The sequence below is a fragment of the Rhinopithecus roxellana genome, chromosome 20 (assembly GCF_007565055.1).
Source record: "Rhinopithecus roxellana isolate Shanxi Qingling chromosome 20, ASM756505v1, whole genome shotgun sequence".
Lineage (NCBI taxonomy): Eukaryota > Metazoa > Chordata > Mammalia > Primates > Cercopithecidae > Rhinopithecus > Rhinopithecus roxellana.
The window spans coordinates 8,948,695-9,016,525 of NC_044568.1; the positions used below are offsets into that span (position 1 = coordinate 8,948,695).

Below are 67,831 nucleotides of genomic sequence, written 5' to 3' on the forward strand. Positions count from 1 at the left end.
CAATATGAACATGCTGTTTAGAGACATGGAAGTCAGTACCAATGGCTCAGCCAAAGCGGTGGAACGTTCTTGCCTCTGGGGAAGAGGAAATGGGTGATGAAGGAGCCCCGGATTTTCATAATACGCCTATAGAGCCCAGCCTTGGTGGTTCATGCCTGTAATCACAGCACTTTGGGAGGCTGAGGCGGGAGGATCGCTTGAGACCAGGAGTTCAAGACAAGCCTGGGCAACATGATGAGACTCCATCTCTACAAAAAACGGAAAAAGTTAGCTGGATGTGGTAGCATGCACCTGTACTCCTAGCCACTTGAGGGGCTAAAACGGGAGGATTGCTTCAACCCAGGAGTTCAAGGCTGCGGTGAGCTATGATCACACCACTGCACTCCAGCCTGGGAGACAGAGTGAGACTTTGTCTCAAAGAAAAAAAAATGCCAGGAGGCCGTCTGCCGTGACTCTCACCTGTAATCCCAGCACTTTGGGGGCCAAGGCGGGCAGATCACTTGAGGTCAGGAGTTCGAGACCAGCCTGGCCAACATGGTGAAACCCTGTCTCTACTGAAAATACAAAAATTAGCCGGCATAGTGGCACACGCCTGTAATCCCAGCTACTTGGGAGGCTGAGGCAGGAAAATCGCTTGAACCTAGGAGGCAGAGAGTGAGCTGAGATTGCACCACTGCACTCCAGCCTGGGAGACAGAGTGAGACTCCATCTCAACAAAAAAAGAAAGGAAAGGAAGGAAGGAAAAAGGAAAGAAGGAAGGCCAGCCAGGTGCACTGGCTGACATCTGTAATCCAGAACTTTGGGAGGCATAAGTGGGAGGATGACTTGAGCCCACAAGTTCCAGACCAGCCTGGGCAATGTACTGAGTCTCTACAAAAAATTTGTAAAAAATTAGCCAGGAGGCCAAGGCAGGTGGATCACCTGAGGTCAGGAGTTTGAGACTAGCCTGGCCAATATGGAGAAACCCCATCCCTACTAAAAATACAAAATTAGCCAGGCATGGTGGTGCATGCCTGTAATCCCAGCTACTTGGAAGCTGAGGTAGAAGAATCGCTTGAACCTGGGAGGCAGAGGTTGCAGTGAGCCAAGATTGCGCCACTGCACTCCAACCTAGGCAAGGAAAGCGAAACTCCTTCTCAAAAAAAAAAAAAAAAAAAAAAAAGTTAGAGAGGTATGGTGGCACACATCTGTAGTTGAGAGGCTGAGATGGGAGGATCGCTTCAGCCCAGGAGGTAGAGGCTACAGTGAGCTGAGATTGCACCACTGCCCTCCAGCCTGGGTGACAGACTGAGACCCTGCCTCAGAAAGAAAGAGAAGAAAAGAAAGGGCATGGCGTGGTGGCTCACACCTATAATCCCAGCACTTTGGCAGGCGGATCCCCTGAAGGCAGGAGTTCGAGACCATCCTGGCCAACATGGTGAAGCCCCATCTCTACTAAAAACACAAAAATTAGCCAGGTGTGATGATGGGCGCCTGTAATGCCAGCTACTCGGAGGCTGAGGCAGGAGAATCACTTGAACCCAGGAGGCAGAGGTTGCAGTGAGTCAAGATCACACCACTGCACTCCAGCCTGGGTGACAGAGTGAGACTCTTGTCTCAAAAAAAAAAAAAAAAGTCCAACTGCGTTTTCACATACAGGTTGCCTCCTTACACACAGGCTGTGTGGTTTTCAGTCCCCTCTGGGCCTGAACCTACTCTCCTGCCACTGCAGCGCAGACGACAGGCATGTGACTAAAGCAGCCATCTGCGAAGCGGATCCCCAGCCCTGGCTGTTCCCTCTCCATCCATTAGAGTTACTGTTGGCTGTTTGGGTCACCCCATCTGAGGCTGAGGCTCAGACATCACAGAGCAGAGTATAGTTTTTCCCACTTTGGCCTTCCCAAACTCCACTCACAGAATCAATGAACACTTGAAAAAAAAAATTTAAATGTGGTTGTTTCATGCCACTAAATTTTAGGATCGTTTACCACACAGTTGTAAATAACTGAAATGAAAGCTAGGCCGGGCGCGGTGGCTCAAGCCTGTAATCCCAGCACTTTGGGAGGCCGAGACGGGCGGATCACGAGGTCAGGAGATCGAGACCATCCTGGCTAACACGGTGAAACCCCGTCTCTACTAAAAATACAAAAAAAAAAAAATAGCTGGGCGAGGTGGCAGGCGCCTGTAGTCCCAGCTACTCCGGAGGCTGAGGCGGGAGAATGGCGTAAACCCGGGAGGCGGAGCTTGCAGTGAGCTGAGATCCGGCCACTGCACTCCAGCCCGGGCGACAGAGCAAGACTCCGTCCCTAAAAAAAAAAAAAAAAGCTAAGGGAAAAAGCAGTATCTAATTGTGTATTAATGTACTTGAGGTGAACAAGACAATGCCTGTGACTATTAGGATGCTAAATTAATCATAGGATGCTAAATTAATGAACAGTTATCTCACTGCATGTGCTAAATATTTATCTGTGTTCCAATACTGAACTAATATGTATCATTTTATTTATCATTTCAAGAATATCCAACCTCCTCCCGCCTCCCCAAAAAACCAGCCACTCCTTCATCCCTTTCGGGTCCTGATGAAGAGGCAATCGGAATAGCATTTATAGGAGCCAAAGCGGCTGCACAGAAAGTTCTGTAATAAAAGAAGATGTAAGAAAAGCCGCCTAACCCAGGGATAAATACAAAAGCCAGGCATAAACCTATGAGAACAGTGTTGGGATGGCTGTAACTCGGAATGAGCTGAGATTACAAAATATGCTATAGACAACAAAAAGGGCTCTGATAACTATATCTGGAGCAAGAAAAAGGAAGAAATAGGCCCATTGCTTAGGGTAGATGTTGTAATATGAACAGATGACCAAGAGGAAGCAGAAGCTTTCCACTTTCATTTGGTTTCTCTTCTTTCTTTTTTTTTTTTTGAGACAGACTCTCTTGCTCTGTTCCCCAGGCTGTAGTGCAGTGGTACAATCATAGCTCACTGCAGCCTCCATCTTCCAGGCTCCAGGGATCCTCCCACTTCAGCCTCCCAAGTAGTTGGGACTACAGGCACGCACTGCCATGCTCAGCTTATTTATTTATTTATAGAGCTGTAGTCTCCCTATGTTGCCCAGGCTAGTTTTGAACTCTTGGCTTGGCCTGGCTCAGTGGCTCAACGCCTGTAATCCCAGCACTTTGGGAGGCTGAAGTGAACGAATCACTTGAGGTCAGGAGTTCAACCAGCCTGGCCAACATGGTGAAACCCTGTCTCTACCAAACACAAAAATTAGCTGGGCGTGGTGGCACATGCCTATAATCCCAGCTCCTCGGGAGGCTGAAGCACGAGAATTGCTTGAACTTAGGGGATAGAGGCCGCAGTGAGCTGAGTTGCCAACATTACACTCCAGCCTGGGCGACAGAATGAGACTCTGTCAAGAGGAGAGGAGAGGGAAGGAGAGGGGTAGGGAGGGGAGGGGAGGGGAGGGGAGGGCAGGGGAGGGGAGGAGACTTGGCTGGGTGTGGTGGATCACGCCTGTAATCCCAACACTTTGGGAGGCGGAGGTGGGCGGATCATGAGGTGAGATCAAGACCATCCTGGCTAACACAGTGAAACCCCGTCTCTACTGAAAATACAAAAAATTAGCTGGGCATGGTGGCATGCGCTTGTAGTCCCAGCTACTTGGGAGGCTGAGGAAGGAGAATCGCTTGAACCTGGAGGCAGAGGTTGCAGTGAGCCGAGATCGTGCCACTGCACTCCAGCCTGGGCGGCAGAGCGAGACTCCGTCTCAAAAAAAGAAAAGAAAAGAAAAGAAAAAACTCCTGGGCTCAAGGATTCACCTGTCTCAGCCTCCCAAAGTCCTGGGATTACAGGAATGAGCCACTGTGCCCAGCCTGGTTTGTGTTTTCTCTCTCTCTCTCTTTCTGTTTTTTAGATGGATTTTCGCTCTGTCGCCAGGCTGGAGTGCAGTGGCATGATCTCGGCTCACTGCAACCTCTCTGCCTCCTGGGTTCAAGCAATTCTCCTGCTTCAGCCTCCCGAGTAGCTGGGACGACAGGCATGTGCCACTACGCCCAGCAATTTTTGTATTTTTAGTAGAGGCAGGGTTTCACCATGTTGTTCAGGACGGTCTCAATCTCTTGACTTCGTGATCCGCCTGCCTCGGCCTCCCAAAGTACTGGGATTACAGGCGTGAGCCACAGCACCCGGCCTGTGTTTTCTATAAAGAGAATGACACTCAAGATTAAAACGCTTTAAGGTCCATACTTAAGTGGAAATTGAAGCCCCAAAGAAGTGAAGAATGATAATAGGACACTAACTCAAATGAAATGTTCAAGACCCCAGATTTGGATGCAGTCCACCCCTCAAAATGCTGAAAGTCTCTATAGATAAAGTTTTGGAACCACTGAAGACCACCTTTGAGAAATTTTAGAAAATGGAGAAAGTACCGGGGATAGGCAAATCTTGTTGTGGCTTTCAAGAAATTTTAAAAAGTGGCCGGGCAAGGTGGCTCGAATGCCTGTAATCCCAGCACTCTGGGAGGCCAAAGCAGGTGGATCACTTGAGGTCAGGAGTTCAAAACCAGCCTGGCCAACATGGTGAAACCCCATCTCTACCAAAAAATACAAAAGTTAGCTGGGCGTGGTGGTGTGTACTTATAATCCCAGCTACTTGGGAGGCAGAAGCAGAAGAACCGCTTGAACCCGGGAGGTAGAGGTTGCAGTGAGAAGAGATCGTGCCACTGCACTCCAGCCTGGGTGACAGAGTGAGACCCTGTCTCAAAAAATAAAGTTAACATAAATAAATAAATAAAAATTGCCCTAGTCCCAGCCCGCACCCTCCAGCTCTGTTGCAACTTTGAAAAATAACAGCCCACATTTTCAGTGCAACCTGGCAACCCTCTGAGGGAGTAAAACGGAGCTGGAGTTCTTTCAAAGTTGTATATCCAAAGAACTGTCATTACTGGAGATGTCTTGAGGTTCCCTAGAAGACTCCACTTACAAGTCCATCTATATTTGACCTCACTGGAGCTGGCCCAGTGCAAAAGACCTTCTCCCCAGGAGGCATTCTTCAGAAACATTTACAGGCAAGATTTTTTTTTTTTTCAGGGAGACATCATTGGATAACAGGTAGGATTTTTAACTTTGAGGCTGCCTAAAGTAGTAGACAGGTGTTGGAGCAAACAACACACTAACCCAAAAGCCTGAAAGGAAAAGCTGAGGGATGTGGTTTAGAACTGTGCCCCCACCCATATCTCATGTCGCATTGCAATCCTCAGTGTTGGAGGTGGGGCCTGGTGGGAGGTGATTGGATCATGGGGGTGGGTTTCTCATGAATGGTTTAGCACCATCTCTTTGGTGCTGTTCTCGTGATAGTAAGTGAGTGCTCATGAGATCTGGTTGTTTAAAAGTGTGTGAAGGGCCGGGTGCGGTGGCTCACGCCTGGAATCCCAGCACTTTCGGAGGCCGAGGCAGGTGGATCACGAGGTCAGGAGATCAAGACCATCCTGGCTGACACAGTGAAACCCCATCTCTACTAAACATACAAAAAATTAGCCAGGCGAGGTGGCGGGCGCCTGTAGTCCCAGCTACTTGGGAGGCTGAGGCAGGAGAATGGCGTGAACCCGGGAGGCGGAGCCTGCAGTGAGCTGAGATCACGCCACTGCACTCCAGCCTGGGCAACAGAGCGAGACTCCGTCTCAAAAAAAAGAAAAGTGTGTGAAGGCGGGGCACAGTGGCTCACGCCTGTAATCCCAGCACTTTGGGAGGCCGAGGTGGGTGGATCACTTGAGGTCAGCGGTTCAAGACCAGCCTGGACAACATGGTGAAACCCCCGTCTTTACTAAAAATACAAAAATTAGGCCAAGCGCGGTGGCTCACGCCTGTAATCCCAGCACTTTGGGAGGCTGGGGTGGGTGGATCACCTGAGGTCAGGAGTTCGAGACCAGCCTGACCAACATGGAGAAACGCTGTCTCTAGTAAAAATACAAAATTAGCCAGGAGAGGTGGCGCACGCCTGTAATCCCAGCTACTCAGGAGGCTGAGGCAGGAGAATTGCTTGAACCCAGGAGGTGGAAGTTCCAGTGAGCTGAGATGGTGCCATTGCACTCCAGCCGGGGCAACAAGAGCGAAACTCCATCTAAAAAAAAAAAAAAAAAATTGGCCAGGCACAGTGGCTCATGCCTGTAATCCCAGCACTTTGGGAGGCTGAGGTGCATGGATCACCTGAGGTCAGGAGTTCTAGACCAGCCTGACCAACATGGAGAAAGCCCATCTCTACTAAAAATACAAAATTAGCCAGGTGTGGTGGTACATACCTGTAATCCCAGCTACTCGGCAGCTGAGGCGGGAGAATCACTTGAACCTGGAAGGTGGATGTTGTGGTGAGCCAAGATGGTGCCATTGCACTCCAGCCTGGGCAACAAGAGTGAAACTCCGTCTAAAAAAAAAAAAAAAAAGCCATTCGTGGTGGCTCGTGCCTCTAGTCCCAACTACTCAGGAGGCTGAGGCAAGACAATCACTTGAATCCAAGAGATGGAAGTTGCAGTGAGCCGAGATAGTGCCACTGCATTCCAGCCTGGGTGACAAAGTGAGATCGCATCTCAAAATTAATGAATAAAAATAAAATAAATAAAGTGTGTAGCGCCTCTTCCCTCACTCCCTTGCTCCTGCTCTTGCCATGTGACATGCCTTTTCTCCCTTCACCTTCACTGTGATTGTAAGTTTCCTGAGGCCTCCCCAGAAGTCAAGCAGATGCCAGCATCATGTTCCCTGTACAACCTGTGGAACGATCAGCCAATTAAACCTCTTTCCTTTATAAATTATCCAGCCTTAGGTATTTATAGCAATACAAGAATGGATTAATACACTGGGGGACATCAAAGTTCTAAGATGACAGGGCCAGAGCTCTGGGGATCTATTCCCCCAGCAAAACAAGCAAAGCTGGTGAAAACAATTTAAAAATAAATAAATAAGTAAATACTTAAAGTTTCTGAGAATTATCCTAATGTCATATAACAGATGAATAAACATTTAATTTTATTTTTTATTGAGATGGAGTCTTGCTCTGTCACCCAGGCTGGAGTGCAGTGGCACAATCTTGGCTCACTTTCTCATTCAAGAAAATCTACTAAAACCTAGTAAGAACAGGGAGAATCTGTGGCATTGACCCTTTATTACTTTTATTATTATTACTTTGTAGAGATGGGGTCTCACTATGTTGCACAGGCTGGTCTCAAATTCCTGGGTTCAAGCGATCCTGCCACCTTGGCCTCCAAGTGCTGGGATTACAAGCATTGTTATCGGCGAAAGGTATCCAAGTAACTGGTGACAAATCTGCATGGGCCTGCAGCAACCTCAATTCTTGCCTCCACAGAAGAAAGAACTGTAGGGCATAAGGCAGAAAAAGAGAACGAGGCAAGTTTCAGAGCAGGAGTGGAAGTTTATTTTAAATGGCTTTAGAACAGGAACGAAAGGTAAGTACATTTGGAAAAGACTCAAGTGGGAATCAAGGTCAAGTGTGGTGTTTAAACTTGATCCTAGGATTTTATAGGCTGGCCCCTTTCCCATGATTCTTCCCTGAGGATGGGCTGCCTGCATGCACAGTGCCCCCCTTACCCTGGGAAGGTGAGCATGCACAGTGTGTGTAGGAAGTTGCATGCATGCCTATCTGAGGTTTTCTGCCCTTTTCCAGTGGTCTTACCCCGGAAGGTCATGCTCCATCATTTTGTCTCTTTCTTTTGTTGTTGTTTGTTTGTTTGTTTTGAGACAGAGTTTCACTCTTATTTCCCAGGCTGGAGTGCAGTGGCCTGATCTCAGCTCACTGCAACCTCCAGCTCCCGGGTTCAAGCAATTCTCCTCCTTCAATCTCCTGGGTGCTGGGATTACAGGCGCCCAACACCACGCCTGGCTAATTTTGTATTTTTAGTAGAGATGGGGGTTTCACCATGTTGGCCAGACTGGTCTTGAACTCCTGACCTCAGGTGATCCTCCTGCCTCAGCCTCCCAAATTGCTGGGATTACAGGTGTGAGCCACCACGCCTGGCCCATTTTGTCTCTTAATGCACATGTCCAGGAAGTTGCTTCTCCCTGGTGTCTGCATTCAATGAACACTCTAACCTAACGGCCGTGGACCGTCAGGAGATTGTCTCTCCCTGGCGCTGGCTGCCAAATTATTAATAACATTTAGAGAGGTAATGTGATCATTGTTGAACCAACATTTGACATTCCTGGTGGGTGGGGAAGAGCCCTCTCCAGCCCTGCTCATGCCTGTTTAACTACCTGTAACATTATGAGCCACTATGTCAGACCATCTGTGGCATTTAAGCCAGGAGGACCAACTATCTCCTGACCGCCCTCCCCTCACAGTTCAGCTGGAAGGAAACTGCTCTCTGAGTAGATGTGGACAAGAAGACAGGCTTCCTCTCCCCTCAGCTGCCAATCAAGGCTTACCATATCTCACCAGGAGGAGCATGCTGCCACCATTTTTCATCCCCTCCAACTCCAAATTAAAGAGGCTACGTTTCTGGTGAATGTGGTAAAGAAGTAGGGCACTCCTCTCCTCCACCCAGCACTCGCCCATACCATAGAATGAAGGCTCTACCATGGGCGACAGTCTGAGAATACGGGGACCATACTCACACTCCTCCCAGCTTGCTCATGGAACAGAGATCTCACACCGGGAGGGGCAAGCCAAGAAGACCAGAGGCTACTGCTCCACCAGTGTCCAAAATGGGGGCTCAGAGGCTTTGCCCAGTGGGACAGACAGTTCATAAGAAAAGAGACCTGAGGGCCAGGCATGGTGGCTCACACCTGTAATCGCAGCACTTTGGGAGGCCGAGGCGGGTGGATCACCTGAGGTCAGGAGTTCGTGACCAGCCTGGCCAACATGGTGAAATGCCATCTCTACTAAAAATAAAAAAATTAGCCGGGTGTGGTGGCACGCACCTGTAATCCCAGCTACTGAGGTGGGAGAATCACTTGAACCAGGGAGGCAGAGGTTGCAGTGAGCCTAGATTGTGCCACTGCGCTCTAGCCTGAGTGACAGTGAGACTCTGTCTCAAAACAAACAAACAAACAAAAAATACAAATATTAGCTGGGCATGGTGGTGCACACCTGTAGTCCCGGCTACTCAGGAGGTTGAGGCAGGAGAACTGCTTGAACCTGGGAGGCAGAGGTTGCAGTGAGCTGAGATTGTGCCATTGCACTCCAGCCTGGGCAACAAAAGTGAAACTCCATCTCAAAATAAATAAATTAATTAAATAAATAAACAAACAAGACAAAAAGAGACTCTTGGAAGCAGCAAGAGAAAAACAACTCATCGCATACAAGGAAACTCCAGTGAGATTGACAGTTGATTTCTCATCAGAAACAACGGAAGCCAGCAGGTGGTGGGATTACACATTCAAAGTACAGTTGATTCTTGTCTCTGTGGTGGTTGTATTCCACAAAGTCACCCCAAACAATGAATTAGAGAATATCGAACACTGTTCCTAGTGGAAATACACGGTGAAGTTCCTGCCAGCCTCTGATCACCACGCTTTTGTCAACCAATCAGTCCACAGCTGTGTTACCTGTGATTCTGTTTTGAGTTTTGTTTGTTTTGTAGGGCCTTGCTCTATTGCACAGGCTGAAGTGCAGTGGCACCATCAGAGCTCACTGCAGCCTTGAACTCCTAGGCTCAAGCAATCCTCCTGCCTCAGGCTCCCGAGTAGCTGGGACTACAGGTGTGCATCACCAGTGTGCCTGGCCCCCAAATCTATCTTTTCAGACTAGTTTTCCAGCCAGGGGTGGTGGTGTGTGCCTGTAGTCCCAGCTACTCAGGAGGCTGAGGCAGGAGAATCACTTAAGCCCAAGAGTTTGAGGCTGCAGTGAGCTATGATCAGGCCACTGCACTCCAGCCTGGGTGACAGAACAAGATCCTGTCTCTAAAAAAGATAAAATAAAAAATAAGGTCAGGCACAGTGGCTCACAGTGACTGGCTATAATCCCAGCACTTTGGGAGGCCGAGGGGGGTGGATCATGAGGTCAGGAGTTCGAGATCAGGCGGGCCAACATGGTGAAACCCCATCTAGGAAACTAGTCTGCCAGCAAATTTTGTGTTTTTAGTAGAGACAGGGTTTCACCATGTTGGTAAGGCTGGTCTTGAACTCCTGACTTCAAGTAAATCCACTCCCCTTGGCCTCCCAAAGTGCTGGGATTACAGGTGTGAGCCACCATGCCCACTCCACAATTACTTTTGCTCCAACAAAATATAAGAGGGCTTCAAAGGGAAGACACCAGCCTAATGGTCTTCAAGAAACTGTACAACCTAACCAGGTGTGGTGGCTCATGCCTGTAATCCCAGCACTTTGGGCGGCCGAGGCAGGCAGATCACCTGAAGTTGGGGGTTCAAGACCAGCCTGTCCAACATGAAGAAATTCCGTCTCTACTAAAACAAAATACAAAAAATTAGCCAGGCGTGGTGGTGCATACCTGTAATCCCAGCTACTAGGGAGGCTGAAGCAGAAGAATTACTTGAACCTGGGAGCCAGAGGTTGCAGTGAGCCGAGATCGTGCCATTGCACTCCAGCCTGAGCAACAAGAACGAAACTCTGTCTCAAAAAAAAAGAAAAGAAAAGAAAAGAAATTGTACAATCTAAACTGAACATGGTGGCTTGCATCTATAATCCCAGCTACTTGGGAGGGTGAAACAAGAGGATTGCTTGAGGCCAGGAGTTCGAGACCAGCCTGAGCAACATAGAGAGACCCCTATCTCCTAAATAATTTTTTAAAATTAGCCAGGGGTGGTGGACTTCATGTAGTAGTTAATGGGAGGCCTTAGGCGAGGAGCAGTGGCTCACACCTGTAATCCCAGCACTTTGGGAGGCTGAAGGGGAGGACTGGTCTCAAGCCCAGGAGCTTGAGACCAGCCTGGGCAACATGCCAAAACCCCATCTCTACAAAAAAAAAAAAAAAAAGAAAGAAAAAAAAATACACACACACACACAAATACAAAAATTAGCTGGACATGGTGTTGTGTGCCTGTAGTTCTAGCTACTTGGGAGGTTGAAGCTGGAGGACTGCCTGAGCCTGGGTGGTCAACGCTGCAGTGAGCCATGATGGTGCCACTGCACTCCAGCCTGGGGGACAAAGTGAGATCTTGCTCAAAAAAAAAAAAAAAGGTTGGAGGAGGAATTAAAAATATATATATTGTAGTAGACACTGCTGTAACTGTCTGCTCAGCACTTTCTGGGGATGGTGCCCCAATTTTCCTCAGGAAAACCATCCCTTCCCCAGCCTACTTTATGTCATGCCAGTAGAGATAACTAAACCCCCAATTCCACACTGACGCAGGTTGAAGGATTTGCACAGGCTTCAAACAAAACTAGTAACTGGCCAGGCATGGTGGCTCATGCCTGTTATCAGAGCACTTTAGGAGGCTGAGGTGAGTGGATCGCTTGAGGCCAGGAATTTGAGACCAGCATGGCCCACATGGCAAAACCCCATCTCTACTAAAAATACAAAAATTAGCCAGGCATGGTGGCGGGCGCCTGTAATCCCAGCAACTCGGGAGGCTGAGGCAGGAGAATCGCTTGAACCCAGAAGGTGGAGGTTGCGGTGAACTGAAATCGCACCACTGCACTCCAGCCTGGGTGACAGAGGGAGACTCTCTCAAAAAAACTAGTAACCAATAAGAGTCAAATCTGGGCCGGGCGCGGTGGCTCAAGCCTGTAATCCCAGCACTTTGGGAGGCCAAGACAGGCGGATCACGAGGTCAGGAGATCGAGACCATCCTGGCTAACATGGTGAAACCCCGTCTCTACTAAAAAATACAAAAAAAAAAGAAACTAGCCAGGCGAGGTGGCGGACGCCTGTAGTCCCAGCTACTCTGGAGGCTGAGGCAGGAGAATGGCATAAACCCAGGAGGCAGAGCTTGCAGTGAGCTGACATCCGGCCACTGCACTCCAGTCTGGGCGACAGAGTGCGACTCCGTCTCAAAAAAAAAAAAGAGTCAAATCTGGGCCTTGCATTACAAAGGACAGAGACAGGGAGAAAGAGAGACAGAGAAGAGAGCTTTCCCTTGCTGGAGTTACTGAAAACATCAAACATGAATCTGCAAGTACTAGCTGCCATCTGGCTACTCTGAGAGGAGGGGGTGGCTGAGAATGGAACCAACTCAGAAGAAAGTTGAGCTAAGGGAGGGATCAAAGTCCTAATGATACTGTTTGAGTCCGTGGAGCCAACTGTGTCTTCACAGTCAGTAAGCCAGTGCACCACCTTTCTTGCTTGAGTCCTTTTGAGTTGGGTCTTTGAAGACTTGTTACTGAAAGATTCCTGCTTACTACAACCTCATCGGGGCCATGTTTTAGGCATGTCTGAGGAGGAAGGAGACAGACAGAAAGGAACCCAGTTAAGACCAGCCTGGGGCCAAGCGCAGTGGCTCACGCCTGTAATCCCAGCACTTTGGGAGGCCAAGGCGGGCGGATCCCGATGTCAGGAGTTCGAGATCAGCCTGGCCAACATGGTGAAACCCTGTCTCTACTAAAAATACAAAAATTAGCCAGTCGTGGTGGAGGGCGCCTGTAATCCCAGCTACTTGAGAGGCTGAGGCAAGAGAATTGCTTGAACCCGGGAGGCGGAGGTTGCAGTGAGTTGAGATCGAGCCATTGCTCTCCAGCCTGGGCGACAGGGCAAGACTCCATCTCAGGAAAAAAAAAAAAAAGAACCAGCCTGGGCAACATAGCCAGACTGTTGTGTCTACAAAAACTTAAAAAAATTAGGCCGGGCGCAGTGGCTCACACCTGTAATCCTAGCACTTTGGGAGGCCGAGGCAGGGGGATCACTTGAGGTCAGGAGTTTGACACCAGACTAGCCAACATGGTGAAACCCATCTCAATAAAAATGCAAAAAGAATTAGCCAGGTGTGGTGTTATATACCTGTAGTGCAAGCTACTTGAGAGGCTGAGGTGGGAGGATTTCTTGAACCCGGGAGGCAGAGGTTGCATTGAGCTGTGACTGTGCTACTGCACTCCAGCCTTGCTGACAGAGCAGGACCCTGTCTCAAAAAAAAAAAAAAAGGAAGAAGAAAGAAAGAGAAAGAAGGCAGAAAGGCAGGAGGGAGGGAGGGAGGGAAGGAAGGAAAGGAGGAAGGGAGGAAGGGAGGGAGGGAGGGAGGAAGGGAGGGAGGGAGGGAGGAAGGGAGGGAGGGAGGGAGGGAGGAAGGGAGGTAGGGAGGGAGGGAGGAAGGGAGGGAGGAAGGGAGGGAGGGAGGGAGGGAGGGAGGGAGGAAGGGAGGAGGGAGGTAGGGAGGGAGGGAGGAAGGGAGGGAGGGAGGGAGGGAGGGAGGGAGGAAGGGAGGTAGGGAGGGAGGGAGGAAGGGAGGGAGGAAGGGAGGGAGGAAGGGAGGGAGGGAGGGAGGGAGGGAGGAGGGAGGGAGGGAGGGAGGGAGGAAGGGAGGGAGGGAGGGAGGGAGGGAGGGAGGGAGGGAGGGAGGAAGGGAGGGAGGGAAGGGAGAAAGAGAAAGAAAGACTAGTTAATACAATAGTAAAGGCAAAGTGACATGAGAATCACAAGGAAATATCAGACAAACCCAAACTGAGGGACATTCTACAAAATAACTGACCTGTAATCTTCAAACGTCCAAGGCCATGAAAGACCAAAATACTACTACTAATAAGAAGAAGCCTAAATAACTATTTCAGGTCAGGCATGGTGGCTCATGCCTGTAATCCCAGCACTTTGGGAGGCCAAGGTGGGTGGATCACTTGAGACCAGCCTGGGCAACACGGTGAAACCCTGTCTCTACCAAAAATACTAAAATTAGCTGGGCGTGGTGACACACACTTGTGGTCCCAGCTACTCAGGAGGTTGAGGTGGGAGGATCATTTGAGCCTGGGAGGCAGAGGTTGCAGTGAGCCATGACCGCACCACTGCACTCCAGCCTGGGCAACACAGCATGACGCTGTTTCAAAAAAAAAAAAAAAAAAAAGTGCCAGACCTTGAAAATCACAAAAAGCTAAGAACTGGTTTAAGATTTAATCTGGAGCCAGCCGAAGCGGCTCATGCCTATAATCCTAGCACCCTGAAAGGCCGGGGTGAGAAGCTCACTTGAGCCTAGAAATTTGAGACCAGACTGGGCAACATCGGCTAGACCCCTTCTCTACAAACATTCTAAAACTTAGCCAAGCCGGGCGCCGTGGCTCACACCTGTAATCCCAGCACTTCGGGAGGCCAAAGCGGGCAGATAACTTGAGGTCAGGAGTTCGAAACCTGCGTGGCCAACATGGTGAAACCCCATCTCTACTAAACATACAAAAATTAGCCAGGCATGGTGGCGTGTGCCAGTAATCCCAGCTACTTGGGAGGCTGAGGCAGGAGACCCGGGAGGCAGAGGTTGCAGTGAACCGAGATTGTGCCATTGCACTTCAGCCTGGGCAACAGAGTGAGACTCTGTTTCAAAAAAAAAAGAAATTAGCTAGGCGTGGTGTGTGCTAGGGCGTAGTGGCAGGATCAGCTGAGCCTAATAGTTGGAGCCTGCAGTGACCTATGATCTTGCCACTGCACTCCACTCCAGCCTGGGCAACAGAGCAAGACCCTGTGCTAGAAAAATAATTCTTCCAGTCATGGTGGCTCATGCCTGTAATCCCAGCACTTTGGGAGGCTGAGGCAGGTGGATCACAAGGTCAGGAGATGGAGACCATCCTGGCTAACACAGTGAAACCCCGTCTCTACTAAAAATACAAAACATTAGCCAGGCGTGGTGGCGGGTGCCTGTAATCCCAACTACTTGGGAGGCTGAGGCAGGAGAATGGTGTGAACCCAGGAGGCGGAGCTTGCAGTGAGCCGAGATTGCGCCACTGTACTCCAGCCTGGGAGACAGAGAGAGACTCCGTCTCAAAGGAAAAAAAAGAAAAATAATTATAAGAATGCAGTGAGCTGTGAGATAGGTAATGAGCTACCTGGTGGAACAAATTATTCCTAGACCCTTCCCACCTCTGTAGTTCAGTAAGCTTCCACATAATTTTCTCTCTCCCTTTTTTTTTTTTTTTTTTTTGGCAGGGTCTCTCACTCTGTCACCCAGGCCTGAATGCAGTGGCACTCACTGATAGCTCACTGCAGCCTCAACCTCCTGGGCTCAATTGATCCTCCCGCCTCAGCCTCCCAAGTAGCTGGGATTATGGACGCATGCCACCACACCCAGCTCATTTTTGTATTTTTGGTAGAGATGGGATCTCACTATGTTGCCCAGGCTGGTCTCCAACTGCTGGGCTCAAGCAATCAGCCTGCCTTAGCCTCTCAAAGTGCTGGGCCACCATGCCCAGCCAGCATCATTTTCCAGTTAAATGTTAATAGTATCTACTTCATATGGCTGCTGTGAGGATTAGAGGAGGTAGTGTACATAAAAGTCTCTGGCAAGCCAGGTGCGGTGGCTCATGCCTGTAATTCCAGCACTTTTGGGAGGCCAATGCGGGTGGATCACCTGAGGTCAAGAGTTTGAGACCAGCCTGGCCAACATGGTGAACCCTTGTCTCTACTAAAAATACAAAAATTAGCCGGGCATGGTGGCTGGTGACTATAATCCCAGCTACTTGGGAGGCTGAGGCAGGAGAATCACTTGAACCCAGGAGGTAGGGGTTGCAGTGAGCTTGCACTCCAACCTGGGCGACAGAGCAAGACTCTGTCTCAAAAATAAATAAATAAATAAATAAATAAATAAATAAATAAATAAATAAGTGCCTGGCACAGAAGAGATGGCAAGTCTACATTAGTTGAATATGCATCTATGAACCAGAACAAATCCCAGTCCAGTCCTCCAAGGAAAGGCCAACCTCAGTCACTAGAGGGGAATCTCAGTCACACTCTAACTGAGCTTCCAGCAGCAGGAGGTGGCAGCTTGCTGCTCTGATACACCAGCCTTTCCTATGCCGGGAAACTCACTCCCACTCAGCAAACCTGGCTCCATGCTGAACTCTATGGTGTTTTCTCTGAGTCACTATTTTCTCCTGCAGTTGCAAAATGATATGACAAAAGTCCCTCTAGGGTTTTTACTGCTTACTGAGTAACATCCAAACTCCTTGCCAGAATCCAGAGCCTTCCTCAATCTGGCCCCAACCTACATCTCCAGGCTGAAACCCCATCATTTTTTTTACTGCAGCCACGCTGGACAAGTTATGCTTCTGCCTGTATGCCTCAGCTCACCCCGATCCTTCTCCTTCATGCCTTTCTTCAGTCCCGACCTTCTGCAACCCTCCTTTTTCTCTTCTTTTTGTTTTTTGTTTTTGAGATGGAGTTTTGCTCTGTCACCCAGGCTGGAGTGAAGTGGTGCGATCTCAGCTCACTGCAACCTCTGCCTCTCGGGTTCAAGTGATTCTCCTGCCTCAGCTTCCCAAGTAGCTTGGATTACAGGCACGTGCCACCAAATCCGGCTACTTTTTGTATTTTTAGTAGAGATGGGGTTTCACCATGTTGGTCAGGCTGGTCTCGAACTCCTGACCTCAGGTGACCCGCCGGCCTTGGCATCTCAAAGTGCTGGGATTACAAGTGCGAGCCACCAAGCTTGGCCTACTTTTTTTTTTTTTTTTTAATTTTTTGGCCGGTTGCGGTGGCTCACGCCTGTAATTTCAGCACTTTGAGAGGTCGAGGCGGGCAGATCACGACATCAGGAGTTTGAGACCAGCCTGGCCATGGTGAAACCCCATCTCTACTAAAAATACAAGAAGTAACCGGGTGTGGTGGCGGGTGCCTGTAATCCCAGCTACTTGGGAGGCTGAGGCAGGAGAATCATTTGAACCTGGGAGGCAGAGGTTGCAGTGAGCTGAGGTCGGTACCATTGCACTCCAGACTGGGCAACAAGAGTGAAACTGTGTAAAAAAAAGAGAAAAAAAAATTTATTGTAGAGACAGTGTCTCCCTCTGTTGCCCAGGCTGGAGTGCCGTGTCACAATCATAGCTCACAGCAGCCTTGACCTCTTGGGGCTCAAGCAACTCCCCCACTTCTGGAGTAGCCAGGACCACAGGCATGCGCCACCACGCACAGCTAATTTTTTCTTTTTCTAGAGATGGAGTCTTCCTATGTTGCCCACGGTGGTCTCAAACTCTTGGTCTCAAGGGATCCTCCTGCCTTGGCCTCTCAAAGTGCTAGGATTACCAGTGTGAGCCCCTACACTTGGCCTGTTTATTTATTTATTTATTCTTTTATTTTTTTTGAGTCGGACTCTCGCTCTGTCACCCAGGCTGGAGTGCAGTGGCCGGATCTCAGCTCACTGCAAGCTCCGCTTCCCGGGTTTACGCCATTCTCCTGCCTCAGCCTCCCGAGTAGCTGGGACTACAAGCACCTGCCACCTCGCCCGGATACTTTTTTGTATTTTTTAGTAAAGACAGGGTTTCACCGTGTTAGCCAGGATGGTCTCGATCTCCTGACCTCGTGATCCGCCTGTCTCGGCCTCCCAAAGTGCTGGGATTACAAGCTTGAGCCACTGTGCCCGGCCGGCCTGTTTATTTATTGTTTTAGAGATAGGGTATCAATATTATTAAAAGAGAGAGAGGAAAAAAAAAGAGAGACAGGGTCTCACTCTGTCACCCTGGCTGGAGTGCAGTGGTGCAATCATAGCTCACTGAAGCCTCAAATTCCTGGGCTCAAGTGATCCTCCTGCCTCAGCCTCCCAAACAAAGCACTGGGAGTGAGTCACTGCACTGGGGCCTAAATTGATTTATATATTTTGTCTCTTCAATAGCTTGGAGTGTGTATTTTATCTCTTCAATAGATTGGAGGCCTCCACCAAGAAGCCAGTAGGTAATTTGCCCAAGGTAACACAGGGTAAATAAGTGACAAGGATGGGATTCTTTTTTTCTTCTTTTTCTTATTCTTCATTATTAAACTTGAACAAATATCAGATTCTATCCCAGGCAATCAGGCTCTGGGGAGTTCTTTCTCTTAAGTACAGATTCATACTATACAGTAATCCTTTATCAGCCACAGTACCTAGTTCAGAGCTTTGCACACAGTGCCATGCAATGCTTTATCAAATGAATAACTAAAAAAACTCATCGATCTAATTAGCACCTCTTGAACCTTCCCTGACCTATGGGCCACTGGGAATCAGAAACTCAGTCTCATTAATCTGAGTGAGACTGCCTGGCTGTGGATCTAATTATGAGCAATTTCAGAATCATAATTACTGTTCCATTTTGTCTCTTGATCTGTAATGCATCCAAGGACCTACTCCCAGCTTCTCAGGGAAAAAAAAAAAAAACCCACTACATGATTGCTTACTGAAGGTTGGGAGCTGTGTGTTTTTGTGAAGCTTCCAGCTCACATCTTTGCTGTGAAATGAGGGGGATGGACTGGATGATCTCCAAGGGCCCTTTCTTCAGTTGTAACAGTCTGAGATGGACAGGTGTGATCCCAGAGCTTTGGGAGGCCGAGGTGGGAGGATTCTGTGAAGTCGGTAGCTTCAGACCAGCCTGGACAACATAGCAAGACCCAGTATCTACCAAAAAAAATTGTATTTTCTTTTTTTGAGATGGAGTCTCACTCTGTCACCCAGGCTGGAGTGCAGTGGTGCAATCTTGGCTCACTGCAACCTCCACCTCCCGGGTTCAAGCAATTCTCCTGCCTCAGCCTCCTGAAGAGCTGGGATTACAGGCGCCCACCACCATGCCCAACTAAGTTTTGTATTTTTAGTAGCGACAGGGCTTCACCATGTTGGTCAGGCTGGTCTCCAACTCGTGTCCTCAAGTGATCCGCCCTCCTCAGCCTCCCGAAGTGCTGGGATTACAGGCGTGAGCCACAGTGCCCAGTCCCCCAATTTTTTTTTTTTTTTTTTTTTTTTTTGAGACGGAGTCTGGCTCTGTAGCCCGGGCTGGAGTGCAGTGGCCGGATCTCAGCTCACTGCAAGCTCCGCCTCCCAGGTTTACGCCATTCTCCTGCCTCAACCTCCCGAGTGGCTGGGACTACAGGCGCCCGCCACATCGCCCGGCTAGTTTTTTGCATTTTTTTTAGTACAGACGGAGTTTCACCCTGTTAGCCAGGATGGTCTCGATCTCCTGACCTCGTGATCCACCCGTCTCAGCCTCCCAAAGTGCTGGGATTACAGGCTTGGGCCACCGCGCCCGGCCCAATTTTTTTTTTTTTAATTAGCAGGGCGTGGTGGTGCGCAATCATAGTCCCAGCTCTTTGCGAGGCTGAGGTGGGAGGATCACTTGACCCCAAGGAGGTTGAGAATGCAGTAAGTAAATATTGCACCACTGCACTGCAGCCTGGACGACAGAGTGAGACTCTGTCTCTAAAATAAAATAAAAACAGTCTAGGATTCTGAAAGGCATGGAATTAAAAAGAACCTCTGTCAGAAGACATCATTTTGAGTTTCAGCTCTGTCATTACTAGTGACCTTACCCAAGTTAGTTAGCCCAACTCTCAGATTCCCCATCTGTAAAATCTGATTCATTTATTAGAACAGTTTTTTTAACCTAGGGTAATCTCGGGCCCAGGTTCTGGTGGGCTGCCGCACACATTGGCTGGGTGGCTCTGGTAGGTCACGCCCTAGCCGCTTCGCCTTCGAGAGGAGGGTGAGGACAGTCTCCGAGGCGGCGCTGCCGAGCCTCCCGGTGACTTGGTGACCGCGGAGCCAGCAGAGACCCGGGGCTGCAGCACCTGTGGCGAGAAGGGCGGGCGCGCGCGCGGGGTGGGTCACGTGACGGCTCCAGGCCCGCGCGGGGCCGGGGGCGCGCGGGGCCGGGGCAGGGGCGGGGCCTGGAGCGCGCGGCCCTGCGGGTGACAGGCGGGCGGGAAGGGGCGGGGCCTCGGGCGGGGCCGCCGGGGGGAGGAGGGCGGCGGGAGGGGAGGAGTGGAGATGGCGGCGGCGGCGGCTCAGGGGGGCGGGGGTGGGGAGCCCCGGAGAGCCGAGGGGGTCGGCCCGGGGGTCCCGGGGGAGGTGGAGATGGTGAAAGGGCAGCCGTTCGACGTGGGCCCGCGCTACACGCAGCTGCAGTACATCGGCGAGGGCGCGTACGGCATGGTCAGGTGAGGGGGCGTTCCGGGGGAGGGGGCGCCCTCAGGGGAGGGGGCTTCACAGGAGAGGAGGGGGAGGCGCCGAGCGCTTTCCGGTACGTGGAGACGCGGAGCTTCCCGAGGAGGCAGGGGACTCGGGATGATCGGGAGCGTCCCAGGGAGGGTACCCCTGAGTGCTTTCTAGGGGAGAGGGCGCTGCCTGCGTCCTTAGGGGAGGGGGCTTGGAGGCTTTGAGTCCACCCTTCTGTAATGACGGGAGGGGCATCTGAATGCATTTCGGGGCCCGCGGGGACCCTAGTGACACGGGGCGAGGCCCAGAGGATGAGTACTCTCGGGGAGGCGACATCCTTAGTGAAGAGGCAGTGGAGGGCCCGTTTTGGGGGAAAGGATGTCTTGGATTCCCCCTGTGAGGCAGTGCCAGGGAGCCTGGGGTAGACGAGCTGAGATCAGGGTGGGGCAGGGCTTTGGCCCCCCCCACCACCACCACCAGGTGCCCAAAGAGAGATGAGGGGGCCAGGAGTGCCACCTGCATGTTTTGGGAGGGGTCTGTGAGTGCCCCCGGCGCAACCGTGTGCTCTGGGACAGCCCTGCTGCCCGCTTCCCTCACCCTAGGACCCGCCCCTGCCCTGTCCATTCTCTCCTGCCCCTCCCCTGGCTGCCGTTTTTCCCAGTATTTGCTCCATCGTGTGCCCCCAGCATCTGCACCCCCGGACCTGTCTTGAGTTAAGGAACCTTTCCTGGCAATGGGGGCGAAGGGTTCAGGGCCAGTAGAATGGAAGGGGATTGAGGAGAGGGGAAGTCAGAGAGCGGTCAGTCTCTTCCTCTGTTTGTAAAGTCACCGAAGGGCCGCCTGGCTGGTCCCCAGCTTTCTCTCTGGAGATCCCAGCCCTACACAGCAGGAAGGAACCAGCATTGTTTATGATTTGACCAGAGCCAGCTCCTGCTCTCTCCCCTCCCTGCCAAGGCCTGGGTGGGGCCACCAGGCCCGGACTCCCCCTTTGTAAGGCCACAGCAGCAGCCTCTCTCCGGTCCCCTCAGCTCGGCCTATGACCACGTGCGCAAGACTCGCGTGGCCATCAAGAAGATCAGCCCCTTCGAGCATCAGACCTACTGCCAGCGCACGCTCCGGGAGATCCAGATCCTGCTGCGCTTCCGCCATGAGAATGTCATCGGCATCCGAGACATTCTGCGGGCGTCCACCCTGGAAGCCATGAGGGATGTGTATCCTTCACCTTGCCCAGTCGGCTGGTCATACACAGCCTCGGAGCTGGGCTGGGGACCCGTTGCTTGCTTTCTGTTTCCATCTTACCCACCACCCTCCAAAACAAACCCAGTAAAATAAACTTTCCTGCAGAGGAGAAGCCACAGTGTAACAGGACTTGGAGGCCTCTGATGAACCCAGGCCTGCGGCAGCAGGGCAATATGGCCTTGAGCAAGTCAGGTCTCTGCTCTGTGCCCCAAGGGGGAGGGCTAGGCAGGATGGTCTCTATGGGAGTGTTGTCTTCTGACATCGGCAGTTCCGAGACATGACCCAGCTTCTGCCCACAGTCACTTCTTGCTAACAAATGGATGATTCTTTCCTCTCTTTCCTCCTTCCCCAGACTGGAAGGGAGACAGGGAGAAAGCAAACTGTCGGCTGGGCAGGGTGGCTTATGCCTGTAATCCCAGCACTTTGGGAGGCTGAGGTGGGCAGATTACCTGAGGCCAGGAGTTAGAGACCAACCTGGCCAACATGGTTAAACCCTATCTCTACTAAAAGTACAAAAAAATTAGCAGGGCGTGGTGGCACATGCCTGTAATCCCAGCTACTTGGGAGGCAGAGGCAGGAGAATCACTTGAACCCAGGAGGTTGAGGTTGCAGTGAGCCAAGATCGTGCCACTGCCCTCCAGCCTGGGTGACAGAGCGAGACTCTGTCTCAAAACAAAACAAAAACAAAAACCTGCCTTTCTTGAGGTCCTACTGTGTGTCAGGTACTGTACATGCCCAATGCTTTTTTTATTTTTTCTCTATTACACCTCCCAACTACCCTATGAGATGGGCTTTTCAGCTTCATTTCAAAGATGAGGAGAGGGTGCAATGGCTTACGTCTGTAGTTCCAACACCTTAGAGGCCAAGACCAGAGGATCAGTGGAGGCTGGGAGTTCAAGAGCAGCCTGGGCAGCATAGTGAGACCCCATCTCTACAAAAAATTTAAAAATTATCCAGCTTTGGTGGTGCATGACTATAGTCCCAGCTACTCGGGATGCTGAGGCAGGAGGATGGCTTGAGCACAGGAGTTCAAGGCTGCAATGAGCTATGATCGTGCTACTGCACTCCAGCCTGGGGGACAGAGCGTGGCCCTGTCTCAAAAAAAAAAAAAAAAAAGATGAAGAAGCTGAGGCCCAGAAAACCTAAAATCAAGTGTTTCTGTTGCTGTCTCCTCCTCCCCTCCCCCAGATGGGAACTTGTCCTTCTTAGGACTTCTCACTCAGAGCCACACCCTACTCACCTGTGGACTTGCACCTTGCCCAGGGAGGGACAGCCCAGCCTTTGTTGTCCTCCCCTGATACTGCTTTCCTAGTTTGCTGTCCACTTCCTGTCTGGCTCTCCTTAGCAACTTGTGACACCTGTCACCTCTTCCCTGCCCCACCCACCCACTCTTGGTCCCAGCCCTCCACCCAAGAGCGGGGATTTGTACTGCGGTGTCTGCAGCCCCCACCACAAACTGTGGACAGGAAATCTCCGTGCTTACCACCATCTCGCTGTGTGATCTGAAGCAAGTCACTGTGTCTCGCTGGGCCTCCCCAGCTCTAAAACAGCAGGGCTGGTCCACATATTCTCTGAAGACCCTTTCAAGGCAGATTCTTGTTTTCTTTTTTTTTTTTTTTTTGAGATGGAGTCTCCCTCTGTCACCCAGGCTGGAGTGCAGTGGCTGGATCTCAGCTCACGGCAACCTCCACCTCCCAGGTTCAAGCTATTCTCCTGCCTCAGCCTTCCAAGTAGCTGGGACTACAGGCACCCGCCACCACGCCCAGATAATTTTTGTATTTTCAGTAGAGACGCGGTTTCGCCCTGTTGGTCAGGCTGGCCTTGAACCCCTGACCTTAGGTCTTCAACCCACCTCGGCCTCCCGAAGTGCTGGGATTACAGGTATGAGCCATCGCACCTGGCCTCAAGGCAGATTCTAAAAGACAGCCCTGACTTATTTTTCCAGAGACAAGCCAAACGGCATTTGTGGATTTATTTATTTATTTATGCATAAGCTTTGTTTTATCTTCAAATAGAAAAAGACATTTTACTCCTCCATCTTCTGAGGTATGGCCAAGCACTCTTTGAGTGGGAGTGTGCTATTGGGAGTGTCTCCTCATTTTTCTTGCACAAACTATTCCCATAAGGCAGGCATTTATTTTTAAGCAAACATTTATTGCATGCCAGATGGTGTTCATACATTATCTCATTTAACTCCCTCAACAGCCATGTGACTCAGGCATTGATATTAGTAATAATAGTTCATGTTTGCCTAGCACTCACAACTTGCCTAGCACTGGGCTGACAGTTTTACATGCGCCATCTCATCTAGTCTTCACAACCACCCTCAAAAGAACCATTATTTCATGGCTCGCACCTGTAATTTCCAGCACTTTGGGAGGCCCAGGTGGAAGGAACACTTGAACCCATGAGTTCAAGACCTGCGTGGGCAACATAGCAAGAGCCCATCTCCACAAAAAGAAAACAAACAAACAAACAAACAAAAACATTATTTCCCCTACATACCAGATGAGAAAGTTGAGGCACAGACAGGTTGAGATCCTAAAGCCAGTAAGTAGAGAGGAGATTTCAGACATCCATGGGTTAAGTCCAGAGTTGCTGCTCTTTTTGTAGTTTTCTTTTTTTAATTAATTAATTTATTTATTTTTGAAATAGAGTCTCACTCTGTCATCCAGGCTGGAGTACAGTGACATGATCTCGGCTCACTACAACATCTGCTTCCTGGGTTCAAGTGATTCTCGTGTCGCAGCCTCCCGAGTAGCTGGGCTTACAGACACGTGCCACCGTGCCCAGTTAATTTTGGTATTACTAGTAGAGACAGGGTTTTGCCATGTTGCCCAGGCTGGTGGTCTCAAACTTCTGGCCTCAAGCGATCCTCCCGCCTCAGCCTCCCAAAGTGCTGGGATTACAGGCGTGACCCACCACTCCTGGCCCAAGTTGCTGCTCTTAACTGTGAAGTTCTCCTGCCTCCCACAGTTTATTATTATCCCTGTTTCCCTGGTAGGGAAACTGAGGCCACAGAAGTGAAGCCCCTTGCTCAGGATCAGCAACTGTGACACGACAGAGGTTCAGAGCCTTGCCACTGGGTAACGGCAGCAGCTTGCCCAGGTGGTGGTGCAGGTTGGCAGATCTATTGAGTCCCAGGGCCCTGTCTGGAGGAGATGTGCAGCCTCGCCTTCAGAGCCTGTTTTCCTTAACCGAGTGCCTCCCGCTGCCCCCTCCCTGGGGGTCTCCGGAACCATCCTCAGCTACATTGTGCAGGACCTGATGGAGACTGACCTGTATAAGTTGCTGAAAAGCCAGCAACTGAGCAATGACCACATCTGCTACTTCCTCTACCAGATCCTGCGGGGCCTCAAGTACATCCACTCCGCCAATGTGCTCCACCGGGATCTAAAGCCCTCCAACCTGCTCATCAATACCACCTGCGACCTTAAGGTCAGAGGGTTGGGCACCTGTCCCCTCCTCCCCCAGGGTCTGGGGCTTCCAGGTGACCAGTAGAAGCCTTGGGCAGGAGAACATTGCAAGCAAGGGGAACAGTGGAGGCAAAGACAAGGGGGCGTGACTGCTTAAGCTGCAGAGGCCTTGAGCACCGAGCTTAGCAGCTTGGTCTGATTCCAGATTTGCGATTTTCGGCCTGGCCCGGATTGCCGATCCTGAGCATGACCACACTGGCTTCCTGACGGAGTATGTGGCTACACGCTGGTACCGGGCCCCAGAGATCATGCTGAACTCCAAGGTAGGAGGGGCTGCCCACTCCTGAAGGGAAGGGACCAGGTCCCAGGAAGCCCTGGAGCTACCTCTGAGCCAGACACTGACCCCCATGACACAGGAATTCCACCCTCTGGGCCTTGGGCTCTGCAAGGAAGCTGAGTATTGAGCCCTCCAGGCCTCTGCCTTCTGCCTGGTGTTGGATCTAACTTGGAGATGGTGGCTTGGTGTAGAAACAGGACCCTGTTGAGGCTGGCCCAGGAGCCCACCACTTCCTCCTCTCTCCCAGGGCTATACCAAGTCCATCGACATCTGGTCTGTGGGCTGCATTCTGGCTGAGATGCTCTCTAACCGGCCCATCTTCCCTGGCAAGCACTACCTGGATCAGCTCAACCACATTCTGGGTGAGGGAGGCCCGGCTGGCTGAGTGGGGGATGATTAGCTTTTCCAAGGTGAGATTTCTTGAGAGTCCAAGTCAGGGATACCACCACGTGTGGGGCGCCTCCAGCATCTCATGGTATCTCAATGAGGTATAGATATTATCCCCATTGGATAGATGGGAAAAGCAAGTCTAAGTCCCACACCTAAGGAGGCACCAGACCTAGGATTTGAGCCTCGGTCTGCCTGAATCCAGCCCCCTTGCTCTGCATCACCATGCTAATGACTAGGAGGTAACTGAGGGATTGGCATGAGTTGCTGGGCTGGGGGGTCTTGTTCTTGCCTTGTTGCCTGTTCTGTTCCCAGAAAGAAGGAGGTGATCATTTACCAAGTCACCTCCTTATCCACAGGCATCCTGGGCTCCCCATCCCAGGAGGACCTGAATTGTATCATCAACATGAAGGCCCGAAACTACCTACAGTCTCTGCCCTCCAAGACCAAGGTGGCTTGGGCCAAGCTTTTCCCCAAGTCAGACTCCAAAGGTTTGAGAGACATGAGGGCGGGTGTGGGATAAACCCTGGGTGCCATGGAGGGTGCGGGAGCCCAGCAGCGGCTGGAGGAGACAGGCAAAGTGATGCTTCTGGGAGCTTCTTCAGTCTTCCCTGTGACCCCTGACTCCTGCCCTTCCATAGCCCTTGACCTGCTGGACCGGATGTTAACCTTTAACCCCAATAAACGGATCACAGTGGAGGAAGCGCTGGCTCACCCCTACCTGGAGCAGTACTATGACCCGACGGATGAGGTGGGCCAGTCCCCAGCAGCAGTAGGGCCGGGGGCAGGGGGGTAAGTAGGCATCCCCCATGCCAGGCCTGAGCCTTGCTGTCTCTGCCACCCCAGCCAGTGGCCGAGGAGCCCTTCACCTTCGCCATGGAGCTGGATGACCTACCTAAGGAGCGGCTGAAGGAGCTCATCTTCCAGGAGACAGCACGCTTCCAGCCCGGAGCGCTAGAGGCCCCCTAACCCAGACAGACATCCCTGCACCCTGGGGCCTGGTGAGTGTCCCCATGGCCCGCACATAGATACCAAATACCTATATCTATATCTATCTATATCTGTATCTCTATCTATATCGATATCTATATCTGTATCTATACATGCCTCCATACAGCAGCAAGCTTACCCTGCACCCATGCTCGGTGTGTCTGGTGACAACAGAAGTGCCCGGGGGCTGGGTGCAGTGGCTCATGCCTGGAATCCCAGCACTTTGGGAGACTGAGACTGAGATGAGTGGATCACCTGAGGGTCAGGAGTTTGAGACCAGCCTGGCCAGCATGGCGAAATCCCATCTATACTAAAAATACAAAAATTACCCAGGCACAGTGGGTCACTCCGGTAATCCCAGCACTTTGGGAGGCTGAGGCGAGTGGATCACCTGAAGTCAGGGGTTCGAGACCAGCCTGGCCAACGTGGTGAAACCCTGTCTCTACTAAAAATACTAAAATTAGCCGGGTGTGTAGGCATGTGATTCTAGTCCTGGCTACTCAGGAGGCTGTGGTGGGAAGATTGCTTGAACCCGGGAGGCGGAGGTTGCACCACTGTACTCCAGCCTGGGCAACAGTGAGACTCTGTCTCAAAAAAAAAAGGGGGCCAGGCACAGTGGCTCACATCTGTAATCCCAGCACTTTGGGAGGCCAAGGTCGGTGGATCACGAGGTCAAGAGTTCGAGACCAGCCTGGCCAACATTGTGAAACCCCGTCTCTACTAAGAATACAAAAATTAGCCAGGTGTGGTGGCGTGTGCCTGTAATCTCAGCTACTTGGGAGGCTGAGGCAGGAGAATTGCTTGAACCCAGGAGGCAGAGGTTGCAGTGAGTCGAGATCACACCACTGCACTCCAGCCTGGACTATAGAGCAAGACTCCATCTCAAAAAAAAAAAAAAAAAAAAAAAAGCCCAAGTGCTGCCCAGACTCATGGCCCACCCAGTCCTCCAGCCCCAAATGTCTCCACCTGTCAACACCCTGCATCCTCCAGCCCCAGCAGCCATTCTAATCTCCTTCTGAGAACAGAACTGGTAAAGAGGCAAGAAGTCACTGAGGGCCCCTGTCACCCAGGTGAGGACCCGAGCCAGGCTTCGGCTCTGGGTGTGGCAGAAGCAGGTGGGGCCATGATTGCTTTGGGAGGGGCCCAGCAGCACCCAGCCTGACCCAGATTGGCAGGCCTCCTCACACCTGCTGCCAGATCAGCAGTTCACATAGCTGTGGGGACCCTGCTGGGCCTGCCCCCACCCACACTGCCTCCTTGCCTCCTCTGGTCTCTTCCTGTCTTCAGCCAGGTGTGGCCTAATAGGAAGAAGGCATGCATACCTGGGCTCAAACTCCAGCTGTGCCACTTAGTAAGTGCTGTGTGATATTGGGCAAGGCACCTCACCTCTCTGCGCCTCAGTTTCCTGGAATCAGTTCTATTTATCTTTTTTTTGTTTTTGTTTTTTTGAGACAGTGTCTCACTCTGTCGCCCAGGCTGAGTGCAGTGGCGCAATCATAGCTCACTGCAGCCTCACACTCCTGGGGCGCAAGGGATCCTCCCAGCTGGCTGGACGAGCCATTGCAACTGGCTAATTTTTTTTTTTTTTTTGTAGAGTTGGGGTCTTGCTGTGTTGCCCAGGCTAGTCTCAAACTCCTGGGCTCAAGTGACCCACCCACTTCGACTTCTCAAAGTGCTGGGATTACAGGTGTGAGCCGCTGCGCCTGGCCGAGACAGTTCTAATAATGAAAGCATAAAACCCTAAGCATTGTTCTAAGAGGTTTACATGTCTTAATTCCTTTAATCTTACAGCAGTACCTCCAGCTAGGTACTATTATTATCTCCATTTACAGATAAGGAAACTGAGACCCAGCCTATCCAGCTGTGAGGGTGAGAGACGTTCAGGTCAGGGCTTCCGCGGGTCTGCCTGGGGTATGCTAATGACTCCTTTTCTGTCTGCTTCTCTCTTTAGGACCTGCCTCCTGCCTGCCCCTCTCCGCCAGACTGTTAGAAAATGGACACTGTGCCGAGCCCAGACCTTGGCAGCCCAGACCAGGGTGGAGCATGGGCCTGGCCACCTCTCTCCTTTGCTGAGGCCTCCAGCTTTAGGCAGGCCAAGGCCTCCTCCTCCCCAGCTGCCCTTCCTACAGGACCTCGGGCGCTCAGGTGGCCCCAGTTCAATCTCCCACTGCTGCTGCTGCACCCTTACCTTCTCTAGTGTCCCAGTCTCTGGCAGTTCTGGAATGGAGGGGCTCTGGCTGCCCTGACCTGCTGAGGGGCAGGGGTGGAGGGTGGGGGGCGCTGAGTAGGGACTCAGGGCCAGGCCTGCCCCCCTCATCTCATTTAAACCCCACCCTATCTTCCCTGAAGGAACATTCCTTAGTCTCAAGGGCTAGCATCCCCAAGGAGCTGGGCTGGGCTGAATCCCCTCCCCGTCAAAGCTGTCACTTCGAGTGCCCTCGCTGCTTCTGTGTGTGGTGAGCAGAAGTGGAGCTGGGGGGCGTGGAGAGCCCGGCGCCCCTGCCACCTCCCTGACCCGTCTAATATATAAATATAGAGATGTGTCTATGGCTGACCCTGGCTCTGTCTGTGTTTGCGACGCCTCCGCCCTGCCCCGTGCAGCTCTGAGGACGGACTCCTGCAGCCCAGCTGCTGCTTGACTTGGGCTTTCTGGGGCCTGGTGCCCTTCACTCCCAGCTGCCCAGGGTTGGGGACGGGGCTCTGGAGAGCTCCAGACTCCTAGAAAGAAGGGGGTCAATTTTCCCCTTAGTCACTGTCCTGTCCCCTCACTAATGGCTTCCTGTCTAACTGGCTGGGGGTGATTCAGGAGCACCCTACACACCCCTGGATCCTCTGAAACTGCAAGGGGTAGGTATGTTAGATGTGCTGGCTACAAGCACCAGTGGGAGGGAGAGGTCCCAACAGTCCTGGGTGGTTTTTACTCCCCCGATGTGGCCCAGGACAGGGGGCTGCTGGGGTCTGGGAAGGGCTTGGGGATATGAGGGCCAGGGCTGCTTGCCTCATCTGATACTACCCCGGCTTCATCTGATACTACCTCAGCTTCAGCCGAACCCTGCAGCCTGGCTCCAAGCCAGCCCAGTGGCCGGCTCAGCAGGTCCCACGGGCGTGGCAGTGGCCAGTAGTAGAGCCGGCCCACACCGGCTAGGCAGGCAGCACAGTCCCACGGACGGCTGAGTGTGCGGCTGCGGGAGCTTCTGTGGGAGTACAGACATGAGCCTTTCGCTATACTATGCCCTCCCTGCCCTGGGCAGCTATGCCATGCTCTCCATCTTCTTCCTGCGCTGGCCTCACCTGCTGCACACACCCCGGGCTCCCACCTTCCGCGTCCGCCTGGCGGCCCACCGAGGAGGTGAGCTGGGTGGGGGTGAGAACAGGCGCCAAAGTGGACAGCAGAGAAGGGTAGGTCCAAGGGCGCGTGCTAGAAACAGGGCAGGGACCAAGAGAGAAGGAGAGCAAGGTGGCAGGGCAGGGTGTGGACAAGGAAGAAGAGGCTGGTGCAGCCTGGGCTGGCTGGGGAGGTAAGGCCAGAGGGAGGATGGAGCCCAGAGAAGGAATGTGGGTGATGAGGTCGGGCCAGGCCCCTGGACCCCAAGCCCCAGGGGCCCACTCCAGTGTCCCCCACAGGATCTGGAGAGCTGCTGGAAAGCACCATGGAGGCCATGGAGAAGTGAGTGTATCTGCCCCTGCCCAGGCTGCCATGTGAGGATGTGCAGGTCGTGCACTGCATCACAGCAAGGGACACCATTCACTTCCTAACAGGGTGACTGGCGCCCCCTGGAGGTGGCCTGCACATCCCGCTGTAAACTCTGCTCTCACGTTCTCCGCCACCTCCCCACCACCATGTCCATCATCCCAGTCCCCTGCTCCCCAATCCCCCGCCGCCCCGCAGCTAACCTTTGCCCCCACAGCTCCATGGCCCAGCGCTCGGACCTCCTGGAGCTCGACTGTCAGCTGACACGGGACAAAGTGGTGGTGGTGTCACATGATGAGAACCTGTACCGCCAGTCGGGCCTGAACAGGGATGTGGGCAGCTTGGACTTCGAGGTGGGCACTGCCCTGACACCCCAACCCCCCACCCTGAGAGTCGCCATGCCCAATGCAGGCCTCTAGTGACATCCTTCCTGTCCTCCCCAGGACCTGCCCCTCTACAAGGAGGAGCTGGAGGTTTACTTCTCTCCAGGTGAGAGCAAGGGCTTCAAGCCCTGTCTGGGCCATGCCTGCCTTCCCTGGACCCCCGCTTTGGCTTTCCTCTCTGACCCCTCTTCCCACACCACCCCCAGGCCACTTTGCTCACGGGTCAGACCGGCGCATGGTTCGTCTGGAGGACCTGTTCCAGAGGTTTCCAAGGACACCCATGAGTGTAGAGATCAAAGGGAATAATGAAGAGCTCATCCATGAGGTGGTGCTGCAGGCAGGGCTAGGGCGGCCACCGGGGGTGGGAGAGAGGCCTGGCTCTCTATCACCTCCTTCTCTCCTCCCAGATAGCAGGCTTGGTGAGACGCTATGACCGTAATGAAATCACCATCTGGGCCTCAGAGAACCGCTCAGTCATGAAGAAATGCAAGGCTGCCGTGAGTTCCCCCGTACCCGATCCCCTTCGTCCTCCAGGGGCCCCTCCTCCTGGGAGCTGGAGCCCACCCAGCATGGGGACCCAAGCTAGAGGGGTCTGGGAGAGTTTCCAGTGGTGTGGTGGTGGCAATGAAAAGGGTGTGAACTCAGGCCTCGAACACAGGGCCAAGATGTGACTTTTGTTTTTTTTCTTTTTTGAGACATGGTCTCTCTCTGTTGCCCAGGCTGCAGTGCAGTGGTACAACCTCGGCTCACTGCAACCTCTGCCTCCCGGGTTCAAGTGATTCTCGTGCCTCAGCCTCCCGAGTAGCTGGGATTACAGGCGCCCACCACCACACCCAGCTAATTTTTGTATTTTTAGTACAGATGGGGTTTCATCATGTTAGTCGGGCTGGTCTTGAACTCCTGATCTAATGTGATCCACCCGCCTCAACCTCCCAAAGTGCTGAGGTTACAGGCGTGAGTCACCACACCCAGCCCCAGGATGTGACTTGGATCCTGCAGGTAGTAGGGCTTCTGGAATGCCCACCACAGCTCCTCTGCAGCTCATGCCTCCTCTCTGCTTCCCCAGAGCAGACAGATTCTTTCTCTTATCTCTCCTTGCCTCCCCAGAACCCCGAGATGCCCCTGTCCTTCACGATAAGCCGAGGATTCTGGGTGCTGCTTTCCTACTACCTGGGGCTGCTGCCCTTCATCCCGATCCCTGAGAAGTTCTTCTTCTGCTTCCTGCCCAACATCATCAACAGGTACCACTGGGGGGCGGACCTCAAAAACTGCTCCACTGCTTAGGGTCCCCGTGGAGAAGGAGCCCGGATCTTCCCAGCTCCCCGGCTCCCCTCAGAGATAACCCCCCAAGGTCCTTTAAGGACAGTGGTTCTTACCCAGCATTCATGAATACTAAGGGAACTATGAACACCGTGAAATTCTGTGCAAATGTGGAGTTTTAGGAGGGCTCATTTATCCATCTCAGTCCATCTAGCATATTTTATTGAACATCTACTCTGTCCCAGATGCAGTTATAATGTGTAAATAAGACCAATGAGGGTGGGAGGAGGTCCTCGATGAGCTTACAGTCTGGCTGGGAAGACATTTGTTCATTAATTAAAGCATGGCTGTCTCAGACCCTCAGCAGGAAAAGGCAAGTCAGTGTTCTGCAGGAAGGCAGTGGTTAACAAAGTAACATCTGGGGAAAGGATCACGAATTTGGATACTTCCCTGGCACTTAAGCCGGTCCCTCCCTTTGCTTTAATTTTTTTTTTTTTTTTTTGAGACAGGCTTGCTCAGGCTGGAATGCAGTGGCCAGATCATGACTCACTGCAGCCTTGGATCCTCCTGCCTCAGCCTCCTGAGTAGCTGGGAGTATAGGCTTGCATCACTGCACCTGGCTAATTGTTAAATTATTTGTAGAGACAAGGTCTCACTATGTTGCCCAGGCTGCTCTTGAACTCAGCTCAAGCGAGCCTCCGCCTTGGTCTCCCAAAGTGCTGGGATTATAGACCTGAGCCCCCGGGCCCGGTCTCCCTTTGCTTTCTGACAGCTTCTCTGTGGTAGTCCCAGAGCTCTCTGCTCCCCTCTATTGTCCAAAAGGAAGTCCCACTCAGCCCCCACAATCCCTTGCTGCAAAGAGATCATTCAATGATATTTGTGTACCACCTTTTTATACAGGACTTTTTTTTTTTTTTTTTTTTTTTGAGAAGGAGTCTCGCTGTGTCGCCCAGGCTGCAGTGCAGTGGCGCGATCTTGGCTCACTGCAAGCTCCACCTCCCGGGTTCATGCCATTCTCCTGCCTCAGCCTCCAAAGTAGCTGGGATACAGGCACCTGCCACCACACCTGGATAATTTGTTTGTATTTTTAGTAGAGACGGGGTTTCACCATATTAGCCAGGATGGTCTCAATCTCCTGACCTCGTGATCTGCCTGCCTCTGGCTCCCAAAGTGCTGGGATTACAGGCATGAGCCACCACGCCCGGCCTTATACAAGATTTATAAAGCGTTTTCACATCTTTTGGGTTGACTTTTACCTTGCAGCACCCCCAGGAGGTATAGGAATCATGACTCCCATGGTACCCTGGAGAATCTGAGGCCCAGAGAGGTTCTGTGATTTGCCCAAGGACACACAGCTGGAAGTCCAAAGCTTAGGTTTTCCCTGGGTCTGACTCCAAAGCCTGCCCTAGGACACTACAAAGGGCCTCTAAAGTCACCCCTGGAGTGGGATAATTAGGGGCCGTCCCACTAAGTGCTGTCTGGTCTCAAGAAGCTGGCCAGTGGGCACAGTGGCTCACGAGGTTTTGGTTTTTGTTTTTGAGAAGGAGTCTCGCTCTGTGGCCCAGGATGGAGTGCAGTAGTGCGATCTCGGCTCACTGAAACCTCCGCCTCCTGGGTTCAAGCAAATCTCCTGCCTCAGCCTCCCAAGCGGCTGGGATTACAGGCGTGCCACCACGCCCGGCTAATTTTTGTATTTTTAGTAGAGATGGGGTTTCGCCATATTGGCCACGCTTGTCTCCTCTCTCCTCAGCCTCTCAAAGTGCTTGGATTACAGGTGTGAGCCACTACACTTGGCCGGCTCACACTTATTATCCTGGCACTTTGGGAGGCTAAAGCGGGAGGATTGCTTGAGTCCAGGAGTTCAAGACCAGTCTGGGCAACATAGTGAGACATGTCTCTACAAAAAAATTTTATTTACATTTATTTATTATCTTAATAATAAATAAATAAGAAACTGGCCAGGCCCAACCAGGAAGACCTCCAGCCTGGGTGTCCAGCTTTGGAACCAAACCAGGTCCTGGCCCCAGCCCCACCACTGCTCTGCTTGGGGCCTGGCAAGTCCCTTCAGTTCTCTAAGGCCTAGACTCCTTATCTGTTGAATGGTGGCTGGAGGACCACACCTTCAAAGCGTGGAGGTCAGAGTAGGCTCTCTGAACGATCGGTGAATTGTTCACTGGGGCAACTACAAAGGTTATTCTGGGGGATTCTGGGGGGTTGGAGGGCAGCACTACCCTGGTTGGGGGGGTACTACCACCCTGCCCCACCTCTGGGACAGGGGAGACCCTAGGGGCTAACCCCCACTTCCTTCTCTCTGCAGGACCTATTTCCCATTTTCCTGCTCTTGCCTGAACCAGCTGTCGGCTGTGGTTTCGAAATGGTGAGGTGGGCAAGACAGCTGGGTGGAGTGTCCCCATAGAGACCTACTGCTGCCCGTCTCCCGGGTCCCCTCTCATCATCACCTCCCATGTCCCCACCCCACCCCCAGGCTGATCATGAGGAAGAGTCTGATCCGACACTTGGAGGAGCGAGGGGTGCAGGTGAGGCCTTGACCACCACTCCCACTGTACACGGACTTGGCAGCAGGGTTCCAGTCCCACTCTGCTGCGAACTAGCTGCATCGTTCTGGCAGGTGACCTCACCTGAGTCTCAGTTTCTTCATCCCTAAAATGGGAAAATGGTATATTTAACTCTCTGGATACACACACACACACACACAATTTTCTTCTTCCTTTTTTTTTTTTTTTTGTGACAAGAGTCTCACTCTGTCGCCCAGGCTAGAGTGCAGTGATGCAATCTCGGCTCACTGCAACCTCCGCCTCCCAGGTTCAAGCGATACTCCTGCTTCAGCCTCCCGAGTAGCTGGGACTACAGGCGCCTGCCACCACGCTTGGCTAATTTCTGTGTTTTTAGTAGAGATGGGGTTTCACCATGTTGACCAGGCTGGTCTAGAGCTCCTGGCCTCAAGTGAGCCGCCTGCCTCAGCCTCCCAAAGTGCTGGGATTACAGGTGTGAGCCTGTACAGGTGCCACACCTGGCTACACACATATTTTCCTAACCTGACATTGCCAACTTATGGATATGTAACTAGTACTTATTAAGGGCTTGATAAATGTTAGCCATTATGATGACAACAATGATGTATCATGATCCCTGATGAGAGGGGCTGGGAAAAGATGAGAGATGGGAGAAACCAGGCCCAGCCCAACCCCTCTCCCCTGAGCACTGGCTTCAACCAGATCATTTAATTAGTAAATGATCCTTGAGAATGTTCCAGGCACTGTGGTACTAGGGGTGGGAGCTTCCCATCAAGGGTACAGGGAAGAAATGCTGTAGGCAGAGGCTGGGCACAGTGGCTCCTGCCTGTAATCCCATCACTTTGAGAGGCCAAGGTGGGAGGATCACTTGAGCCCAGGAGTTTAAGACCAGCCTGGGCAACATACCGAGACCCTCGTCTCTACAAAAAATTTAAAAATTAGCCAAGCACAGTTGTTTGCACCTGTAGTCCCAGCCACTCAGGAGGCTGAGATGGGAGGATCACCTGAGCACAGGGTTTTGAGGCTGCAGTGAGCTGTAATCAGAATCACGCCACTGCACTCCACACTCCAGCCTGGGAGAGATAGCCAGACTGTCTCGAAAGACAGAGAGGAGAGAGTGCAAACAACTAGAGAGAGGGAGAGAGAGAAGGAGAGGGAGGGAAAAAGGAAAGGAAAAGGGAAATGAAAAAAAATGCAGAGGCCGGGTGCAGTGGCTCATGCCTGCAATCCCAGCACTTTGGGAGGCCGAGGCCAGCGGATCAACTAAGGTCAGGAGTTCGAGACCACCCTGGCCAACATGGTGAACCCTCATCTCTACTAAAAATGTAAATGTTAGCCAGGTATGATGGCGGGAGCCTGTAATCCCAGCTCTACTCGGGAGGCTGAAGCACGAGAATCGCTTGAACCCAGGAGCTGGAGGTTGCAGTGAACCGAGATCACGCCACTGCACTCCAGCCTAGGCAACAGAGCAAAACTGTCTCAAAAATAAATAAATAAATAAAATATTAACTGGGCATGTGGTACATGCCTGTAGTCCCAACTAGTTAGGAGGCTGAGGTGGGAGGATCGCTTGAGCCCAGGAGGTCAAGGCTGCAGTGGGCTGTGATTACACCGCTGCACTCCAGTGTTGGCAATACAGAGAGACCTCGTCTCATCTGTATTTTTAATAAAATAAAAAATTCCCATCTCCACCTACCTCAGTGCTTACTAGAACAAGCAGGGAAGTGGCAGAGCTGCAGAAGCTGGGGCAGGTGGCGGTGGAACGGGGGCGCTGGGAGAGGGTGGTGCTGGTAAGTGGTCAACAACCAGCTCTCAGAGAGGAACAAATGAAAGCCCTGATTTGAACATTAATTTTCCTGGTTTAAATACTCCTACCTTGGCCAGTTTCAGGCTGCCGACTTGAAGCCACCAAATGCAGAATGGGAAGAGCTGCCTGTTGGCACCCCATCATGTAGTTCCATCTCACAGCCTCAACAGACTTAATCACTTCAAGGACACAGTAATAGGAAATTGATTAGGAAGAAATATGCTTTGAGTATTTATTGCTGGTTTTTTGTTTGTTTTGGGTTTTTTTTTTTTTTTTTTTGAGCAGAATCTTGCTCTGTTGCCCAGGCTAGAGTGCAATGGCGCGATCTCAGCTCACTGCAACCTCCACCTCTTGAGTTCAAGCAATTCTTCTGCCCTGGCCTCCTGAGTAGCTGCGATTACAGGCGCCCACCACCACGCCCAGATAATTTTTGTATTTTTAGTAGAGATGGGGTTTCACCATGTTGGCCAGGCTGGTCTCGAACTCCTGACCTTAGTTGATCCACCTGCCTCAGCCTCCCAAAGTGCTGGGATTATAGGCATGAGCCACCATGCCTGGCCGCTGTTGTTTTAATAATTTATTTAGGGCCGGGCACGGTGGCTCACACCTGTAATCCCAGCACTTTGGGAGGCTGAGGCAGGCGGATGACGAGGTCAGGAGATCGAGACCATCCTGGCTAACACGGTGAAACCCCATCTCTACTAAAAATACAAAAATTAGCCAGGCGTGGTGGTGGGCGTCTGTAGTCCCAGCTATTTGGGAGGCTGAGACAGAAGAATGGCGTGAACCTGGGAGGCGGAGCTTGCAGTGAGCCAAGTTCAAGCCACTGTACTCCAGCTTGGGTGACAGAGTAAGACTCCTACTCAAAAAAAAAAAAAAAAATTATTTAATTGTCAGTTTATATAATTTATTTATTTATGTTTTTGAGACGAGGTCTTGTTCTGTCACCCAGGGTGGAGTACAGTGGCGCAACCATAGCTCACTATAGCCTCAGAGTCCTGGGCTCAAGCAATTCTTTCACCTCAGTCTTCCAAGTAGCTGGTAGCACAGGCGCACACCACCACACCGGGCTAATTTTTAAAAAGTATTTTGTAGAGATGAGGTCTCACTTGCTGATCTTAGACACCTGACCTCAACTCCTGCCTCGGCGTCCCAAAGTGTTGAGATTAGAGGCGTGGACCACTGTATCTAGGCTATGATTTAATTTTTAATAATGGCTGGGTTTAATAACCACTTTGCAAAATTCCTGAGAATTTAACAATCAGCCCCAGCCTACTGCTGCTGGGGAGTCTCCATAGAGGAGGAGGTGGGTCCCCACTGTCTGGATGTAAAATTTTTCAGAATCTACAAGCTCCTGACCTTAGTTGATCCCTCCCTGCTCAGGTGGTCTTTTGGTGCCTTAATGAAGAGTCAGATTTTGAAGCAGCCTTCAGTGTGGGAGCCACTGGCGTCATGACAGATTATCCCACAGCCCTGCGGCACTACCTGGACAACCGTGGACCAGCCGCCCAGACCTCCTAAGTCCAGAGGACTCACACTCTCCTGTTTCTCTTCCTGAAAAATAAAGATTTGCCTTTCGATCACATCACATTGTTGTGCTGAGGGTGGGGAGTACAGGGGTGGGTCCTGAAGATGTGAAGATGGCAGCTTAGGAGGGAACAGGCCAGCCATGAGACTGGAGCCTGGGGCCCTCAGAAGTCTGACCCACTGGTTCCACTACATTCCTCTCTGTCGTGCCACACCCTGCCCCAGCCTGGCCTCCACTCTCCTCAGGAATGTCCCCTCACGGCCAACCCAGGTGTCCTGGCCCCCAGCCACTTGACAGCGACAGATAATGGTTCCATTTTCCTGAGGCCATCAACAGCCCAGGCACAGGGCAGGGGACTTACCTCTTCCATGCCTTGCCCTGTGAGCTTCCTTCTCGGGCTGCAGAGGATGGGCCTGGGTGGGACAGGTGCGTTCACCCAGCCCCTCTGCTGCCTCCGCCATTCCAACCTTCTCCTCCCAGGTCTCCTTCTCCAGAAGCTCCCAGAACACCTCTACCATCTCCAGCCCCAGGGCCATATTCACTGAATGAACCACACATTCACATTTCACAGATACTTACTGAGCACCTCCTCTAGACCAGGCCAGGCCCACTGCAGTGAGCAACACAAGCTTAAGAACTACAGACACGTGTTGAAACAGACATGCCCTGAGATCAGACCTAACCCAGCCTGGAGCACAGGGGTGTTGGAAACAAGTGCTCCGTGTAGTCAAGAAAAACCAGCACTGAGACAGAAGATTTCCCAGCAAGGCATCTTTACTTCAGAACGGTGCCGCCTGCGCTGCTTGTAATCCCAAGAGCACCCTAAACAAAAGAGAGAAGCGGTTTTTAACTCTAACACAGTTCCTGTTTTTCTGTGTCCTTTCCCCATTGGCCCGGGATGGACCGCACAATCTGAGCTGATCCCGCCTGGCTAAGGTTTAAACTTTCCCAAACAGGGTAGACTGGCGAAAAAGAAGAAAAACGGGGAGAATCTGTTTACAGCTTATGACCAAGAAGTTGAGTCTTTGAAGAGCTTAGCTGTCCCAACAATTTCCTCTCTTCTGTTTGATACTTCTTCCTCTTCAAAAATTTTTAACAGAATTTGGCTTCATTCTTGATTATCCAGGAGAAAGAGCTTGTCTGAGTATGAAGGGAGAGAAGCAAGGGGGGCTTTAGTGAGGGCTGTTTCTATGAGCCTTTGAGTTAACCCACCATACAAGGTATGATGCGACAGCCCACAAGTAACAATTGCAAGAGAGGTAAAGATAGAAGCCAGGAGTCCTTTCCATTTTCCAAACTACTTTTCCATGAGACCCATAAAAGGGTTATCTATTCCAGAATTTTCAGCTAATTCATTTGCCAGGGTGGTAAGGCCTCGTAAAGCTTTTGTGATGGTCCCATAGGCAGCTGTATTATTAGGGATAAAAGTACAACATTAGACTCAGATCATGACACAGACTCTGCCTTTTTCTGCCAGTATCATGTCAAGGGCTAGCCTATTTTCCCAGGCCATCTGGCTGGTGGGGCCTAATTGTTCAGCTATTCCCTTGATGGCATCCCTGGTATAATTGATGAATCGCTACTCATGGTAGTATATATCCAGTCTACATTTTTATTTATAGCAGACCACCAGAACAAAACAGACTCTAACCCAGCGGCTATTTGGTTTCGAGCTTTAAATTCACTTGGTAACTCCCATGGGACCCTGCTACTGTCTACGTAACCATGGGGGTCAAAGGACCCATGAGGGGCTTCTCTTTTTCTTCGGGTTACTTGCTTCCTGTCTGGTTGATGAAATGCCAAGGTGAAAGGGATGGCCAATTGGATTAGAGCAAAAGTGCCAGTCCAGTTGCTTGGCAGCGTACCCAGTAACAGTCCTCCACAAAACCACCATACGTCTGCTCAGGGGTAGACAAGGGCCGACTGATCGGTTAGCTCTTGAAAAGGTTTAGACTCCCATTAGATTTCCAGGGAGTGTCAATTTGTCCCCCTGTCGTGAGAGACACAAGGTAAAATTGGCATTGAGAGCTGAAAGTTGAATGGTCCTTAGGGGCTGACCCACAGGGCTCCTGATCTTTGGGAAACGTAGTGAAAGAGTGGTGCACGTCTTGTTTTCCCAGGCCGTGGTGCTGGAAGAGAGCTACCATACAGTCCATGCCTGGTTGGTTGGCCCATCCGAGTGGAAAGGGGACAATCTGGGTTTGTGGCCTGCCTGCTGCACAAGCGTAACAGTCGCTTTTATTCAGGGTGTGAACAGAATATTTAATCCATTCCAGCCAGGCATTTGCATCTTGATACCCGGTCTCAATGGCTAGGGTTTGCTTTATGTCCTTGACCTCTACTATAGCTACTTTGGTTTTGTCATTGGGTAAGAGGTGAGGAATGGTTTGATTTGGTGGGCTTGGGGAAGGGGAAACGGTAGGAGGTAGAGAAGGGTGAACAAAACATATTTCAAAGAAGCCTATAGGGTCCCTTCCAGTAACATCAGCTCCTAAGCCATAGAAGCAACCTAGAGTGGAGTTAGGGTCGGCGGAGGTAGGGGTAGTAATAGAGGTAAGTACTGGGTTGCACTGGTTGGATTGGCAATTATAGGAGTGGTTCCCTTGATAAAGTGGAGGCTGTTTCCTTCGGGTTTATTAGTTTTTTGCACACTTAGGTAACTATCCGCCACCTGCCTAGTGAGGGTATAGATTCCTATATACCCATAGGCTTTGAGGACTGTGTCACACATAGCTTGGTGACCCCAGTGAGTTCCTTGAAGCTGTGACAATATTTCCCTCATAAGAGGTTTAGACAGCATTTCCCTCCCGTCTGGTAATACCCACCTTCCCTCTGAGCTTTCCTTAGCTCCTATTCTTTTTAACTTTTCTTGGTCTGCGTTGGAGAAGATGGGGATTGCGACTGGAGGGGAAGGCAAGGGGTCAGATGGAAAATGGGTGCCTCTCGGGAAGAGGCAGCTTGCTTGGCTACTTGATCTGCGAGGTTATTTCCCTGACTTTCAAAGGATGGGTTTTTCTGGTGTCCTGGGACATAGACCACCACTATTTCTTCTGGTAGTTGAAGATTTTCTAGTACTTATATAATCAATTCTTTATGGACAAGGTCCTGGCCTTTACTATTAATGAGGCCTCGTTCAGTCCAGATCTTTCCAAGGGTATGGACTACTACGAAAACATACTTGGAGTCAGTGTAAATAGTTCCTTCCTGATTTAGAAAAGATTTTAAGACCTGATTTAATGCAAAGAGTTCACATGTTTGAGTGAACCAGTTATTGGGCTGTCTCCCTGACTCTACCTCCATGAGGGTTTCCCCGTCAACTACAGAGTACCCATTATGCCTTCTTCCTTCAATTACCTGGGAAGGAGCCGTCTATAAAGAGGTGACACCCGGTTTGGAATACGGTCTTGCTTAGATCCAGTTTGATTCTAGTTTGATAACTGATCAGATCTAAACATTTATGCTCAGGTTCCTCCCAGTTCGGATTTCCCATTAGGAAAGCATCAGAGTTGAGCGAATTATCAGTGGTCAATGTCAAATCATCCCTCTCTAATAAGACAGCCTCAATTTTTTTTGAGGAGGGGGATGGAGTCTCGTTATATTGCCCAGGCTGAAGTGCAGTAGCTGATCTCAGCTCACTGCAACCTTTGCCTCCGGGGTTCAAGCAATTCTCCCGCCTCAGCCTCCTGAGTAGCTGGGATTACAGGCGCATGCTGCCGTGCCTGGCTAATTTTTTTTTTTTTTTTTTTTTTTTTTGCATTTTAGTAGAGACGGGGTTTCACCATGTTGCCCAGGCTGGTCGCAAACTCCTGAGCTCAGGCAATCTGCCCGCCTCAGTCTCCCAAAGTGCTAGGATTACAGGTGTGAGCCACCATGCCTGGCCAGCATCTTTCAAATCTATCATTGTGAACCACTGGTGATCGTGTGGGATTTTGCTGATAATGGTGTAAGGGTTGGGAACAGCAGCGGGGGGGATGGGGTAGTTTGAGCTGTTTGATTAATAACCCAGAGGTCTTCTACTAGCCAGTATGACCCATGTGACTTTCTTACAGACAATATTGGAGTGTTATATGGGGACATACAGGGTTCAAGGAGTCCGTCACGGACGAGGTCCTCAATTATAGGTTTTAGAGCCATTGTAGCTTCTAAGGGAATAGGGTATTGTTTTCTCCTTACCATTTCCCTGGGAAATTTTATTTATTTATTTATTTATTTATTTATTTATTTATTTATTTATTTATTTTGAGATGGAGTCTCACTCTGTCACCCAGGCTGGAGTGCAATGCTGTGATCTTAGCTCACTGCAACCTCCGCCTCCAGGGTTCAAGCAATTCTTCTGCCTCAGCCACCTGAGTAGCTGGGACTACAGGTACATGCCACCACACCTGGCTAAGTTTTTAAATATTTTTAGTAGCTGGCCGGGCGCGGTGGCTCAAGCCTGTAATCCCAGCACTTTGGGAGGCCGAGGCGGGCGGATCACAAGGTCAGGAGGTCGAGACCATCCTGGCTAACACAGTGAAACCCCGTCTCCACTTAAAAAATACAAAAAAATTAGCTGGGCGAGATGGCGGGCGCCTGTAGTCCCAGCTACTCGGGAGGCTGAGGCAGGAGAATGGCGTGGATCCGGGAGGCGGAGCTTGCAGTGAGCTGAGATCCGGCCACTGCAGTCCAGCCTGGGCGACAGAGCGAGACTCCGTCTCAAAAATATATATATATATATTTTTAGTAGCGATGGAGTTTCACCATGTTGGCCAGGCTGGTCTCAAACTCCTGACCTCAAGTGATCCACCTGCCTCAGCCTCCCAAAGTGCTGGGATTACAGGCGTGAGCCACCACATCCACCCAAGGGAAATTTTATTTTGACATGGATTGGACCTGTAGTTTCCCTCAATTTCCTTTCTTTAACCATATGTCAGGATGCATTCGGCTTTCTTCTGGGGCAGTGAGTAGGTTTAAGGAAGTGAGAAGTTTTCCCTGATTAACATATAGGCCTATAGCTAATCGTAACATTAAGTCTCTTCCTAACAAATTAGTTCCCACTTTGGGGATTAACAAGAACTTAGTGGTGGCCGGCCTGTTCTCATATTTAACCTGTTTCCTCTAAAATTTTTGCCCTGAATCCCTCCCCTTTAATCCCTGAGACAGTAAGCTCTTCTATTGAACATGCTAAACTTGAAGGGAGAAAACATAGGGAGGAGCAAGCCACTCCCTAATTGACTAGGAAAATGATGAACTCTGGGCCGGGCGCGGTGGCTCATGCCTGTAATCCCAGCACAGCAGGTGGATCACAAGGTCAGGAGATCGAGACCATCCTGGCTAACACAGTGAAACCTTGTCTCTACTAAAAATGCAAAAAAATAGCTGGGCGTGGTGGCGGGCGCCTGTAGTCCCACTTACTCGCCAGGCTGAGGCAGGAGAATGGTGTGAACCCAGGAGAGGGAGCTTGCAATGAGCCTTGATCGTGCCACTGCACTCCAGCCTAGGCGACAGGGCGAGACTCCATCTCAAAAAAAAAAAAAAAAAAGAAAGAAAGAAAATGATTTACTCTGATTTAGGTTCCACCGTCAGATTTATCAAGAGCTCCCGGTGGGACTCGAGATGAAAGATGCAGAGCCCTTGATCCCCCTATTCCTCTTCAAATGCCATGAGTGGAAGAACTTCCTTTTTCTTCTCCCTTTTGGGCACTCCCTTTTAAATTTTCCTGGCTTTCCACACCTGAAACATCTGTCTTCCCCTCTTCCCTGTCCTGCTCTTTGACTCTCAGGTTTCATCCTTTTACTTCCTGTGTGGGGTCTCATAGCCCGTTGCTTAGAGGGTTCATAAGTTCTATTTTCCTGGGTTTCCTGTTGTAGAGTTCCCTGTTGTAAAGTGGACAGCATAGTTTTTTCCTTTTGTTTCTGCTTTTTTTCATCCATTTCATCCATTCATACATATAATTTTGGGGTCTCTCTCTCTCTTTTTTTTTTTTTTTTTTGAGACAGAGTCTCACTCTGTCTCTCAGGCTGGAGTGCAGTGGCGCGATCTCGGCTCACTGCAAGCTCTGCCTGCCAGGTGCACGCCATTCTCCTGCCTCAGCCTACCGAGTAGCTGGGACTACAGGCGCCCACCACCTCGCCCGGCTAGTTTTTTGTATTTTTTAGTAGAGACGGGGTTTCACCGTGTTAGCCAGGATGGTCTCGATCTCCTGACCTCGTGATCCGCCCATCTCGGCCTCCCAAAGTGCTGGGATTACAGGCTTTAGCCACCGCGCCCAGCCAATTTTTTAATATTTTTTTAGTAGAGACGGGGTTTCACCATGTTAGCCAGGATGGTCTTGATCTCCTGACCTCGTGATCTGCCCACCTCAGCCTCCCAAAGTCCTGGGATTACAGGAGTGAGCCACCATGCCCGGCCTTTGTGCATCTCTTTTTTTTTTTTTTGAGATGGGAGTCTCGCTCTGTTGCCCAGGCTGGAGTGCAGTGGCACAATCTTGGCTCATTGCAAGCTCCGCCTCCCGGGTTCACGCCATTCGCCATTCTCTTGCCTCAGCCTCCCTAGGCGCCCGCCACCAAGCCCAGCTAATTTTTTTTGTTTTTTTTTTTTTTTTTTTTTTGAGACGGAGTCTCGCTCTGTCGCCCAGGCTGGAGTGCAGTGGCCGGATCTCAGCTCACTGCAAGCTCCGCCTCCCGGGTCCACGCCATTCTCCTGCCTCAGCCTCCCGAGTAGCTGGGACTACAGGCGCCCGCCATCTCGCCCGGCTAATTTTTTGTATTTTTTAAGTGGAGACGGGGTTTCACTGTGTTAGCCAGGATGGTCTCGACCTCCTGACCTTGTGATCCGCCCGCCTCGGCCTCCCAAAGTGCTGGGATTACAGGCTTGAGCCACCGCGCCCGGCCTTTTTTTTTTTTGTATTTTTAGTAGAGATGGGGTTTCACCATGTTAGCCAGGATGGTCTCAATCTCCTGACCTCGTGATCCGCCCCCCTTGGCTTCCCAAAGTGCTGGGATTACAGGTGTGAGTCACCACGCCCAGCCTGGGCATCTCTTAATTAAAAGTTCCTCTATGGAACAATCTTGCTAATTTCCTATCTTTTGTAATTTCTTTCTAATGTCCGGCCAACTGTTGGTGATAAAATAGAGCTTTAACATCCCTTGTCCAAGTGGGTCCTCTATGTCTAAGCCTGAATATTTTCTTATTTGCTCCTTAAGTCTGTTTTAAAATTCCATGGGCCCTTCATCTTTCTCTTGGTGTACATTAAATGCTCAAGAAATATTTTGGGTTCCAGGCACCAATTCCCGAATCCCTTTAATTATCATATCCCTGAGGTCTTTCATGTTTTCTCAGTGGGCTGCATTGCTTCTGTCCCACTGAGGGTCCCGGGCTGGGAGATTCTGCTCTGCTGCCGGGATGTTTTGACCAGGAGGGTGTTCACATTCCCAGACTATCATAGCAGCCCTGTGGATCATGGCTCTTTCCTCCTCTGCGAAGAGAATACCTAAGATGGACATTAATTCAGCCCAAGTATACAATTGTGGCCCTAAAAATTGGTCAATTTGATCTGTGACTCCAAAAGGATCATCTGATAATGGTTTGAGTTCCTTTTTCAGATTTCTAACCTCTGAACTAGTTAAGGGGGCATTTACGAAACCAATACCCCCTCCTCCCAGTGCTACTTCTCTTAAGGGAAAAGGGGTTGGGGCAGACTCCTTTGAGGAAGAGGGAAAAGGAAAGTTTTGAATATCCCTCCGGCATTGTTTCCATCTTGTGCTGAAGTTTTCCTGAGGAAAGGACATGTGCCGGTGGCTACTCAATGGGGACGTGGGGCCACAAGGCCCATGGGGCAGGGTTATGTGGAGGAGGGACTGAGTGATTAGCCTGGGGTGGGGTAGGTGGGGGAAGATAGTCTAGGGGATCCTATACATTGGCATCTTTAGATGTAGAATCTGACTTAACTGGGTTGTCCTGGGGGGGTATTGAGTTTGGTTTCTCTTTTACATCATCCTTTAAGGGAAAGGGAAGGACAAGTTCCTGTCTCCAACACAGAGCATAACCTATTTCCTCTTGCGAGACTGGACTTTTTTCATTAACATACTGGATTAACAGTTGGCATATCCAATCCTCATCTGATCCAAACTTTGGCCAAAAGACTGAGGGTCTGAGGATAGGTTCCTTGGTCCAAATAAAACAGCAATATTTTATCATTTGCTGTCTTTCCTTGTGTTTGGTTTTCATTATCTCTCCAGTACTCTAATGTAAGGCCTAGAGGACTGTCAGGGGGAATTTTATTGTCTGCTTGGCCTTTTGTACTCCCTGTCTTACTTGGGGTATTTCCATTCTGGAGATTGGTGCCCGTTTCCTAGGGGCTTAACCTCTCCCTTTTCCCACTGGAGGTTTCTTGCACTTCGTCCTTTTTGGCCGCTTCCCTCGTGGGAATTTTAGGCCCCTCTTAGCAACAGTGGGTCGGTATAATCCCTGACTGGAAAACCGCCCTAAGCCATATGAGGTGACCATGGAACCAAGTCTGGACTCCACACTCGATTTGTGTCCACTGACGTGTCTCAACCACGCACTTAAAACCTCCAAGTGACCCCGACCACCAAGGAAATACTTTGTTGCCCCAGTAGCAACTTTTCTTTTCTTGGTCTGTGCAGTTACCCACTCGCCTGGGAATTTTAAGGATCCTTCCTGCCCATGTTGCTGAGAGTCCGGATTTATTTGTCACTTCGGGTGGACCCAATCCTCCGCTCCTGGGGCCACAGCAACAAGGCAGTGGGACGCATCTCACGAGGAAAAGTAATCGCTACCCTTCCCAAAGGATAGTCGGATCCTGGAAGACCCCCAAATTTGTTGAAAACAAGCGCTCAGTGTAGTCAAGAAAAACCAGCACTGAGACAAAAGACTTCCCAGCAAGGCATCTTTACTTCTGCAGAAGGGTGCTGCTTGCACTGATTGTAATCTCAAGAGCACCCCCCCACCACCTCCCGAACAGAGGAGGGAAGTGGTTTTTAATCCTAACGCAGTTCCTGTTTCTGTGTCCTTTCCCCATTGGCTGGGGGGTTGGACCGCACAATCTGAGCTGATCCCGATTGACTAAGGTTTACACTTTCCCAAATAGGGAAACTATTTGCGAAAAAGAAGAAAAAGCGGGGGTAGAATCTGTTTACAGCTTATGACCAGGAAGTTGGGTCTTTGAAGAGGAACTCAGCTGTCCCAACAGAGGCATCCGAGGGGCTGCCTGGAGGAGGTGATGCTGGGCAGTAGAAATTGCCTGGTCTGACGCCTGGCTGCCAGGGGCCTGCCAGGAATGCGCACCTTTGGGTCTTCCCTGCTAAGAGGTGAACTGAAAGTGCCCCTGGCGCTCTGGCAAAGGCCATGGAATGGGCCCACAGTGAGAATTCCAGCTTCGCCTCTTACTAGCTGGATAACCTCGGGAGCCGCGAGACCTCCCTGGACCTCAGACCCCAGTACAGTGGAGTCAACGGGAGAAACGGCCTCACTGGATTGATGCGGGGATTAAGCGGGGCATGGGCGGCGGGCAAACGTGGGTCATTATACTCATCTCCCCAGGGCATGCGTCCCAGCGCCACCCGCTTCCCCGCTCCGCGCCAGGCCTAGACCCTCCGACCCCGCCCCTGCGCGGGCCGCGAGCAGGAATGCGAGCAGGCCGGAGGCGCGCGGGCCGCAGCCGCATTTCCGGGCCGGCGGGAGCGGGCGGCGGGGGAGGGGCGGCCGGGGCCTGCGCCGGCCGCCGTGTGACGCGCCCCCTCATTTGCATGCGGAGCGCCCATTGGCCACGGCGGCCGCCGGGACGGGAGGTGGGTCCCCTCCCCCTCCCGCCGCAGCGGCGGCAGCAGCTGGGCTCGGTGTAAACAAGTCCAGGCGCCTGCGAACCCGGGCCGGGGGGGACGGCGCCCGCCAGGAGCGCCCCCCACTCCCAGGCCAACCCACCCCGGCGGACCGGGCCCCGCGCGCCCAGGCGAGGTGAGGCCCGCGCCGTCAGGGCTGCGTGTCGCCCCGTGCCCCCGCCCAGCCGGCGAGGACTGCCCCCTCCCCCGGCGCCCGCCCCCACTCCCGCGCCCCAGGTGAGCCCCGGGGTCCAGGTAAGGCTCCGCGATGCAGGTAAGAGCCCCTGGGCGTAGGGGAGGCCTCGGCGACCGCAGGTGAGAGCCCCTCCTCTGCTAGGTGACCCTCTACCTTCACGGCGAGGCCTCCTGCCTCCTCCAGGTGGGGGACCCTCTCCCCGATGAACCCCCTAAGCCCCCAGTGAACCCCACTGCTCTCCAGATGAGGTCGCAAGGACCAACCAGCGCCTACCCGTCCATGCTCCCCCGAAACTGGGAACTGACAGCCCAGCCCTCCAAAGCCCCTTCCTCCAGCTTCAGCTGCCAGGTCAGCAAGGGTGAGGCCGGAAGCAGGCGAGTGACTCACCCTGGGCTCCTCTGAGCCTCAGTTTCCCCATTGATGCAACCTGAGGCCTCCTCACTGAGTCAAAACTGAGACGCCTCTGGTCCCCGAGAGGCTGCTGGCTCTGGGGAAAGGAGAGAGCAGCCGAGTGTGACAGAGTGAGTCCCCACGGCTCTGGGAGTGCCTCGCATGTGTATGGCCCAGGTCCTGACAGCCCACCTACTCCCTCCCCGGCAGGCACTGGGCTCCCTCTGCTCCCCGTGGGCCGCTCCCCGCGTGGGGCCACTGCCCCCGGCCCCCGCCATGGTGCGGATTTCAAAGCCCAAGACGTTTCAGGCCTACTTGGATGATTGTCACCGGAGGTATAGCTGTGCCCACTGCCGCGCTCACCTGGCCAACCACGACGACCTCATCTCCAAGGTAACCAACCAGGCCACAGTGGGGCTGGAACCTATAGGGGCTGCCTGGCAGCTCCCCACCGGCTACCCTGACCCCCTCCTCTCTTCCCACCCTCCCACCCTTTAGTCCTTCCAGGGCAGTCAGGGGCGTGCCTACCTCTTCAACTCTGTGTGAGTATCTGGCCTCCCTTCTTGCTTTCCCTGACATCTGTTGTGACCTGTGACCCCTGGCATCCTGCTGAGACTCCCAGAGTTCCCCGGTGCAGGCAGGAAGCTGTGAGCATCATCTCTTGGATGCGGAGGACAGGCACAGTGCTTGAGGGGGGCCCTGTGATGGCAGGACCCTCCCTGGGACTGCCCCATGTCCCCACAGGGTGAACGTGGGCTGCGGGCCAGCCGAGGAGCGGGTGCTGCTGACCGGCCTCCATGCTGTCGCCGACATCCACTGCGAGAACTGCAAGACCACTTTGGGCTGGAAATATGTGAGTCAGCCACCTCTGACCCTAGGCTAGCCTTTGACCTGACCTTCCAACACCTCCTCCTGACAAGCAGTCATCCTATAGCCTTTCAGATTGCATAGGCCTAGCTCACACAAGTCAGACTGTCTTTTCATTCCTGACCGCATTTTCTTCTCTTGCACCCTGCAAGGGCCGTAGAACTTTTCTCTTAACCCATCCCTTCTCCCAGGCACTTGGATCCCCATTTGAGAGTTAGGATATAATTAGAGTCACCATTTATTGAATGTTTATGTGCCTTGCACTGTTGTGTGCCTGGCGTCTGTTATCTCAATCATTGCAGTGATCCTGTAGGTAGAAGCTAGTATTATCTCTACAGAACAAGACAGGGAGGCCCAGAGATGTTGGTAACTTGCCCAAGATCACACAACTGGTAAGTAACAGAATAGGACCACAATCTGAGTTGGTTGATTTTTTTTTCACTCCAAACCCTTGACCACCAGCTTATATTGTCATTCAGAGTATCAGAAAAATTGCCCCAGACTCTGCAACGACATGGAGGTTGAGTTCACCAGCCTCCCTTTCCATAGCCCTCATTGCCACTGCTGCTGTCCAGGGTCTGATTTCACTATCCTGAGTCTCATTTCCTTATCTGTCAGTGGAAGATAAAGCCACTGCCTAGCGCCCAGGATTGTTACAGGGATCAGATTAGATGTGGCAAAGGAAGATGCTCTTGGGACACTGCAAGGGACAGGATTCTTCAGGCGTCGCTTGGAGCTGTGGTTCCTCTGTGAGGTAGATGCCCCAGGCAAAGCCAGCCAGCCAGCCCTGACCTGAGCTCACTGCTGACCCTGCCACAGATTGGCTGTGTGTCTCTGGACAGGTGGCTTGGCCACTCAGCCTCTATCAAAGAGATGGCCAGCCGGGCACGGTGGCTCATGCCTGTATTCCCAGCACTTTGGGAGGCCAAGGTGGGTGGATCACGAAGTCAGGAGATTGAGACCATCCTGGCTAACACGGTGAAACCCCGTCTCTACTAAAAATATTTTAAAAATTAGCTGGGTGTGGTGGCGGGCACCTGTAGTCCCAGCTACCCGTGAGGCTGAGGCAGGAGAGTTGTGTGAACCTGGGAGGCGGAGCTTGTAGTGAGCCGAGATTGCACCACTGCACTCTAGCCTGGGAGACAGCGAGACTCCGTCTCAAAAATAATAATAATAATAATAATAATAATAATAATAATAATAAAAAATAAAGAGCTGGCCTAGACAAGAGGTCAAAAACTCAAGTGCCAGGCCAGGCGTGGTGGCTCATGCCTGTAATCCTAGCACTTTGGGAGACCGAGCCAGGTGGATCACCTGAGGTCAGGAGTTCAAGAACTGCCTGACTAACATGGTGAAACCCTATCTCTACTAAAAATACAAAAATTAGCTCGGCGTGGTGGCGGGCACCTGTAGTCCCAGCTACTCAGGAGGCTGAGGCAGGAGAATTGCTTGAACCCGGGAGGCAGAGGTTGCAGTGAGCCGAGATCGTGCCGTTGCACTCCACCTTGGGCAACAGAACGAGACTCCCTCTCAAAATAAAACAAGACAAACAAAAAAAAAACCTCAAGTGCCTGTAAGGCCAAGCAGATACTATAGATGTGTAAAGGGTAGCATAGATTGGAGGGGTTGGGAGTTGGGGGCAGGCTGGGCAAACTGGAGTGAGCACGGCCTACTTATATTTTAATACTTTAAAGTTATTTTTATTAAACTCTCTGCTGTCCAAGAGAGAGTTTATATATGTACTTTGCCACATATAATACATGTTGTAGGCCAAAATGGCCATGAAGCCACTAGTTTGCAAACCTGCACTGTGAAATCTTTTAGCCACTTCCCTATCTTCTCTGTTGGAGCCATCATTAATACTTGAAAAGTACCTTTGAGTCAGGGAGTTCTACTCTGTGTTTGTGAGAAACACGGCCCTGCCCCTCTGAGCCACAGTTTCCTCATATGTAAAATAGGGCCACTCATGTCCACTCCCCAACCCCTGTGCCTTGTGGTGAGACTGTTGCTCCGGGGATGATGGTCCCGCCCCTCCTTTCAGGAACAGGCCTTTGAGAGCAGCCAGAAGTACAAAGAGGGGAAGTACATCATTGAACTCAACCACATGATCAAAGACAACGGCTGGGACTGACCCCCGCTTCCCGACGCATGTGGCTCCAGCCCGGCCTGGCCGCCAGGGAGCGCCACCGGCTTCCCTCCGCCCGAAGGGAGCTCTGGACCCTCAGGGCCCCTACAGAGGACGGATCCAGCTCCTGTACATATATTTTATTGCATGCACTGTGACCTTGGGGGGAGAACAGAAGGGGGACGACGCCCCCGCACCTCCTGCGATCTGGCTGGCTTGGATCTCGTTTTTAACCCCCTCCTTCCCCGCCTGCCCTATAGATATGGCCTGTGTTCTGCTCTCCTGGCCCCAGTGCACCGTTTGCTCTGTGAACTCCTCCCACCAGGCCCCTCTTACCCCACGCGTGTCTGTCCCCCTCGTTCTGTAGCGTTTGTACATAATAAAACAATGGAGTGGAGACAGCCCAGGCTCGCGTGTAATCCGGGAAGGGGACGCTGGAGCGGAGATTTCTGCCCCTATAGACCTGTGCGGTTCTGAGCCCCGGCGGGGCATGGGGTAGGCAAGTCGTTCAAGCTGGGTCTCCAGGAACCGAGGCGGTCTCACTGCCGGCGGAGGCCCTGAGCCCACTCTGGCTGCCTACGCCGTGACCTCGCCTGATCTGCGTGTGCTCATCTGCAGCATTTGGCCGCCGCCTAGGGACAGCGCCCCAGGGAGGCAACCGCGTCGCCGGCCTCGCAGCCCCCTCGCGGCCGGACTACAACTTCCAGCGGCCCCCGCGTGGTCCGTCCGGCTCCTTCGGGCGCGCCTCAACGCTGGGCTGCCGGGAAGTGTAGTTCCGAGGGTTCCCCAGAGTGGGACCTTCTGGGAAACCCTGGCGCGAGGCGTCAGAAGCTGTCGGACTGTGCGCGCCTCCGAACCTTGGAGGCTTGGCTCAGGGTGGAGGTTTTTTTTTTAAGCATGGGGACCAGGGAGGACTACGGTGCTCGGGACTGGGCTGCGGCCTCCTCGCGACCCCGAGTGCCCTGTGAAATCAGCTCAGGCCGCATCCCTCCAGCCTGCACTTTCCCTCTGGTCATTCTGCTTCCCTCCAGGGCCTGGCCTCCAAGTGAAGGGGGGCGGAGGGCGGTCACCTGCCAGAAGGTCGGGGACGCCAAGGTGTGTCCCGGGACTCCAGGCTCCGTCCAGGTTCCAGGCCCCGCCCCCCCAGCTTATCCCTAGCCGGGGCTCCCCCCCGTGGGAACGGGGACCAGCTGGCCGGAAGCGCCAAACTGCGTCCCTGTCCGAGCCCCGGGGATCAATCAAGCCGAGGAGTTAATTATGTAATGAGGGGGCAGGGGGTCGAGGCTAATGAAACCGCCCGGGGTGGGGAGGGAGGGAAGGAGGGGACCGTACCCAGGTATCCGGCCCCTGCTCGGACCCCTTCGAGGCCCCAGGGGTCTCCACCCCAGCCCAAATCCAGGGCCCCAAAGAGGGGAGGGGCTGTGATCCTGGGTCTGGAAGGGGCTGAGCTGTGAGCTATAAAGGGGGCATCTCGCAGCACCGGGGGCTCTAGGCAGCGAGACCTGAGGCCAGACGGAACTACAACATGTACCATCCACGAGAGTTGTACCCGTCCCTGGGGGCCGGCTACCGCCTGGGGCCCGCCCAACCTGGGGCAGACTCCAGCTTCCCACCCGGCCTAGCAGAGGGCTACCGCTACCCCGGTGAGCGTTGGGACCAGCTCCTGGGTAGGAGAATAGGGAGGCTGGGGCCCTCGGCTGGCTCCTCATTCTTCCCCGGCTTCCAGACCTGGACACCCCCAAACTGGATTGCTTCCTCTCCGGGATGGAGGCTGCTCCCCGCACCCTGGCCGCGCACCCACCTCTGCCCCTTCTGCCCCCTGCCATGGGCACTGAGCCGGCCCCATCAGCTCCAGAGGCCCTCCATTCCCTCCCTGGGGTCAGCCTGAGCCTGGAGAACCGGGAGCTATGGAAGGAGTTCAGCTCTGTGGGAACAGAAATGATCATCACCAAAGCTGGGAGGTGAGGGGCTGGTCAGGGTCCGTGTTTCTGGTGGGGGTCTCTTGGGAAAAGCAGAGTCCCTGGGGAGGGGCTAGGTCTGGGAGGTTCCCTAGGGGCTAGAGTTCTGCCTAGGCTTAGAATCTGACTATGGCCTGGGGCAGGGGTTACTCTGTGGCTGGAATCAGGAGTCATTCTGTGACAAGGGTTAAGGGCCAGTCTGTGGAGTCTGTGGCTGAGTTTAGGGACCAATGTATGGCAAGGGTCATGGGTCAGTCTGGGGCAGGGTCAGGAAGTCCCGCTGGGTTATAGGTTAGTGTGTGGCCTAGACCAGCGTCCAGACAAGGACAGGGGGTCAAGGGCCAGCCCACTGACCAGCATCAGGGAAATCTGGCCAGGCTTGGGGGTCAGTATGCAGCTTGAATAGGAGTCAGTATATCTAGGTCCAGGGTCACCCTAGAGGCAGGGACATGGTCAGTGTGTGGTCTGAGACGAGGTCTTTAGGGCAGGAGCTCAAGCCCTAGCATGGAAAGTCCTCAGCCCTACTGCAGGCAGGGTATATTTTTTCTAAAGCAAATTCATCTAAGAGCTGCAGATTCTGGTGCTGGACATCAGGGGAGGAGAGGAGGGTGGGGACAGGAAGCTCCTAGCAAGAAAGTTAGTCACCCCTGCTTCTGCAAATACGCTTTGAGGGGTAGGAGTCATGGCTCTCCCTAACCTGCTGTGTGACAGATCGCTTAACCTGTCTGTCCTGTTTCCCCAAATGTAAAATGAGACAAGAAAACCTTCCAGATCTAAGATCCTGCCCTCTGGGTTCTTTTTTTCTATTTTTATTTTTCGAGATGGAGTCTCGCTCTGTTGCCCAGGCTGGAGTGCAGTGGCGCTATGTCGTCAGCTCACCACAACCTCTGCTTCCTGGATTCAAGCGATTCTCCTGCCTCAGCCTCCCAAGTAGCTGGGACTACAGGCACACACCACCACACCTGGCTAATTTTTATATTTTTAGTAGAGACAGTGTTTCACCATATTAGCCAGGCTGGTCTCAAATTTCTGACCTCATGATCTCGCCTCAGCTTCCTAAAGTGCTGAGATTACAGGCGTGAGCCACTGCCCCCTGCCCTTTTTCCTTTTTCAGAGACAGGGTCTTGCCCTGTTGCCCAGGCTGGAGTGCAGTGGTGCAATTGTGGCTCACTGTAGTCTTGACCTCCCAGGCTCAAGTGACCCTCCCGCCTCAGCCTCTGTAGTAACTGGGACTATCAGTGTGCACCACCATGCCTGGCTAACTTTTAAATTTTTTGTAGAGATGGGGGTCTTTCTGTGTTGCCCAAGCTGGTCTTGAATTCCTGGACTCAAGAGATCCTCTCACCTTGGCCTCCCAAAGTATTGGAATTAGAGGTGTGAGCCACAGCCTCCGGCCTGCCCTCTGGGTTCTAATTCCACCTCCCTTGATGTTTCTCTGACAGCTCTGGGGAGCCTGCTGCTATGTCCCGTTACTGGTGCTGGGCCCACCCCTGGCCAGTGGGTAGCTCCAGGCCTCTCCTGTCCCCTCCCTTGCACAGGCGCATGTTCCCTGCCTGCCGAGTGTCAGTCACTGGCCTGGACCCCGAGGCCCGTTACTTGTTTCTTCTGGATGTGGTTCCAGTGGACGGGGCTCGCTATCGCTGGCAGGGCCGGCGGTGGGAGCCCAGTGGCAAGGCAGAGCCCCGCCTGCCCGATCGTGTTTACATTCACCCCGACTCTCCTGCCACTGGTGCACACTGGATGCGGCAGCCTGTGTCTTTCCATCGTGTCAAGCTCACCAACAGCACGCTGGACCCCCACGGCCACGTGAGGCCCAGGCTGGGACTCCAGGATAGGGTTGGGGGGTGCTAGAAGGGAGGCCAAGGCTGGGGCACAGGGCAGGGAATCACTCCCATTTCCTCCCTCCCAGCTGATCCTGCACTCCATGCACAAGTACCAACCCCGCATACACCTAGTTCGGGCAGCCCAGCTCTGCAGCCAGCACTGGGGGGGCATGGCTTCCTTCCGCTTCCCGGAGACCACATTCATCTCCGTGACAGCCTACCAGAACCCACGGGTGAGTGCCCCTGCTTGAGGGGGTGGTGGCGTCCTGCCTAGACCACAGTTGCTTTGACCCTGGATGTGTGTCCCCAGATCACACAACTGAAGATTGCAGCCAATCCCTTTGCCAAAGGCTTCCGGGAGAACGGCAGAAACTGTAAGAGGTGGGAGTTGTTCATTCATTCGTTCATGCATTCAACAAATGTTTATTAATCACTCACTGTGTGCCAGGCACCGTGCTGGACATCAGGAATACAGTGGTAAGTAAAAACATTCATTCACTGACTCAGCAAATACTTATATAGTACCTGCTATGTGCCAGGGACAGTTCCAGGCACTGGAGATAAATCAAACAAAGTAAACCAAAGCCCCAGCCCTCATGGAACTGATTTCTAGTGGGGAGAGTAGACAAGCAGACAAGAGAAATAAATAAAATGCCATCTGTTAGGAAGCGATTCTAAAGAGAAGAGAGATCGGGTGCGGTGGCTTGCTTCTGTAATTCCAGCACTCTGGGAGGCTGAGGCGGGCAGATCACCTGAGGTCAGAAGTTTGAGACCAGCCTGCCAACACGGTGAAACCCCGTTTCTACTAAAAATACAAAAATTAGGGCCGGGCGCGGTGGCTCAAGCCTGTAATCCTAGCACTTTGGGAGGCCGAGACGGGCGGATCACGAGGTCAGGAGATCGAGACCATCCTGGCTAACCCGGTGAAACCCCGTCTCTACTGAAAAAAAATACAAAAAACTAGCCGGGCGAGGTGGCAGGCGCCTGTAGTCCCAGCTACTCGGGAGGCTGAGGCAGGAGAATGGCGTGAACCCGGGAGGCGGAGCTTGCAGTGAGCTGAGATCCGGCCACTGCACTCCAGCCCAGGCGACAGAGCGAGACTCCGTCTCAAAAAAAAAAAAAAAAAAAAAAAAAAAAAAAAAAAAAAAAAATTAGCCAGGCATGGTGGCTCACACCTGTAATCCCAACTACTCGGGAAGCTGAGGCAGGAGAATCTCTTGAACCCAGGAGGTGGAGGTTGCAGTGAGTCGAGATTGTGCCATTGCATTCCAGCCTAGGCAACAAGAGTAAAACTTCATATCAAAAAAGAAAGAAAGAAAGAAAAAACTCTGTCACACACACACACACACACACACACACACACACAAAAAAAAAAAAAGAAAAGAAAAGAAAAAAAGGAGAAGAGAAATAAACAGGAAAGGACTGGGGTGAGCTATTAGATAAGAGGCCTGAAAAGGCCTCGGCAGGAAGAAGACACTTGAGAAAGAGCTAAAGGAAGTATGGGAGGGAGCCAGGTGGGCATCTGGCAAAGAACACTAGGGAGTGGGAACAGCACGTGCAAAGGCCCTGAGGTGGGGCTGTGCCTGTGGCATGGCTGCAGTGGAGTGAGTAGGAGTCAGGCAGGAGGAGGGGAAGCCAGGTTATGTTGGACAGTAAAGGTTCCATAAGGCCGTGGGAACTGTTCCAAGTGCAGCCCCTCAGAGCTGGCCCTGCCCTCAAGGAGCTTCCAGTTTGTCAGAAGAGACAGACATGAACCAAGGAGTCACTCCATCAAATGCAAAAGCAGAACTGTGACAGATGTTATGAGGGAGGGGTGTGTGCTCTCAGAGGTCAGGGAGGAATTCCTTGAGGAACTTGCACTTGCACTAAGGCAAGGATAGGTTTAGTGGCTCATGCCTGTAGTCACAGCGCTTTAAGAGGCTGAGATGGAAAGATCGCTTGAGCCCAGGAGTTGGAGGATGCAGTGAGCTGTGACCATGTCACTGCACTCCAGACTGCACTCCAGCCTGGGCAACATAGCAAGACCCCATCTCAAATTTTAAAAATGAAAAGAAAAAGGATGAGTTCAGCAGGTGAAGAGGGGACAGAAGAGGATTCCAGAGAGTGGCTGAGAGTGGATATGGGGCAGAAGGATGAGCTAGGTGAGACCGTGCCCTGGCCTTGCCTCTGGGAAGGAGTTTCCGTTGATACTAAACACAATAGGAAAGCATGGACAAGCTTGAGCAGAGACAAAATTCCAGCTCTGCCACTTTCTAGTTATTTAATTTTCTGGCCTTCAGTTTCTTCATCTGTAAAATGGGTATAATGATGGCCCCTACCCGACAGGGTCCCTGGGAGGGTGAAATGCCTGGCACTGGGTAAGGGGAGGGTGAAATGCCTGGCACTGGGTAAGTATTGTTATTACCATCACCATGGCCATCACTGTCATCATCATCACCACCACCGTTCCCCAGGGAGCGAGACGCCCGTGTGAAGAGGAAACTGCGGGGCCCAGAGCCAGCAGCCACAGAGGCCTATGGGAGCGGAGGTGAGTATAGTTCCGATGGCGACGGGGCCAGGCCTGAGACATGGATCCTCCCTAGCCCAACCTCTCCCTTCCCTCTCCCCGGACACACCAGGTGGTCCCTGCGACTCCACTCTGGGTGGAGACATTCATGAATCAGACCCAGAACAGGCCTCAGCCCCCGGGGAAGTCACCACTGCCCTGGCACCTCCGTGTGGTGGCCCCAGTGCCGAGGCCTACCTCATGCACCCTGCGGCTTTCCACGGGGCCCCCAGTCACCTTCCCACCAGGTGAGTGGGACAGGGGACCAGGCGGGGCTGCGGGACCCTCTGCCCTGCTCTGACATCCTTCTCTCCCATGTCAGGAGCCCCAGCTTCCCGGAGGCTCCAGACTCTGGGCGCTCAGCCCCCTACTCGGCTGCATTTCTGGAGCTGCCACCCGGGCCAGGGGGCTCCGGGTACCCAGCGGCTCCGCCGGCGGCACCCTTCGCCCCGCACTTTCTCCAAGGGGGCCCCTTCCCTTTACCATACCCCGGGCCTGGGGGCTATCTGGATGTGGGCTCCAAACCCATGTACTGAGCCATTGCTGGGCCCCTCTGCCTCCATCACAAACCTCCTGCTCCCTTCCCCCAGCCCTGGAGCCCCCTCACCTCCACTGGCCCCATCCCCCACACCAAATGGCTGCCTTGGGCCTGCCCACCACCCCCCACAACTTCACACCTTGATTTCACTCCCACCCCGCTCTGGCTTCAAAGCCCAACCAAGGCTGCTGGGAGTCCAGCTGGGGCCGGCTTCCCCTTCTCGGCTCTCACCTCCGTGTGAATGGAAGGGGCTCTGCCTGGCCAAATGGGGCTACAGACCAGTATCCCCACCTACCGGGTCCCCCTGTGAGCTCTTGGAGGGACTCAATCCCCATCCCCACACCACTGGTGCAGGCCACACCAGTCTGTTGTTCTGGGACCAGAGTATTTTTGTTAATAAAACTCAAAAGCCATCCATGCTCAGGAAACATTGAAGCTACTGTGTTTGGCCCTGGGCGGGGCTGGGTGAGCAAAGGCTTTGCTAGGAGACCCAGACCCAGATCTAAACCTGTGTTTCCAGCTGCCTGACCTAGCACGAAATCTACCGGCTCTCTAGGCCCATCTCTTCTTCAGAAAAATGGAGAAATCAGAATCTCGTGATGCTGTTAATAAGGCTGCCGTGAGAACAGAGCCCTCTCCCTAGCACTGGGGAAGCCAGCAGGCAGCGGCCCCTGGAGGCCCTGGGCAAGCTGACTGGCCTGAGCCTGGCCCTCCTGGCAGGTCGGGACCCTGAGGCAGTCAAGGCCCTAGGTCCACCCCAGGTCCCAGGCCAGCAACCCTGTGCATTCCCAACCAAGTCTGGCAAAAACTCAAAGACCATTTTTCTTCTTTTATTAGAATTTTTTTTTTCATTTTTTTCTCAAAATTTTTATCTAAAAACAAACAGAAAAAAAAAGGAAAAAAAGAAAAAAAAATTATTGGAAACTTCATGGTTCAAGTGGGGAGAGAGGAGGAACATGGAGCTGGGTCTCCAGGCCTCTCCAGAGAAGTCCTCACCCTCGAAGCACCCTCTTGGGGGAGAGCAGAGCCGGGACAGCTCCCCCAACAACGCCCAGCCTCCGTCTGAGGAAGAAGGCAGAGTCACAGTGGTCCGAGGGCCAGAAGGGCTGTAGGGGGCAGGGGCAGGGGCCGGGGTGGGTCACAGGAAGTAGTCAGCCACGGGCTTCTTGGAGGGGATGCCCCGTGTCTCTTGGGGAGCGGCCTCAAAGATGATGAAATCTTTCTGGAGATGCTCGTCCAGCTCCAAGATGGCTGCTACATTTCCACAGCTGGAAGGCGGGGCAGCAGGGTCAGAAGCAGCTCGGCTCAGATGCCCGACCCTCCCAGCCCGGCCCGGCCCAGCCGGCTCACCGGTAGCAGTAGTTGGGTGCCGACCACACAGTTAGCACGGTCTCATTGAAGTGCCACTTGTAACCTTCCATCACCAGTTGGTGGGCACGGCAGATCATGTCAATGTCGTTGGCTGCATTGAACTGGGCCACCACGTCACTGCCAAACAGGTAGCCAGCCCCTCGGGGGCTCACGCCCCAGCCTGTGGTGTCTGATGGGGCAAGGGAGGGATGGAGAGGGATGTCCTCAGGCTTCTCTGGCTGCCAGCGCTGCCCCTTGAGGGTGAGCAGCCTGGCTCCTCCCCAAGTCCACCAGAGGCACCTGAATATGGTGTGTGGGATGGCGGGGACCAGGACAGCAAATGTAGGGGCAGATGAGCTCCAGAGGAGAAAGAATGCCCAATGGCTGGGACCCCCCTCATAATGACAGTGATCATACAATCCCTGGCCAAACAGCACACAGGAGTGAAAGGGGTGCTCCCAGAGACAGAAGGGCACCCGGTGCTGTCACAGAGCGGTCGGGAGTGGCTGTGGAGCAGTGGCTGCATGTGTGTGTCTGTGTGTGTGTGGCTGTGGAGCAGAGGCCTCGTGTGCGTGTGGCTATGATGGAGCAGACAGAGTGTGTGTGCGCGTGTGCCTGTGTGTATGTGTGACAACAGGAACTCTGGCTGGTCCTCAGAAGACCTGACTTTAAATCTCAGCTCTGCTCTACACTAGTGGAGAACCCACAAAATGAGGGGTCTCAGGGGGCTATCATTCTGGGGTTCTGACCTTTGAAGAAGCTGCTGTCATGTTCTAAGGCCCCTTCACTTCAGGGAGCAATGACTTAGTTGTCCTCCACAGCCCTCTGAGCCATGCCCCAAGCCACTGTGCATTCAAAGCTCATCTGCCATGCAGGCCTCCCTGCTCAACCTCCAGGGTTCCAGCCATTTGGTAGGTGGAGGACAGATGCCAGTGAAGTCCAGCCCTGCTCCCTCTCTTTCCCAACCCCTCCTGACTGTCCCTGCCTGCCCCTGCCCACAGGCCCTCACCTTCTGGGTCAGACCAGAGGAGGTCACACATGGGCCCATCATGAGGCACCTCTTGCTTTCGGTCAATTGTCCGAATCTGATCCAGGGTCTGGATGGAGGGGGAGAGACCCCCGTGCACACAGAAGATCTACAGGGGACAGCAAGGAAAGAGGGCGGGGCTGAGGCCTGGAGCCCCCCTCCTCTCCCCGTCCCATGGAGCCCTGAGCTGGCCTACCTTGCCATCGATGATGGCTGACAGGCTGAGGTAGTCGAAGATCTCGGTGCAGTAGCGCCACACAGTCACCGAGCCATACTTGCGCAGGCACTCATCGTAGAATCCGTAGACCTGCGTGATCTGGCGACTCTCATGGTTGCCCCGGATGAGCGTGATGCGGTCAGGATAGCGAACCTGGGGGTGGCCACCAAGCCGGGGCTGGCGCCTAGACGGTCTCTCCACACATTCCCCTCTGACCTCCTCATGCCATTCTCACAACCACTGCCCAGCACACTCCTGGAACCTCTCGCCTGATCGTGTGGCATCAGCCACCTCCCAGGCCTGCAGGACCCCTCCAGAGAATGTAAACCTGACCCATCCCCATCAACTATGAACCTAATGGCTCTTCTTTCACCTGCCAGACACAGACTGGGTCCCTAGCAAGGCACCCAGGCCCTTTGTCATCTGGCCCCACACTGCCTCTCCCACCAGTGGCATCAATGACCTGCCACATTCACAACAGTGAGCCTCTGCCCCTCCCAGAATGCTGCCCCACTGGCCTCACCACCACCACCCCCGAGTCTCTGACCACCCCCAAAAGCAGAATCGGTCCATCATCAGTGACATAGCTCCAAGGTGGGGCTGGTCACGGTAGGAGATGAGGGTGGAACGGACTAAGACAGGCCCAACCCGAGGTGGCCCAGGTTGGGGGTGCAGAAGCCGGGGACTACCACCTTAAGTGCCAGCAGCAGGAGGAACGTTTCGACGCTGTAGAAGCCACGGTCCACAAAGTCCCCCATGAAGAGGTAGTTGGTCTCAGGGACATCGCCACCCACCTGTGGGGAAGTAGAAAGTTTTGCCCTGTCCTAAACAGTCCCCTACCCCCTACCTGTTTCTGTCCAGCAGAGGCCCTTCTTCCACAACTGCCCATCTAACTCGGGGCCTCTTGCCCCCACTCCACGCCCCAAATTACGGCTCCCACCCTTGATTAAAAGGGTCTTCTAGTTATCCGCCAGTTACATTTCGCAGTATTGGCCACACACTTACTCTGAACAGCTCTTTGAGGTCATAGAATTGTCCATGGATGTCACCGCACACCTGGGGAGCAGGAAGGCGGGGGTTGGAACTCGAGCAGTGGGAGTTACCAGGGACGACCCTCCAAACACCCGCTGCTTTAGGGAGCTTTATTGCTCTTGGCTACACCTCTACTTCCTAGGGCCAAAATTCTCCTCTCCCACCTCAAGTCAGTCTGGTCCAGAAACACACCCGTTGTCCCATGCTGAGTACCAACTATTCTGTATGCAAGAGCTAGAACTAAGTCCTTCCAGGTAGATGTCCCGACGCCCTCCTCTCTCTACTCCCCTCAAAGTACCCAGAATCAAGTTACTAACACAGAGCCTTGGAGAAATGTGAGCAGAATCACTCACCAAATAGGAGTCCTTCTGCCCCAGCCAAGAATCTCCACTAACAAATCCAAAGTCCCTTCCCATACCCCTCTTTCTTTCCTTTTTTTCTTTTCTTCTCTCTTCTTTTTCTTTCTTTCTCTTTTTTTCTTCATTCCTTCCTCTCTCTCTCTCTCTTTCTCTTGAGACACAGTCTCCCTCTGTCACCCAAGCTAGAGGGCAGTGGCCCGATCTCGGCTCACTGCAATCTCCACCTCCCAGGTTCAAGCGATTCTCCTGCCTCAGCCTCCCAAGGAGCTGGGATTACAGGCACTTGCCACCACACGTGGCTAATTTTTGTATTTTTAGTAGAGACGGGGTTTCGCCATGTTGGCCAGGCTGGTCTTGAACTCCTGACCTCAAGTGATGTGCCCATCTTGCCCTCCCAAAGTGCTGGGATTACAGGTGTGAGCCACCGTGCACAGCAACCCCCACTTCTTCTAACAGTGCTCCCTTGAAGATGAGGGAAAGGACAGACAAAAGAGGATTGGGGTGGGCTTATAGAGCCCCCAAGATGAAGAGGAAAGTCCATGTGCCTAAAAGACCAGGCCCGGCTCTGCAGGGACAGCAGGTACTCACTGTGACTGGCGAGTCCACTCTCTGCACGTTGCTCTCCTCTACCAAGATCTCTCTGGAGACAGGAGAAGACCAGGGTCACCACAGCCAGGCCAGCCCAGCCCAATTCCTGACCTTTTTTGGCAGGGAGGGGAGGATATGAGGTGGTTCTTGAACCTCCAGGGGGCAGGAGTGAAGTGTACAGTCTCCCCAGAACAGGCTGGCCACAGCCCTCCAGCATGCAACACCCTTTCGTGGCTCCCTGCTGCCAAAAGGACAAAGTCCAAGCTCTTATTCCAGTGTTCCAGGCCTTCTGAGCAGGCTAGGACTTTTCCAGCCCTGACTCCCCCTGCTGCTCCGTCTTCCGCATCCAGGACTCACTCCTGGGAGGCGGGTCTCCCCATCCTCTCCACAGCACAGCTTAAGTAACTCTTGGCCAGTCACAGAGCCCTTCTCCCAGGCTATCCAGATACAAGGGTAGGTGCCCAGGACAGGCCCACCAGCGGATGCACCTTCAAAGTGACATGCTCTTGGCCAGGCACGGTGGCTCACACCTGTAATCCTAGCACTTTGGGAGGCCAAGGCGCACAGATCACGAGGTCAGGAGTTTGAGACCAGCCTGACCAACATGGTGAAACCCCATCTCTACTAAAAATACAAAAATTAGCCAGGCATGGTGGTGCGTGCTTGTAATCCCAGCTACTCAGGAGACTGAGGCAGGAGAATTGCTTGAACCTGGTAGGCGGGGGTTGCAGTGAGCCGAGATCAGGCCACTGTATTCCAGTCTGGGCGACAGAGCAAGGCTGTCTCAAAAAAAAAAAAAAAAACAAAAAAGTGAGATGCTCTTGCCATGTGTTCAATATTTCTTTACAACTATGAGGACTTAAATATTTTCTTTTTTTTTTTTTTTTTTTGAGACTGAGTCTCGCTCTGTCGCCCAGGCTGGAGTGCAGTGGCCGGATCTCAGCTCACTGCAAGCTCCGCCTCCTGGGTTTGCGCCATTCTCCTGCCTCAGCCACCCAAGTAGCTGGGACTACAGGCGCCCGCCAACTCGCCCGGCTAGTTTTTGTATTTTTAGTAGAGACGGGGTTTCACCGTGTTAGCCAGGGTGGTCTCGATCTCCTGACCTCGTGATCCGCCCGTCTCGGCCTCCCAAAGTGCTGGGATTACAGGCTTGAGCCACCGCGCCCGGCAGACTTAAATATTTTCTATTTCTCCTTGCGGTGCAGTCTACTTCTACTTAAGTGAGCAGGAGATGATATCATTTTGCCAGGTAAGACACCCAATTTCTTTCTTTTTTTTTTGAGACAGAGTCTGGCTCCATTGCCCAGTCTGGAGTGCTGTGGCGACATCTTTGCTCACTGCAACCTCTGCCTCCTGGGTTCAAGTGATTCTCCTGCTTCAACCTCCCAAGTAGCTGGGATTACAGGCGTGCACCACCACACCTGGCTGATTTTTGTATTTTTAGTGGAGACGGGGTTGCACTATGTTGTCCAGGCTGGTCTCGAACTCCTGACCTCAGGTGATCCACCCACCTCTGCCTCCCAAAGTGCTGGGACTACAGGCGTGAGCCACTGCACCCAGCCTATAGACACCCAATTTAAGCAATACTATATTTGCAAATTTTGCCTGGTAATAGCAGCAGTGAACATTTGAGCTCATACTGTGTGCCAGGAATGTTATTAAGGGCTTGGCAGGTAGGTACTATGATTCCCAGTACACAGATGAAGAAATTGAAGCATGGGAGGAGGCTGGCTTGGTGCCAGTAACACAGGTGGGATGTGAACCAGGGAAGCCTGGCTCTGGGGTTTGATTCTTTATCAAGATATTCTGATGTGGGAAGCCCAACTCGCCTGGTCCCCCTCTTTCTGCCAATCTCTTCCCTTAGAATGGGTTTCCTGAGCTCAGTGGACAGGAGGATTCACTTAGGCCCCTTGCTCTGTATGGCAGAGGCAGCACGAAGGTCTCCCTGGCTTTCTGGGAAAAGGAGGTGGCACTGGCGGTGGTCCGAGAGGCCACACCAGCACCTGTACTGTCCCACTGGCACTGCTTCTTGTGCTGAACATCCTTCCCCATCAACTGCTCACAGTGACCTTTCCAACAGACTGGTGAGGTTCTCTTCAGCCTCACGTAACAGTAAAGAAACCGAAGCTAGGTCAGGCACGGTGGCTCATGCCTGTAATCCCAGCACTTTGGGAAGCCAAGGCAGGTGGATCATGAGGTCAAGAGATTGAGACCATCCTGGACAACATGGTGAAACCTCGTCTCTACTAAAAATACAAAAATTAGCTGGGCACGGTGGTGTGTGCCTGTAATCCCAGCTACTCGGAAGGCTGAGGTAAGAGAATCAGTTGAACCTGGGAGGCGGAGGTTGCAGTGAGCCGAGATCATGCCATCGCACTCCAGCCTGGGCGACAAGAGCGAAACTCTGTCTCAAAAAAAAAAAAAAAGGGAAGAAAAAAAGAAACCGAAGCTTACAGGAAAGCGGCAGGGTCAAGGTTACCAAGCTGGAGAGTGGCTAAATTGGAACCCAGAAGCCCAACTTCCTAAGAATTTATGCCAGCCCCTTCCATAGACCCTGAGTGAAAACCTGAAACCCAGGGAGGTCACATGCAGGGCCCGTGCTCTTGGAAAAGCACCCCTCAGTGCCAGCACGACCCCATTATGGCCTGGGAATCATGCCCAGATTCCAGCCCCAGTTCTGTCACTTGTAGTACTTCACCAGCCCTATCATGACCTGCCTGCAGTAACAGCTACCAGCGCAGCAGGCCCTGTGCCCAGATACCCGGACTCTCAACTGCATGTCATTATCATTTCAAAAAATCAGAAAGTGACTTGACAAGGGTCATACTGCTTCTAAGTGACAAGGCAAAGATTCATACTGAAGACCACCTGATTCAAAAGCTCAGCTCTTCTGTGCTAATATTTCTAGGAGCAGCAATTTCAGCTCAGACACTGCGGACCTCTGTGCTTCCATGGATTTCACCTGCATGTCTGTGCCCTCTGGGCAAGCTGGTGCTCTTGACACTACCAGCCTCAGCCTGGCTCTCTGGTGGGTCCCCAGGAGGCCATAACCAGGTATCAGAGCTGGCCCCGCTTCAGACTGAGCCTTGGCCTAGTACCTCCTAGTTTCACTCAGTTTCAACTGGGCAGGACCCTCCACCCTTCAGTCTTCCATAGCTCCCTGCTGCCTCACACCTCACATCAAAATCTAAATGCCTCTGCCTGGCTCTCAGTGACCACGGAGCACAGTTAAAAACCTGGATGCAAAACTAACTTCCCCTCCGACTAGCTGCGTGAGTTGGACAAGACATTATCTACTCAGAGGCTCAGTTTCCTCTGCTATGAAATGGGGCTAAGTACTCAGCCCACCCTGCCTATTCCTTAGGCTGTTGCAAGGAGCCATGGAGACTGAATACATAACTTTTTGCTATTCTGCAAACTCCAGCATGCTATCCAAGCTTTGTCTACCATCACCACCACGCTGATTCAGGGCCTGTGAGGGAGATAAGACTTCGGGGTTAAAGAACAGAGCCACGCAATAACAGGTATAAGTTCCTAAAAATGCCAATCAGGACTGAGGGAGAGGGGAAAACGAAAAACACCATGGGGCTGGTCTGGTCAGGGACATTTTCTTGAGCTGTCAAAAGAGAAAAGCCACAGACAGGTGGCAAAAAAGAGGCTGACCCTGCTCATCATCCCCTCACAGGCCCTGTCTGGCTGCAGGGAGTCTATGTGAGGCAGGGCCAAGCAAAGAGCCTGAGGGCCACAGATTCAGGACCCAGCTCTGCCACGTCCTCAGTGGGTGACCTCAGTCAAGTCACCAGACCTCTACGAGTCATGGCTTCCTGTTTGATAAAATGGAACAAATGATTCCAACCTCACAGGATTGCTGGGGGGAAGAGATGGATAAAAGTTTTTTACCAGTACAGGGCCAGGCCAACAGCGGCCCTATAAAGGCCAAGGTCTATTGTTCAATAAACATAGGGTAATTCTGCGGGTAGTTCTGCCACAATTCTCCAGCCTGGTAGAAGCCACAATCACAGTGCCCCAGAGGAGGCAGGTAATAATTAAACCCCTGACTGTTCCCCATACATCTCAGGGCCTCCACTGTTACATTCGTCCCTTCCCTCACTGGCCCTGCCTCCATCAGCTAGCCAAATTATCTTCATCCTTCAAGGCCTACCTCCACTCAAAAGCCTTCCCTGATGGCTTTAACCCATCTCATTATTGCCCTCTTCCAAGAGAAATAGAATACCTGGTGATTATCAAGCACGTATGCTGTACCAAGACACTGTGCTAACCTCATCTCAAGCACCAACTCACTGAATCTTCACAACCATCTTATTAAGTACTATTAACTCCGCTTTACAAATAAAGACACCTTAAGATCACTAACACAGCTAGAAAGCGGCAGAGTTCAGATTCAAACCTAGAGCCATCTCACACTGCAAAACCCAGAGCCTTAACCACTGCTTCATCCTACTTCCCACAGAACTCTGAACTGGCCTCCCTCCCTATCATGCTTAATTCTACCCTGGCTTACTTGCTACGATTTCTCAGGCTCCCACCCTGAACGTGAGTGATCCAACTCCACACCTTTTTGCATTATGGCCTGAAAAAGGACAGGACACTAAGAGCTGGCTTCCAATCCCCATTCCCTACTTGTGGGTAACTTTTAACATGAAAGTTCTCACCTGTAAAATGAGTACAATACCACCAACCTTTAAGGGTTGTTGTAATTAAAAGACTTTTATAAATCACAGGGTCTTTTAACTCTCCTGTCTTAAAACTTTGGTTTTTTGGCTCTTTTACCACCTCCTTATTCTAGGCCTGTCCCACAGTTCGGCCCCCCTCCAACAAGCTTCCGACCCCCGACAGATGGACTTGTTTCCTTGAGTTTCCTAAGTACTTTATGTAACATTCTTACTCCACTGGAAACACATCGTCTAATACTTTAAGTGTCTTTATCCGCTCTGTCTTCCCCGAGCAGGCTAGCTTTTCCTCGAGGGCAGCGGTTCCATCCTGCTCCTCTCTGGGAAAGCTTCCAGGGCGAGGCAAGCCCAAAGTTCTCAGTTGGGTTTGCCCCAGGACAGAACCCGTGGGCGGCGGCTTGGCCTCCCTTCCCCAGGGCCAACGGGCTCACCTGGCTTTAGCGCACAGGGCCTTGACTTCGCTCTCCTTGATGAGCTCGCAGCGACGCAGCTGCTCGATCTGCCGGTCCAGGTCGCTGATCTCCGCCATGGCCCACCCCCGGCGCGGGTCAGAGTCGGGGCCGCCGCCCCCTCCGCACCGCACAGGGGTCTCCTGGGAAAGGCCAAGACAAGCCCGCGGATCAGAGTGTCCGTGCGGGGCGCGGGGCAGACAACTCGATTCTAGAGCCGGCCTGGCTCCCCCACCCCCGCCTCCCCTCACATCGGCCCCAGGACCCCCCAGCGTCCCACGGCCTGGCCGCAACCCCGCTAACTCCCGTCGAACCCCGCGGTCCCGCG

The 67,831-nt window shown here is 52.6% G+C and overlaps 5 protein-coding genes across 11 annotated transcripts in view; 4 read left to right on the forward strand and 1 right to left on the reverse strand.

The window, feature by feature from the left end:
• Nucleotides 1–19,687: 19,687 nt before the first annotated feature.
• On the forward strand, nt 19,688–28,878 carry MAPK3 (mitogen-activated protein kinase 3). Its single transcript, XM_010387370.2, is given in 10 exon segments — nt 19,688–19,957; nt 20,984–21,166; nt 24,443–24,632; nt 24,816–24,824; nt 24,826–24,933; nt 25,195–25,309; nt 25,694–25,825; nt 25,976–26,085; nt 26,181–26,335; nt 28,276–28,878. Coding segments are annotated over 9 exon segments (1,140 nt in total). The 5' UTR covers nt 19,688–19,787; the 3' UTR covers nt 26,304–26,335; nt 28,276–28,878.
• A 182-nt stretch (nt 28,879–29,060) lies between these two features.
• On the forward strand, nt 29,061–37,584 carry GDPD3 (glycerophosphodiester phosphodiesterase domain containing 3). 2 transcript variants are annotated; one of them, XM_010387383.2, is made up of 10 exons: nt 29,061–29,673; nt 29,949–29,991; nt 30,233–30,368; nt 30,459–30,504; nt 30,605–30,723; nt 30,806–30,895; nt 31,506–31,639; nt 33,976–34,035; nt 34,144–34,195; nt 37,383–37,584. In XM_010387383.2, exons 1-10 carry the CDS (start codon nt 29,535–29,537, stop codon nt 37,518–37,520), a joined length of 957 nt encoding a protein of 318 aa, XP_010385685.2. In that variant the 5' UTR covers nt 29,061–29,534; the 3' UTR covers nt 37,521–37,584. The 2 variants fall into 2 exon arrangements, with proteins under 2 accessions (XP_010385685.2, XP_030780773.1); XM_030924913.1 differs by having other exon boundaries at nt 29,535–30,084.
• A 9,740-nt stretch (nt 37,585–47,324) lies between these two features.
• YPEL3 (yippee like 3) lies at nt 47,325–51,327 on the forward strand. 6 transcript variants are annotated; one of them, XM_010387405.2, is made up of 5 exons: nt 47,325–47,484; nt 48,145–48,327; nt 48,433–48,476; nt 48,679–48,787; nt 50,843–51,327. In XM_010387405.2, the coding sequence occupies exons 2-5, from the start codon at nt 48,211–48,213 to the stop codon at nt 50,930–50,932; spliced, it is 360 nt and encodes a 119-aa protein (XP_010385707.1). In that variant the 5' UTR covers nt 47,325–47,484; nt 48,145–48,210; the 3' UTR covers nt 50,933–51,327. The 6 variants fall into 6 exon arrangements, with proteins under 6 accessions (XP_010385707.1, XP_030780964.1, XP_030780963.1 ...); XM_030925104.1 differs by having other exon boundaries at nt 47,328–47,484; nt 48,646–48,787; XM_030925103.1 differs by having other exon boundaries at nt 47,335–47,484; nt 47,788–48,327; nt 48,646–48,787.
• Nucleotides 51,328–52,344: 1,017 nt separating this feature from the next.
• Nucleotides 52,345–58,218, forward strand: TBX6 (T-box transcription factor 6). The gene is made up of 8 exons (XM_010387422.2): nt 52,345–52,569; nt 52,653–52,887; nt 54,423–54,690; nt 54,794–54,940; nt 55,018–55,088; nt 57,161–57,234; nt 57,290–57,500; nt 57,575–58,218. Exons 1-8 carry the CDS (start codon nt 52,452–52,454, stop codon nt 57,786–57,788), a joined length of 1,338 nt encoding a protein of 445 aa, XP_010385724.1. The 5' UTR covers nt 52,345–52,451; the 3' UTR covers nt 57,789–58,218.
• A 387-nt stretch (nt 58,219–58,605) lies between these two features.
• The window catches only part of PPP4C (protein phosphatase 4 catalytic subunit), a 9,369-nt gene continuing 143 nt past the window's right edge, over nt 58,606–67,831 (reverse strand). The window contains exons 2-9 of the mRNA XM_010387434.2: nt 67,486–67,646; nt 62,364–62,415; nt 61,390–61,440; nt 61,077–61,178; nt 60,364–60,537; nt 60,150–60,276; nt 59,141–59,330; nt 58,606–59,058 (exon numbers count right to left, since the gene is read on the reverse strand). Coding sequence (XP_010385736.1) covers nt 58,929–59,058; nt 59,141–59,330; nt 60,150–60,276; nt 60,364–60,537; nt 61,077–61,178; nt 61,390–61,440; nt 62,364–62,415; nt 67,486–67,583 — 924 coding nt within the window. The 5' untranslated portion in view covers nt 67,584–67,646 and the 3' untranslated portion in view covers nt 58,606–58,928. The remainder of the gene's footprint in view (nt 59,059–59,140; nt 59,331–60,149; nt 60,277–60,363; nt 60,538–61,076; nt 61,179–61,389; nt 61,441–62,363; nt 62,416–67,485; nt 67,647–67,831) is intronic.

Bases quoted from the DNA above. Each gene is read 5' to 3' on its own strand.
- GDPD3 (XM_010387383.2), top strand. From the start codon at position 29,535: ATGAGCCTTTCGCTATACTATGCCCTCCCTGCCCTGGGCAGCTATGCC. The intron at 30,369-30,458 runs GTGGGCACTGCC...TGTCCTCCCCAG, and splicing joins TGGGCAGCTTGGACTTCGAG to GACCTGCCCCTCTACAAGGA. The intron at 30,724-30,805 runs GTGGTGCTGCAG...CTCTCCTCCCAG, and splicing joins ATGAAGAGCTCATCCATGAG to ATAGCAGGCTTGGTGAGACG.
- YPEL3 (XM_030925103.1), top strand. From the start codon at position 48,097: ATGTGTATGGCCCAGGTCCTGACAGCCCACCTACTCCCTCCCCGGCAG. The intron at 48,328-48,432 runs GTAACCAACCAG...CCCACCCTTTAG, and splicing joins ACGACGACCTCATCTCCAAG to TCCTTCCAGGGCAGTCAGGG. The intron at 48,477-48,645 runs GTGAGTATCTGG...CTGTGATGGCAG, and splicing joins GCCTACCTCTTCAACTCTGT to GACCCTCCCTGGGACTGCCC.
- TBX6 (XM_010387422.2), top strand. From the start codon at position 52,452: ATGTACCATCCACGAGAGTTGTACCCGTCCCTGGGGGCCGGCTACCGC. The intron at 52,888-54,422 runs GTGAGGGGCTGG...TCCCTTGCACAG, and splicing joins ATCATCACCAAAGCTGGGAG to GCGCATGTTCCCTGCCTGCC. The intron at 57,235-57,289 runs GTGAGTATAGTT...GATCCTCCCTAG, and splicing joins AGAGGCCTATGGGAGCGGAG to CCCAACCTCTCCCTTCCCTC.